This window comes from Sebastes fasciatus, chromosome 1, assembly GCF_043250625.1.
Source record: "Sebastes fasciatus isolate fSebFas1 chromosome 1, fSebFas1.pri, whole genome shotgun sequence".
Lineage (NCBI taxonomy): Eukaryota > Metazoa > Chordata > Actinopteri > Perciformes > Sebastidae > Sebastes > Sebastes fasciatus.
In genome coordinates, this window is record NC_133795.1 from 5,675,117 (window position 1) to 5,736,064 (window position 60,948).

The following is a 60,948-nucleotide window of genomic DNA, read 5'->3' on the forward strand; positions in this document are numbered from 1 at the left end:
CCATCCTGAGAGAGGGATCCCTCCTCTGTTGCGCTTCCTGAGGTTTCTAAAAAATGTTCCCTGTTAAAATGTTGTTGTTTTTTCTTATATAAATAAAATAGACTTGAAAAATAAACAAAAAAATAAATGCCTTAATCACACACTCTTTTTGTATCTCTGTTTCACATGTTGTGGGTTGAAGATGGAAGTTTAGTCTGATTCTGCACAATAATTCCAGTTTACCCAAAATATGAAAGTAATCTCTGCACAATTTCAGTATCTCATTGTTTGGTGAATTGCGACATTGAGCATCGGTGCAGACTGTCATAATATTCAAAAGCTTTTTTTTTTTAAATATTATAATTTTTCTCTTCTCTCTGATATTCCAAAAACCTAGAGAGTCCAGTATTTGTTGCAGCAACACTGAAATTTGTATATTGTTTGGAGCACAATTTATCTTTGCATCTAATTTAACAGCAGGGAGTGAAAATCTTATGACACTATTTTTGGAGTTAAACCATAAATAAAACTTTTAACTCAAATTTAATACAATATTTACGTTTAAACAGAGTATTTTTTGTTGGTCTGAAAATTTCCCATCACATGATACATCATAGTGTAATACGGTGGAGAGAATCATGTCTCACACACACAGGTGATACACACCTGACAGCAAATGAAAGTCCCCCTCAGGTTGACGTTGAAGGTCTGGTCCCACTCCTCCAGACTGGTGTCTTCGCTGGATGAGTTCATGTTGATGCCGGCGTTGTTGCAGGCGATGTGGATCGCCCCCCATTTGGAGACGATGTCGTCAATCATCCTCTGGACATCATCGGATTTACTGATGTCCGCTGTGATCGACATGGCGTTGATGCCTGTATCCAAAAACATGGTTGCCTGTTAGAATACTTTGCACGTATTGTAACATTATAATGATATCAGCAACTTCTATCCTGCTTGGACATATTAGAAGTTTATTTTACAAATCCCAGAGATAAAAAAAATAAAAATACAAGTTATGAAAAATACTATTAAACTTAATTTTGCTTTTTTTTATGAGTAGGACATTTCATTCTTTAAGAAGCAAACAGAGGGGTAAAATCACACATACTCAGGTTCAGAGGAACATGTATAACCTGACACAGTAGATCTTAAGCTGTAGTATGCTGCCATCTGCTGGACAAAGACCAACACATGACCACACTGACAATTTATGACAAAACTTTGAAGTGAGCAAACCCAGTTTGAATAGATTCATGTTGTCGTGGTTGAGTATGTGCTGGTGTTGTACCAGCACATGGTTGAACACATGAGGACCATTCACCCATCTGTCACTGCAGATTGACTAGATTCACCAATTCAAAGTGGCAGTAGGCAGTACATTTTTGGCATCACTGGGCAAAAATTCCATAATAACCTTTCAGCATATTGTAATTCAAGTGTTCTGAGAGATAGCTAAACTTCTGCACCTCCTCATGGCTCTGTTTTCAGGCTTTAAAAAATCTAGCCTGTGACGGGAGACTTTGACCAATCACAGGTCATTTCATTGAGAGAGCGTTCCTAATGGCTGTGCTGTGGTCATGTGACCAGAACTTGGCGTTTCTCGTACCGCGCACCGGCCCTCATTTTCATTGCGCCACAGGATTTTGCTTGCACCCTCTGACTCGCACATGCGTTAGACTCCTTGGTTCCTGTTTTCAAGACGGGTCGGGTGGGTTGACGACATCGGACCTCGCGCCTGGACCCCTGGCGCCTTTTGCGTGGGCCGAGCCCCGATCTGGCGGCACGACGTGGTCGGGGCAGTCGACAGTCGCAGCGGGAGCAGGGGGACGCCCCCAGCAGGGAGAGAGGGCGCAGCGAGCCCTTTGTCCACGGTGCAGCGAGGTCCTGGCGGGGAGTGCTGTAAAGCTGCGGCCGCATGCCACCTTCGCCCCGAGCCTTTCCAAGCGAAGCTAGAGCTAGTAGCGGCGCACCGTCTCGTATGCGGGACTCCCCGGCCTGCCGTGTGTCACTCACACCCTCCAGCTGGCTGTTAACGAGGGTCTTTTGGCACAGAGAAGTACTCGTATCGGTACTCGTATCGGTACTCGGTATCGGCGAGTACCCAAATGTAAGTACTTGTACTTGTACTCGGTCTGAAGAAAAGTGGTATCGGTGCATCCCTAGGAACAGGATGGGGACATGCTGCTCATGCTTAAGTCTACATTGGTTGTGCTAACACCCCTTACCTTTAAGGGAGAGCTCTCGAGCCACTGCCTCAGCTTTATCTTGGTCCAGGTCTACCACGGCCACATTGGCACCGGCCTCGCCCAGTGCGTGAGCAAACCCTCGGCCGATGCCCTGCCCGGCACCCGTTACGTAGGCCACCTTTCCGTCAAGACGCATCCGATCGAGGATGGGGCGCCCGTTGACTCCGCGGAAAACCTCGTCGTCTGTTATTTTACTCTAAGACAAATAAAAAAGACGGATCAGTGAGAATGACGCTATACTGCTACAGAGAACTGACGGTATGATGACGGTTTGATCCCATGTCAGTACTGGCTCATGGAGCTCTGCGGTTATCTAAACAGTACCTGTGTCCCTGAGCACTCGGAGGCCACAGGTACCTGGCGGATAACACTGATGCCATCTCTAAGAGGGATAATGACCTTTAAAAACAAGAAGGACATTGTTAAAATGGAATAAAAACGAATGCCTGACAGACATATGGTAGCATGTAAAGGTTTGAAACTCACCTGCTCCACGCGTGGATCATCGCAGACAAACTGGTTGAATTTTCTGAGCGCCAGTCCGTTGCTGTCTGTGGTGTCTTTAAGGTAAACCTTGGCTTTGAACAGTGAGTTATCCACACATATGACCCCTCGCATTCTCAGCAGACTGTTGTCCAGAATAAAGTTGTAGTAGTTGATGTAGTTGTCCTTGTCAGCATCGATGAAGACCATGTCAAACTGCTCACCTGCAGCAGCCAATTCCTGGAAGGGACAGACAGTTATTAGAAAACTGGCCATGTGCCCCACAGTCTGTTCACTTATTAATACCAAAGAAAAAGAAGAAGAGTCAGTGTTAACCCTCGCCTGCTCTCATTATGCGAAGCAGTAACTACAATTGGAAACGTTACAAGGTAACCAGGTAACCAATTATGATTTTAATAAGTTATTTTTATAAAATGGTCGCAATATTGTGACATGAAACAGGTAACCTGAAAAAAAATCATGTTCCTCTGTGTCCTCCGATGCTCCTAACGGCATCTGCAAGATTTCACAGACCGGAGGAAAACAAGCAGTAAGAGCTGATCTGAGGTCTGCTTTCCAGCTGCCGTCTATGAGAGCTGGCTGTCAATCACTCGCGAACTCCGATCAAACAGTCAAACTAGGCAGCGCTGATCAAATATGAATCAATATTATGTTACGTTAATGCCTATTTCTTGCCTCAAATGTTTTCAGAATCATCTTGTAGTGTACTGTTTAGCTGTAAAATAAGAAAGTTTGTGACGCATTGTACAATCTGTTGAAAGAACACCAAGTTCCGGTCACATGAGCTTGGCTTTTTCTATGGTGTTCCTCAAGGTCTTGGTGTCTTAATGTGGTATTTTGAAGGGATTATTGATAATTGTTATCAATTCTCGAGTGGTAAAAAATGGTTTAATATAGCACCAAATACATAATATAGCATGGGGATGACCATCTTATACTTCCATCATAATGTTCTAAACCCTTATGCACTTTCACAATTTATTCAAATTAATTCATCAATAACTTAATTGATGTTTATTTCTTATTTATGACTAGAACAACTTGACACACAGTGCTGAGTTTCAGATGTTGTACACCACTTCTATGTGACATCTACTGCTGACCTGCTATCGCCCCCTAAAGATCCCCTGTAATCCCTAAAAAAAGACAAAAACAGGTCTAACTAGGTCTTCAATACAATTCACCTTCAGGGTGTCCATGGCGGACCCGGTCTTGACAGTAATCTTCTTGCCATGTGGAGACTTGTCAAAAATGGGCTGAGCAAAGTCTTTGAGGTACGGTTCTAGCTCGCAGGCGACTAAGCAGCCGTCCTCTGGAAGCCCCTCGGCCATGGACAACGCCCCGTAGCCGGTGAACATCCCGATCTCTAGAACCCTCTTAGCTTGACTCATGTGGATCAGCATCTTCAGGGTCTGACCTGACAAAAAAAAACACACACACACACACAGTTATCACAATATGGTAAACCAGTGAATAAAATGGCAATGAGCGGTACGCCTGTAAATAAATGTCCAACCTTCAACGTGTCCGGTGATGCACTCTTTGGGAAGCCGGAACATAGTTTTGCCCTCCTTGTGCACTTGATCCCAGTCATGGGAAACTGTTTTTCTACAATAAAGTGTGAATGAAAATATTAACATATTTACCTCACACAGTAGTGCTTTTGAGTTATAGATGACGAAGCTAAGACATACTTGTACAGCTCTGCCAGAGGTTCACTTTCCTGTGTGGTCATTTTCTCCAGGTAGTCGTCCAGGCCGCTGGCGATGTCCAGAGCCTTCTGCAGCTGACTTGTCAACTTGTCTGGCACATTGCTACCCGCTGCGGCGATCTCCTTGGCTTTTGTTAGGAGATCCACGAGGACTTCCACTGGGGTGTCGGGAACTGGGGGTATAACATTTAACAATCAACTATCGCGCTGTCCTGCTGCAGGCAACATGACGTAGGGCTGCAACTATATATAATGTAAATAACTAAGGCTGCCCACGCTCAGTTCATTAGTCAACTAATCAGTTGTTTTTGGTCTTAGTCCACTAAGATTTCTTTAGTCGATCAGTGGTTCCAACCTTTTTCTTTATGGGAACCCTTTTCTACCATTGAGTAAACTGACGACCCCTGACTAAGTGAAACACAGAAAAGTTTACAGCTTTTCTTATTCTCTTTGGCTTAATTCTTGAAAGTGAAAATCTCTGAACAATTAGTTTTTTGTTCACAACAGTTTTTAATTTCTCATTCATTCAAGAAAATTGCACGTGTACGGAGCCCCCCTAGGACTCTCGGAGAAGTTTTTTATTTAGTCGTGCCCTCGAGTTGGGTAACTCATTCCCTCGAGTTAGGTAACTCATTCCCTCGAGTTAAGTAACTCTCATCCCCTCGGGTTAAGTAACTCTCCTTCCCTCGAGTTAAGTAACTCTCATTCTCTCGAGTTAGGTAACTCATTCCCTCGAGTTAGGTAACTCATTCTCTCAAGTTACATCATAGTGCACTTCTTCCAATCATTCCTGACAGTCCATGCATTGCTAGATGATGTACTTTGGTAAATATTTTTCCAATTAAAAATTCACTACTACGAAGTAACTTACTAAGTTAGAAGTACTAACTCGAGGGAACGACTTAATAAAACTTTTCTCCTAGGTTGTCTAGGACTCCGTACACGTGTATGTGTGCAAAAAACTAAGAATACAATAACCACCTGCACGTCTTACTGCTCAAAACTGATGAGTTGTTTTCCTCTTCACCACTTCTAAACATTCTTTAATCATCTGAGCCATCACATGCAAAATGATCCAATAATGTATAAAAATCTGTCTGACATACATGTATTTTCCATAAATATATATTACATTGTGTTATGTACTGTGAGGAGGCACAATTAGTTGTTTTTTGCTTTAACTGTTTTTGGCATGGATGTCATTTTATGGCAAATTTTCTGGTCATTGTATACAACTTCACATGAAAGATCAAAAAGGTGAATTTTCTTTTTACAGTGAAAAATGTGCATATCCCTTTTCTGTTTTCTGTGTAAACTTTTACCTGCTGTTTGAATCTAAAAAGCTCAATGTGATACAGAACATCAGTCAGCTAGACAAAACTGACATTTTTGTATCTTACTTAAGCAGTCAGTGTCAAGAAAACAGAAGAACAAAACAGAGACTTGTATAAGGAACATTTCCAGGGTTGACTGCCAGGGTGAAAAAAACACCTTAACATTTTGACCAATAGGTTACGGCTCACACGATGACAAAACATCTTTTCATTTTGGTGGCGTTGGCTAGTTTACTGACACAATAACTAGGTTTTGAAGCATGAATGACGTGTTTTGGGTGAGTTATTACCTTTTTCAGACATGCAATAGAGTTGTGATGCCCAATGAAACAGTTGTGACAAATGCACCTACAGTTTAGAGAATGTTAAGAGTGTTTAAAAGAAATGACCCAAAGCGATTGAGAAGTCGATACTGTACAATTCTATAGCGCACAAAAAAAACGGTCTGCACATTTATATGTATACAGTAAATTTATTTATGTACCAAACATATACTGTGTGCTTTCATGTAAAGTCATATAAAGTGAACAGAAAAGTTGCCCAAAAATGACATTCATGGCAAAAAAAAAACCTGGTAGTTCAGTAAAGAAACAACACATTGTACCTCCTGACAGTAAATGACACCATGCAATAGATATTTATGGACTATACATGCATGTCTGACAGATTTTGATAATTGAATTTTGCATAGATCTCTCAAACAATGAAGGAATGTTTAGAAGTTGTGAAGAGGATACATTTTGATCAGCAATGTTTAAGTGGTTATTGTGAAAAATATGTGCAAACTTACTCTTTTGCACACATGTTCAAGATTTCAAGATGTTTATTGTCACGCCGGTTATACAAGCACAATTGTGTGAAATGATTTTTGCTGGGAAGCTCCATTAAAATAATAAGTTATATTACAATTATAAAAGGAAATACTTTGTGCAAGGGCATATTAAGAACATATACAGTATACACAGTATAAGACATATTATTGTGTGAGAAGGTGTCGTATGAATTATCTATTTAAAAGTCTGATGGCCTGGGGGAAAAAACAACAATTAAAATAAATAAATAAATAAACGTGTGCCAAAAAGTGCAATTTCTAATCTGTTGTGAACAACAAACCGATTGTTCAAAGATTTTAGCTCATTGTTTTGAAAATAAATTAAAAAAAATAAAAAAAAATTCTCATTCAAGAATTAAAGCAATTACTAAGAAACCAGATACCCCATCATTAGAGAACTGGTATGATGTTATTTATGAAATATTTGCAATGGAGAGAATTACATTCTCAATGAGGCTTAAAGAAACTAAATTTGAGGACATTTGGAAGGAGTGGAAAAAGTATATTTCCCCAAAACGCCCTTCTTTTGTTTATTTTTTAATTTTTTTTCTAAATGTAATTTTTTTTAATTACTATTTATTTGATCTTATTTCACATGAAAATCACCCCATGTTCTATTTGTGTGTTCTATAATTTCATTGTAAAAAGTGGAAAAGTTGGTTCACTTCATATTTGTATCTGTATTTGTATGTTTATGTAAATGTCTGAGTAAAACCAAATAAAGGAAAAACAAAATGAAAAAAAAAATAAAAAGAATTCTCATTCAAGAATTGAGCCAAAGCTAATGAGGAAAAACTGTAATAATTAGCTTATATTGACGTCACTAAATGATATATGCATGCACACAAACACAAATGTTCTGTTTAAATTGTTGTAAACATTTTTTTTTTCAGTAAATAACACCATGCAATAGATATTTATGGACTATACATGCATGTCTGACAGATTTTGATAATTGAATTTTGCATAGATCTCTCAAACAATGAAGGAATGTTTAGAAGTTGTGAAGAGGATACATTTTGATCAGCAGTGTTTAAGTGGTTATTGTGCAAAATGTGTGCAAACTTATTCTTTTGCACACATGTAACAAGTAAAATAAATACATAAATAAATAAACGTGTGCCAAAAAGTGCAATTTCTAATCTCGTTCTTTTGAAAGAAAAAAAAAATTCATTCAAGAATTGAGCCAAAGCGAATGAGGAAAAACTGTAATAATGAGCTCATATTGACGTCACTAAATGATATATGCATGCACACAAACACTAACAGAAATGTTCTGTTTAAATTATTGTAAACATTTGGGGGGTTTTCAGCATAAAAACGTTTCTTATGACCACGAACTTCCGCGTGTGGAGCTGTCTGCCTGTTGGTAACACTTTGGTCTCATAAATGACGCGCAATTACGCACCAGACTGGACTCCGGGGGAGTTATGATAAAGTTATGATCTGTGTTATGATATGGTCTCTGATCTCTGAACGCAGAAAACAAAACAAAAACAGATTAATAATCTTACCTTTCTCGGCTGACATGGTGCGGGTTTATGGGCGTGACGATTTTGGACAGAAGGAGAGGAGAGGATGGCAACGTGCTGAGACTTTCTGTTATATGCAAATGTTAGTGAGGGGAGTGACATGAACTGTCTGACACGACTGGAAAACGTTCAGTGTCCATTAAACAGCACGTGGTGGAGCAGACGTTACAGAACAGCTCGTTATGTGTCTGTCATTGTCAGAAAGACAAGTAGAGACAGAGAGAGACAGGTATGGACTCACAGAGTAGAAACCCCTGACGTGGACCACAGCTGGATTATCAAACAGGGTTTCCTGGTCATTCCCCTCCATTCAGGGAGCATCAATTATTCATTTGGGAGGGTTTTGATTTAGTTTGAGCCAGTTGATTGGCCAGTTGATTGGAGTGTTTGACTCAATTTGGTAAAAAAAAAAATATATATATAAAAATATCATACCTATCATTGCTGTATTTAAAGGGGACTATTTGTAACTTTCAGAAATGTTTGTTAACAGCGTTAAGTCAACAACAGTCAGCGTTGGATTCAGGCTTGCTCGCTCTAAATAGACATGAACGAGCATCGCTCAAAACAGTGAGGCGACACACGTCAGCTAAAAGCACAATATCACTCTATATTTCAGCTGCTTGGCAGTAATGTTAGCTGACCAGACGAAGGTCTCTCCATGAATCACTGCTGATCCTAGTGTTGGCTTTTCCTGCCTCAGCCTCCGGGGCTGAAGCAGGAAGAGAAACGTTAATGTCTCCGACCGCAGCCGCAGGGAGACACCGGCACCCGGTCGGAGACGATAACGTTTCTCTCTGCGGAGCCCCGTCACTTCACAAGACACGGGAAACCTCTGTTGGTCTGGAGGAGCTGCAGCATTTATTTCTGCACAAACGTCCACTGTACATTCACTAGATATTCTCAGAGCTAAACTAACTCTTCTGCAGTGTGGAGTGAGCGCGCATGTACGTGAGGTGGAGCGAGACACGCGCGTTGTGCAGAGGAGCGGTCTGAACAGCGTAGCCACAGGCGAGCGCGCATAGGCGAGCGAGCATAGGCGAGCGCGCATAGGCGAGCGCGCATAGGCGAGCGCGCATAGGCGAGCGCGCATAGGCGAGCGCATGGGATCCCGACCCGGAAGATTTATACGTGTAAGAAGTTACAAACAGTCCCTTTAAGCAAAGGTTAACCCTTTGAGACCCACAATAGACCTGTTTTTGTCTTTTTTTAGGGGGGTCTTTAGGGGGAGATAGCAGGTCAACAGTAGATGTCACATAGAAGTGGTGTACCAGTGGAAAACCAAAACAATGATCCAAAATAGACTAAAATACTCTGTCGAGCTGATGGGGACATCAGTCAGGTGATAATTCTCTGTGGGTTTGTCATTATGAGCAACACATTTCACATTACACACAGTCATTTGATCTATTGTTATGAATGTGTATTGATTAGTTGAACTTTAGCCAGGAGACATCTAGAATATTCTAAAATCATTCTGAGAGAGGAGGAGGGACGAGACTGGGTACGATAGGGAATAGACAGTGGTATCAAACATTTGGTGGCCTTGCTCTCCTTACCAATGTCATCATACTGGGTCAAAGAGAGCTGTTTATTTAATCTCTGCCTTCTCTTTTTATCTGTATTTTGTATTTAACATTCGATTGAAGGCCGTATACTGTACGCTGGCACCAAGCTCTGATGCACCAGCTGTTTGCAGCTGAATTTCTAAATTCTATCCTCTCAATAAAACCACTATAGTTAGATTTAGGAAACATGGTTGGGCTTGAAACGACTACGTTTGTACAGTGAAAATGACACTGAACGTTGTGAATATTGACGCTTACGGGTTTACATTGTAGTTAATGGAAAGCTCGGTGCGTCCCATACTGGTGCTAAAGGGTGTCTTGTGCGTCAGTATCTTACGCCGACGGCTGTGACAAAATGACGGTATTTGACGCCCCTGGGAATGAGAACGGGCTGACCAAGATCATTATAACTGTTGTCTTATATCTTCTTCACACTCAACATACCTTGGTATTTAAGTTATATTTATGTTGGATAAATGAATAGATTACATTTCATTATGCTCTTTGGTATAATTGTGACGTGTGTGACTATTTCAGCCTTCTTTCAGCTGCGTCCTCGACTCCGGCGGTGTGAAACGAACTTGAGAGCAAGTAAAAAAATAGATATAAAAACATAATTCAAGCAGTAGGCACCTACATCCTGCTCTCCTTCCTGCACTTCTCAGTTTAAACTGTGTTGATTTTAGCCTGGATTATGCCTGTAACTACTTTGTATTTGTGTAAAATGATCATATGATCTGCACACTAAGCTCTGATTGCTCAGTAGGCGGTGCTTTTATATGAGTTGATCTCTTATCTGGAACATGACCTGCTCTGGAGCAGGTTAAGTTCTGTTATAAAGAAATAACAGAACGTAGAACGCCGTGATTGACTCAGGAAGCAGTATTCAACAAAGGAGTGCAAGGTCAATAACACTTTAGATGAGTGATTCAGAACAATGAATTGTTGCAAATAGCATGATTATACTGTTGAATTTATTAAATTAAAACAATCTTCTATTATTTGACTCAAACCTAGCTTCACCATGTCATGTGATATTCTACTTCGGTACACTTTAAGAACAAATATTACTGCAGAAGAACATTTAATATCCAGGAATTCACATGATAGACACCGCTGACTATCCTTTTAACAATTTGGCCTCAATTTATCACATTGATCACATACACCGTCCAGCCATATACGAGGTTTCCACCTACTCTTGTTCAGCTACTGGCTGCAATCAGGAGATACTTAAAGCACTTCTCTGTCAGTTACTGTGTCAAAGTTCAGCTCCATTGTATTTTTTGAGGCCGGGGTATTTTTTGAATGGGATTGTATTACACTGCAAAGCTCTCTCCTATCTGTCAAGGTTAGACTGCCACCACAACAAACGGTTCACCGTCTGCTGCAGGTGGGAATGCAATGTCAGGAAGACGGTAATGTTACGTGAGCTTGTACCACAATAAAATATGGATAGTATGGATTTATAGCTCCCTTTTAGCAGCATTAAGATAAATAAGATAATTGAATTTTGTCTGGATTTGTTGGCAAGAAGAAAATTATCCATGCAGTTAAATGTTTTTAGGAATTTAAGTAGAACACCTGAATAGTGACTTTATTCAGTAATCTGAATGTAAGGACTGCACTGCAGCATAAAAGGATATCATAGACGCCCTTCAGCGACTCAGACATTTAGATGATTTCTATAAGGAACAGCAACTGGGTTTAGATTAAACCACAAATTCAGCTTGGAGGATAAGTCTGGAGATATTTTCCATCTTTCTTAAATTTCAGATGGACACTAATATACCACTATTATTCCAAATATGACAATATTCTGAATTTGATACGGGTCATGTAAACAGCCTATTCTGTTTGGATATTTCTGAATCAGTCCTTATTCCGTATGGAGCATTATCAGATTAAGACATGTGGGATATACCAATGTTGTTCAGGTTTTAGGAGCATTCTTTGGACATGTATACAGTGCATTCATCATATGCGTCTCAATTGTTTTTTTTACGGCAGTTTGAGACACGCGGCCTCTTGTTTGTGCGTACAAACCCAACTAGCCGACAGTTTGCACAGATGCATGCCCAAAAGAAAAACCCACATTTCTGGTCAGAAGGAGAAACACACCTACGTCTAAACATTATGAAAGACCTGGATATCAACAGGTTTTTTCGATGTGCACAAATATCGTAACGCCGACCTTTTCAAGAAGGAGGTTGAAGGAATGAAAGAGGGAGGCTGCGTTTGCACTGTCAAACAAGTCCGCCTTTGGTTACGTTAATCGGAGTATGCACGGCTGCATGTAAACGGGAATATTAGAGGAATATTTTTCATTTTCAGCCACGTAAACAGCTTAGTGTCTTTTTCGGAATAAGGGCAAAAAATTAAATATTTTGTGCATGTAAATGTATGAATTTGATGACTGTTGACTTTGGATCCAAAACCTGATAACTTAATTTGTGTCATTGACCTCCATTGTTGTGAAAAATGTTGCTGCTGGTTGAACCAGCTGACCATCAGAGATAGGTTGCCACAGATGTCTATCCTTGGTTCGTTGCTGCTTATACATTATACATAAATAACATAATTCTTCCTAATTATTACTTCAATGTCCATTTTTTTGCTGATGATACAATTTTATATTCCCCAGGCTCCACTGCAGCCCAGGCCCGATCATCTTCAGTCTGCCTTTGATGCTTTCCAATTATCATTCTTTAATCATGTGCATGGTATTCTCAACCTCCACCAGAGACTTTCCTGCCATTAAAACTTTAAATGGCGCCCATATTACTCTTGCTGAGTCATACGAATACTTGGCTTGACAGCAGACTGTCATTCAAGATTCATATTCATCATTTTACTCAAAAATTTAAAATCAAACTAGGTGTCTTGTATAGAATAAAAGGATGTCTGTCTTCTTCCAGCCGTAAACTAAACTGTGCAGTCAACCTTCATGTCTGTCCTTGGAGATATTCTCTACTGTCATGCTGCCCCATCAACACTTCAGCTGTTAAACCCTGTATATCAGAGTGCATTACGCTTTATCACAAATGACACATTTCGGACTCATCATTGTTCCCTGTATCACACGGTTGGATGGACCTCCAATCATGTTATTCATTCACAAAGCTCGACTGTTGAAGCCTCCAAACAAAAAGGGGGTCCCTTGACCTCTGACCTCAAGATATGTGAATGAAAATGGGTTTTATGGGTACCCACGAGTCTCCCCTTTACAGACATGCCCACTTTATGATAATCACATGCAGTTTGGGGCAGAAACCATGCAATTTTTTTAATGCAGTATAAATGTGTTATTTTCGTCTATTCTAAAATGATGTGTTTGAATATTTCTGCATACTCGGGTCCCTAAACAGTCTTGGAATTACATAAATTGGGTATCACTGTAAAGCTGAGACTCTTGTGGATCCAATGAGTCCAACTGTAGTCATGTGTGATGATGTTAGTCCTCAGAGTAACCGTTTCATTGTAGTGAGCCCATTTTTTTAAACTTGACCTCACTGGATAAAATGACCTGTGGTGACCTCTAGGATAATCACAGCCTCAAGAAACTTTACAGCCACAAACTAAAGTCCTAGAGCATTCAGAGGATGGATAGCTTTCCTAGGTAGATTGACAAAAAGGGGGTTTCTGAGCAGTTTCCAGAACAGAAGTGCTCGCCATCCAATCGCCTAAAAATGCAATTCTTACAGAAATCTCCAAATGTCAAAAGTTTTTGATACCAAATCACAGCATGGCTTTTTTCTATAGTGTTCCTCAAGGTCTCGGTGTCTTAATTTGGTATTTTGGAGGGATTATTGATCATTTTTATCAAATCTCATGTAGTACAATTTTTTTTTAAATTTAGCACCAAATCTGTATAACAAACGGTATCAACCCCAAGAATTGCTGCAAAAACTTATGTGACTGTTTTTGAGTTGTTGTTCTGACTTGGGGCGTTCACGTGAAACTTTCCCAGTTGGGATATAAAGCTTTATTATCTGATGGCCCTAAGATTCTTGTAACTGTTTTTAATACCTTATTCATTGTGCAGTTGTGTTATTCCTCTTTTTTTCTGATTGTGTTCTTGTGAATGTATCTTGTTCTCAGGTCTCTCCCATGAAAAGAGATCTTAATATCAATGAGACTGCCTGAATACAGCTGGAGTAGGCAAGCTGCCAGGTTGAGATCATATACCAAGCACCGCCCACCAGCCAGAGCACATGCCCTATCTCATTTTACAGCTAAACAGTGCACTACAAGATGTTTCTGAAAACATTTGAGGTGAGAAATAGGCATTATAGTAACAGAATATTGATTTATATTTGATCAGTGCTGCCCAGTTTGATCGTTGGTCGGAGTTTGCGAGTGATTGACAGCTGCCTCCGTTGAATGAACAGCCAATAGGAACGCTCTCTCTCTCTAAAATGACCTGTGATTGGCCAAAGTCTCCCTTCACCGGTTATATTTTTTAAAGCCTGGAAACAGAGCCATGAGGAGGTGCAGAAGTCTAGTTTTCTCTCAGAGCACTTGAATTACAATATGCTGAAAGGTTATTATGGATTTTTTGCACAATGATGCCACAAACATTCTGTCTACTGCAGCTTTAAGGAAATTGTTAATTGATAACAGCATTTCCCTCTTTTAACGTTATCAATGTAATTGATGAAGTATCCCACAGTCCTTTGTTTATTTATGTCCAAATTCATCTTAAATAAACATTTACATATTCCCCTATGTAAATGTAATATGCAAAATAAAAATGTTTTTCACTCTCTTTACCATGGGCATATTTGTCATAAAGCTAAGTAATACGATGCATTGATGTACACAAAGTGTTGTCAGTCAGTGGAAACAGGTGTTACATCACAGTTACATAAACATTGTATAAGACCCTGACAAGTGATGACATGTGAACCCATTGAATGCGAATGCTCCTCCCTTGTCCCAAAGGCTTCCTCCTATATATCATACCATACTCCATCAAAAGAGTTCACCAACGATCTGCTCATTAAGACTAGCTCTTTCCACTCCTGTAACATACACTCATCACCACAATAATGGGAAAGGTTCATCTGGAGGATAACGATACCGAAGAAAATAAAACTGAGTTTAGTTTAGTTCGGGTCAAGGGCACCTGGAAGTGCAAACTGGGAAAGAATTTCAATAAAGACAAAGCTGACTGTGTCTCTGCTGCAAAAATGTGAGTAACACATTGTTCTTAATTACGTTCTTTAATTACAAGGAAAAAGTGTGATATCTTCTTTTTTTGTTTCCTTTTATTTTTACATATGTTTAAAAAAATTATTTATGCAAAATGTAGGTGTTGTTCTGTCTCTGACTCTTACGAAATGTAATAAACATTATTCAAGCATGGCTGAACAATTATGACTAATCTGTGTAGTCAGTGTAAAGTAACATAACATTTACTGTGTGCAAAATAGTGTAAAAATTTTGATTGATATAGAAAAAACAAGTGAAAAAATTTTTTTATTAACTTTTTAAATGGCAATTTGAAACAAAAAACTTGAAAGGAAACCTATTTTATGCAGTGTGGAGGCAGGAAACTGAAGTAAAAGTGTATTTTAGCCTTTAGGTTTCAGGAATATAGGTGTTTCATTTAAAATGCATTCCTTTAGTAGTGCAGAAGATTATAAATCTATTGAGTATAAAAAAATGTCTAGGTTGTGAAACATTACTGCTTCTCTTCATGACTCTTTTCTGTCATTTATCAGTGACTTTCTTATTTGTTTTCCAATGACTATTTATTCAGTACTATTTATTTTATTTCAAGTTTTTATTTGTCACACATGGGTGTGTTGTCAATCATTGTTTGCACAGCATTAGCGTTTAAACAAACCATAATTGCTGCGTCTTTCTGATGTGGAGAGCAGTCACTCCGGTTAAGCAGCCGTCTGACTTTTACAGCACCTCTGACTCACTTTGTCAAACAAGAATTCCTGATGTACTTCTCTGGAATCCGGGACTGACATACAGTACTTCAAGCTGAGTTTATGAAAACTGAAGGTACAGTAAATTACTGTGCTGTATCGCCTCAGGCTTTTCACTGAGGTTGGAATTTAACCTGAAGTTCTTCACACTTTCGCAAGATGCAAATTTGTTTGAGAGGAGTGGAAAACCACCAGTCTTCAGGGACTCTAATTTATCTGTCAATGATCCTGACACCTTAAGAACCCGAGTGACAACTGTAGGGGGCTTGAGGGAAAACTGCACCCTGTTTTAACATACCAGCGTTACACTATACAGTAAAACAGAAAGCAAGTCTAGACAAGTGTAAGAGTTGGGGGAGAAATAATTCACTTTGACCTAACCAGCGTGTGCTTTAATGTATATCTGTCCTAAAGTTTAATAGCTTGTCTGTGGAGAACCTGCAAAGGTATTGGATTTAGATGAAGAGAGAAGATCGCAATCTATAAATGGTGTGCATTTAATTAGTAATCAAGTGTTAATAAATAATGTATAGGGATTGTTTTTTGAGGTCAAGTTAAAGAAAGGTAGACATATTGAGGCACCTCATTTTCTATCTTCTCCACATGAAAGTGAAAATTCTCAAATTAGGTGTTGGGGCCTCCAATAGTGAAATAAGGTCATTTATTATGACATTTACAGGACACAGACCTTAAAGTGGCAGTAGGCAGAATGTTTTTAGCATTATTGGGCAAATATTCCATAATAACCTTTCAGTATACTGTAATTCAAGTGTTCTGAGAGAAAACTTCTGCACCTCCTCATGGCTCTGTTTTCAGACTTTAAAAAATCTTGACGGGAGACTTCTGTCAATCACAGGTCATTTTAGAGAGAGAGCATTCCTATTGGCTGTTCATTCAACGGAGGCAGCTGTCAATGACTTGCGAACTCCGATCAAACGGACACACTAGGCAGCGCTGATCAAATATGAATCAATATTCTGTTACTGTAATGCCTATTTTTCTTCTCAAATGTTTTCAGAAACATCTTGTAGTGTACTGTGTAGCTCCGGCTGGTGGGCGGTGTTTGGTATTTCTTCAACTGAACTCAACATGGCAGCCGGTTCACAAACTTTCTCATTTTACAGCTAAACCGCTTGAGCTCGTCTCTGATTGGTTTGTTTTCCTCCGGTCTGTGAAATCTTGCAGATGCCGTTAGGAGCACCGGAGAACACAGAGGCACATGATTATTTTCAGATTACCTGTCTCATGCACTAATGTCTGTTTTATAAAAATATCTTTTGTTAATCATATTTGCACCAATTCTACCCACTGCGGCTTTAAATCAAAACCCAATGTGAATATAAAGACTCGAATTGCAATAAAAAGGAAAAAAAGGTAAAATAAAGAATGAATTTCATACAGCTTTTCAAAGTGCACATGGAAAACTGCAGCCAAATCTAATTGTTCACTGATACTGTATCTGCAACCTATTCCCTAATTTGGCCAAACCTCAGCAAACTGTAAAGAGAAAAACAACAGCTGATATCAACAGGGTCCTTGTCTCTTCAGCATTAGCTTCTTAAATGGTTCCTCCGATAGACAGAGGCCCAGTCTGAGTCTCAAGGACCACATTTAGCCCCCCCCCCATCCACCACATCCACCGCCACTAAGAGATTAAACGTCAGTGCCTTCTCCCTGTTTTGGCTGGAAGCAGAATAAACAAGTTATTATCAGACCACTCTCTTCATGAGGGAACAAACATGGAAAAACACTCAAATATTCCTCTATTAAATTCACAGAAAGGGCAGGTCAACAGTGCTCAATGTGGTATTTCTCAACATTAAAGCAGCAGTAGGCAGATTGGAGAAAATATGATTAAAAAAACAGTTATTTTTATAAAACGGTCGCTATATCCGGCCAGTAGTATGGGACAGGTAATCTGAAAAAAATCATGTCCCTCTGTGTCTTCCGGTGCTCCTAACGGCATCTGCAAGATTTCAAAGACCAGAGGAAGACAACCAATCAGAGCCAATCTGGAGCCTTGCCATCTCTGAGCAGCTGTCAATCACTCACAAATTCCGATCAAACGGTCAAACTAGGCAGCGCTGATCAAATATGAATCAATGAATCGTGTACTGTTTAGCTGTAAAATGAGAACGTTTTTTTTCTCATTTTACAGCTAAACAGTACACTACAAGATGTTTCTGAAAACATTTGAGGTGAGAAATAGGCATTAGAGTAACAGAATATTGCCTAGTTTTACCATTTGATTGGAGTTTGCAAGTGATTGACAGCTGCCGCCGTTGAATGACCAGCCAATAGGAACGCTCTCTCTCTCTGAAATGACCTGTGATTGGCCAAGTCTCCCGTCACAGGCTAGATTTTTTAAAGCCTGAAAGCAGAGCCATGATGAGGTGCAGAAGTCTAGTTTTCTCTCAGAACACTTGAATTACAATATGCTGAAAGGTATTATGGATTTTTTGCACAATGATGCCAAATACATTCTGCGTACTGCAGGTTTAAGTGCCTGTGTCCTGTAGTTTTATGCCAAAATTAATAAATAATCAAGTCATTGTTTTGACTTCAGAAATTCGATATAATGCCTCTGTCATTGGTTGTACATTTTGTGCATCTTTTTCACAAATATAGTAACATTATTGTGTGAGGGCTGTTGTATTAAACTGCTTTAGTTTTAACTAATGAACTGGCATGTATGGAGTGCAATGTATTGACAGAAAAAAAAGTACTTTAAAAAAACATCAACAATAATTGGAACCTATATGCCACTATAATAAATCTTTTTTCTTATGTTTTGTGTGGCAGCTATGAGAACATCACAGAAAAGGGCACCAGTTGGACAGTGGTCAGCCCCATTGTCTTCACCTACAAGGTAACTGAGACCCGGGACCTCCTGGACCCGAGCAACGACACACTCCTGCTGGGCCACATCACCGACCCGCAGCAGCTGGAGGACATTAAAAAATCAATTAAGCCAATCAAACGCTTTGTGGTCGTTGACCAAGAAGTCTACAAAATCTACGGTGAGAAGCTAACTGAATACTTAGAGGCCAACAATGTCCTGTACAAGATCTTGTCTCTACCCACCACAGAGGAGAACAAATCCATGAAAATGGCCTTGAAGATCCTAGAGGAGGTCAACAGCTTCTCCCTGGACCGCCGCACAGAGCCCATCATTGCCATTGGTGGAGGGGTTTGCCTGGATATCGTGGGCCTGGCGGCCTCACTTTACAGAAGACGCACCCCTTACATCAGGGTCCCCACCACGCTGCTCTCCTACGTCGATGCCAGCGTGGGAGCAAAGACGGGGGTTAACTTTGCAAACTGCAAGAACAAGCTGGGCGCCTACATTCCACCCGCCGCCGCCTTCCTCGACCTGTCCTTCTTACAAACTGTTCCACGACGGCACATCTCCAACGGGCTAGCGGAGATGTTAAAGGTACGTTAAAGTCCCTGGGTGTGGAATATTTACCTTAAAGCTGATACATACTGGAGAATGGTAATTCCATCAGCTAATACCATGACATGCTTCATAACAATATAAATATAATTATCATTAACATATAGGGCCTTATTTCACGCTGTATGGGCGTATCAAAGTGCACCCTCTATTTTGGTTCATTAATGTGCAGCAGCGCAAGGTGAAAAAGGGTTGGGAGAGCAACGCGTTCTCACTCCCAACTCGTCAAATATTAACTTTCACCCGAGAGACTGCTGTTCATGTCCCGTGTGAAACCAATTCAACGTTGACTTATTTTACCTTAATTTCATTTCGCAACTTCTGTACTTTACTAACGGCAGCTACGTAACAAACATAGATATTTTACATGAGGGACATACTTATTTTAACCAGTTGGCAACCTCCGGGTCTGAAAAGTGAAGCCAATGCTGAAGTGCCTTAAACTTGCGTTCTTTCTAATAGCCAGCAGAGGGCGACTCCTCTGGTTGCAAAAAGAAGTCTGATTATATTGAAGTCTATGAGAAAATGAGCCTACTTCTCACTTGATTTATTACCTCAGTAAACATTGTAAACATGAGTTTATGGTCTCAATCGCTAGTTTCAAGTCTTCTTCAATACAGCATGATGTTCATTTAGTAAATTATGGCCCTATTTAGAGTCAAATAGACCATAAAGCAGGGGATGCTTTAGGGCGGGGCTACCTTGTGATTGACAGGTCGCTACCACGGCGTTATCTGGTCTGAGAGTTGTGGCAAGATGGCTACGGTCAAAATGCCGAACTCAAGGCTTCAAAACAGCAGTCCACAAAGCAATAGGTGACGTCATGGTGACTACGTCCAATACAGTCTATGATTTTAACCCAAACCACAATCTTTTCTTAAGACCAAGTAGTTTTGTTGTGTAAGTAAACTTAAAAACTATATAAACCTTCGTTGAAAGTTTATTGTGATAAGAGACTGTATACATTATACATTTCCTGTGAACACAGTAGTTTATTTTGAAAAGACACAAAGCATGCAACGAGCGGAAACTGACACGCCGTCCCTGACACGTCCAAAACTAGAGCGTACATAGAGCGTCATAGTTTGAAGTGTAGGCCACTGCAGTATTTGATGAGCTGGGAGTGAGAATGTGAGTGTTTGTTTGTTCACACATGCCATTTACATTTGTATCATATTACAGTACCAAAGGGAAGTTTCAAATTCCATTGACTGTAGCCAGAAGTAGTAACTTGATACGCTTATCGGCTCTGAGAGATGAAGTGGAGTTATTTCATGTTGCCTATTTATTTTTCGTGTTTGAACTGCTCATTGAAGTCTTCTATGCATTTTTGCTGGTTCTTTGCAGATGGCCTTGATGAAACACAGAGGCCTCTTTGAGCTTCTTGAGATACACGGCCGCATGCTGCTGGACACTAAATTCCAGGCTGACAACAGTGTGTACGGACGCAACCGCTTACAGGCTGCATCACAGGCGACTCGCATCGCCATCGTAACCATGCTGGAGGAGCTTGCCCCAAACCTTTGGGAGGATGACCTAAACAGACTTGTGGACTTTGGCCACCTTATCAGTCCAGCATTAGAGATGGTAATTGATCCCTCCTCATGGCAGACATAGCTTTGTTGATACATGCTATTGTTCATACAGTACATACTGTACAATGTTTTGGATTCTATATGAGTTTATAACACGTATCCTCACATTATCTTTGTCTCTTTTTAATACAGAAAGTTCTCCCGTCTCTGCTGCACGGCGAGGCGGTGAACATCGATATGTCGTACATGGTCTACGTGTCCAAAGAGCGCGGCCTGTTGACAGAAGACGAAAAGCAAAGGATCATCAGTTGCATGGTGGGCCTGGAGCTGCCTGTCTGGCACGAGGCGTGCACCATGGAGCTCATACAGAAGTCTCTGCAGGACAGGCTGAAGCATTCGGGAGGCCTGGTCAGGATGCCTCTACCTGTCGGTCTTGGGGAATCGGGTAAGCGCGCTAGCGTGAAACTGTCCTGACCAGAAAAACATCAGCATTGATGGTTTTGCTCTAAAACGGCATAAAACTGTCATTCAGGAGCAATTAAGCAGGAAGTAATGTGATGTTCTTTTCACTGAAACAAAAACTCTTAGCGCCTGTTTAGAGCAGAAAGCTGCACAAGTCAGCGTGTCCTTGCAAAATAGGTTGGCTGGAAGCTTTCTGATGTAGAGACTACTGTGACTACGGCCCAATTACAATCCGGTCCCTACATCCTCCCACTAAGTGACGGAGTGAACTCTGTTTGTAGTCACACTCACAGCTCAATGAAGCACCCTTCTTTAAGGTGGAGGGTAGAAATACAGCGGACACTTCGGGACAAACTTCCATCTCTCCGGCAAGGAAACTATAAAAAAATATCAGAATAAGAAATACTATTATATCTATGTCTATATATATAGATCAATCTTATGATTCCTCTATGATATAATAGAGGAATCATAACAAAACAGTAGTGCTAATAATAATGCTGAAAACTGGATCTATCATTAAGTGTGTAAAAATGCAAGAATAGCATAAATAAATATGAATATTAGTTTAAATGTACCGTATAAATAAATGCAGTATTAATGCCAGAGTGAACCAGATTATTGAAAAGCTGAATTATTGCACTAAATTATTGTACTGTTATGTCAGTATTGCAAGATTTAAATAAATTATGGGGTTATAGCTGCTGATAAAACAAATGATAAATATGTGTTATATTTGTGTATAAATATACAACACTTTACAATCAAATGGACATGTCACCATTTTCTAGAGTAGACAAGGGTATATTTGATCCTAAATACAAATCTAATCTACAGTAAATCTATTTACTTTAAATTGATAACATCTGTATGACAAGAAAGTAGCATAAATTAAATGTCTATCTTAGTTTGAGCAGTTTACGTGCAAATGTTTGTACCCGCAGTCGCACAGAACTGACACTGGAGCGTGTTCCATGACGAACACAAAACGGCGTTGCACGTCGTCAGTAAGGGCGGCTGGTTAACTCAGCGTCGATGCAGACTCGCTGTCGGAGGGTTTTATAACCCACTTCCACTCCCCGCTAATTGATTTGGGATGGCACTAAATATGGCGGACTGTACTGTGTACTGTATTTAAAGCATGTTCTTTTTCTCTCCTTTCTTTCATTGCAGAAATTTCTAATGACACACCTTGTGAGATCCTGCACAGAGCTTACGCAAAGTGGTGTGATGAGCTGAGCGCCTCCTCCGACGGCAACTGTGACTCTTAACCTGCTGCCCAAACCACAACCACATATAAATCCATTCAATATGTTTTTAAAGGGACTGTTTGTAACTTCTTACAGGTATAAATCACCCGGGTCGGTGTCCCATGTGCGCTTGCTCGTGCATATGCGCGAGTGGCTACACTGTTCAGACAAGACTCCAACCCAAACAACAAGAAAGCACCAAAACCGCAAAGTTCTATCTAGTGAAGCCCGTCTGTTAAACAGTGTTGGCCGCGGTCGGAGGACACGGGGGAGACCGTAGCTGTACTCTGCTCCTCTGCCTTCACTCAGCTCGCTCCACTCTCACACACTACACACTGCAGAAGAGTTAGTTTAGCTCTGAGAATATCTAGTGAATGTACAGTGGACGTTTGTGCAGAAATAAATGATGCAGCTCCTCCAGACCAACAGAGGTTTTCCGTGTCTTGTGAAGTGACGGTTCTCCGCAGCGAGAAACGTTATCGTCTCCGACCAGGTGCCAATGTCTCCCTCCCACCGCGGTCGCGAGGCTGAGGCAGGAACAGCCAACACCAGGATCAGCATTGATTCATGGAGACCTTCGTCTGGTCAGCTAACATTACTGCCAAGCAGCTGAAATATAGAGTGATATTGTGGTTTTAGCTGACGTGTGTCGCCTTACTGTTTTGAGCGATGCTCATTCATGTCTATTTAGAGCGAGCAAGCAGGAGCCCGACGCTGACTTTCGTTGACTTAACGGCCACAGGTGTCACTGTTAACAAACATTTCTGATTCTTACAAACAGTCCCTTTAAGAGAAAATGTTTACATTTTGTTGGGAAGTGTATAATATACACTTCTGGTTTTGTACTCTAGTCATTGTTCAAATTGTTGGGAAAAAGAAACAGCAGTTGAGTAGATAGCATTCCACCAAGTCAGCTAAATGTGGGGTAACCTAACCACCCATTTCTACAGGCTTCTGTCCAGCCTATGTTCTCACACCGAATTCACACCAGGCAGCGGTGAAGTGCACCTCAGTCGCAATAATAAAATGTTTCTGCGGCCGGAAGGCATGTTAATGTGTTTCAGGTGGGAAGAAATTCATTGTTTACTGATTGGCTGCGAGTATTCTCTGGCCGCACTTTGCCACTAAAAGTTGAATCAAACGGCCCCAGCCCGCTGAGCTCGGAAGCGGCCGCCGCAGCTTTCCATATAGACATTGCATGGCAGCTCGCCACAGGGCGCACTTCGTCACTGCTCTGGTGTGAATTCGACATTACTATACTTTCTCTTCAAATAGTTATGCAATACCAGATGCTGCCGGCCTTATGAATTCATTTCAAAGGGCTGTGAATCAGATCAAAATTAGAAAGGAAATGTTTAACACTTTTTGGGGTTTTTGAACATCATAGCACCAGCTAGCAAGTAATGTAACAAGCAGATTGCCAACTATTCTCTTTCAATATTACATCTACTTGTAAGCGTGTCCCATTAAAGGTTTTAACCATATCAATCTGTGTGTGTTTTTTCATAATATAGCACACTAAATGTTCATATTGACATCCTTCTCACTTTCATTAACTTCATTTCTAAAGGCATGTGTATTGTTCCAGCTTTTAGACGATAAGGCAAGGCCACTGCTCACAAATGACAGTTGGACTACTTTAACACTAAGTTAATCAATTAGGATGGGCTACATGTTTCATTAAGTTAAGCTAACATTTGTAACACAAACCTGATACTATGAGAACAGACAGCAACAGTTACACAATAGGCCTTCTCATTTCCAATTAAAGAAAGTTGTGGAAGAGGCACTTGATATTATTGGATTACTGATGGTAATAATACTCACTTATTTTGGATTATTATTTTCGTCTAGAGCTTCATTTCTTCATTAATCAGAAACTTTTGATATTTTTTCGGTGGAACACCAGCTGAGGACATTAGCATGAGCCTTTTCCACAGCAGACATTTTGACTTGCCATAGTAGGAAAAGCACAGGTGTTACTGATCACATTAACAATGACTCATCAGTGAGAGTGACAGTGAGCCAGCATGCACGATACCAGGACCCTGAAGTGAAAGCAGCTAACTGGAATTCAGCCATCAGTCATTTTATTACCTGTGCTTTTCCAAGAATGACAAGTCAAAATGTCTACCATGCAAAAGACCTATTCATTTAGGGTACTGACAAACATAAGTCCAATATCCACTTTTCTTTTAGCTCAAACATACTGGAATTACAGTCCAGAGGATCTACCTGCCTGATCCTGTGTTTACTCCTGCGGCTGTGCACATATGCGTTCTGTGCAGGCTGATGTGGGCACCTCTCACACATGCCAGGCATACCTAGTAGCCTACTGCGGCGGATTGCACGTAGCATGTAATTTATTTTTATTTGGAGCCGCGGTTTTCAAATCCTTTGTCAGGCGGTCTTTGATTTATTTGATTGGCGTGATTCAATAGTTCCGTATAAGTCTTGCCCAACACCACTCCATGGCTGGAAAAGAAAAACGATGTAAGAGTTGGATGATAATGAGGAGCTCCTGTGCCTATAGAATAAAAAAAAGATCATATTATGAATCTGCATTTGCTTGGTGAATCCATCAAGACGTCATCACTTTATTTATGTTGGCAAAACGTTTATTCATTAAGGAAAGTTGATATACTGTAATACATCCCCTGTGGCAAGTGGCTGAAACATGTCCCAGCATGTTGCCAGTCCATCACACACAGAGAACACATTCACACTCACGGTAGAGAGGTGACAGTGTTACCCACTGAGCCAGCGTCCTGCCCTAAACCTATGAAGAAAGTTATTTAAACCTTATTACTAAAGTCTGTGTTACATTCTCTTATTTTAATGATGGTAGCAAAAGAAAAGCTAAAACAAACATCATTCGTTACATCCAAGTGTTTTCAGTGTGTCACATCAGAACACATGTCCTGTCTTGGAGAAATGTGGATGTGTGATATATATTTTACATTATAATATTATTTTATAATATTTAAAAATGACGTTTAAATTCATGACAGTAAGACAACTTAACTGAGAGTTTGAAGCGTTTTCATCAGTCTCATTACGGCAAGCTGCCCCACAAATGTGATATAAATATCCATATATATTTATATAAAATAGATTAATGCATCTATCAAAAACAAACAAAACCAAAACAAAATGTTGGCACTATATACAACATATCTCAAAGTGTTTTATTTATTTACAATATTGGCAAGAGATAACAAACATTAACAAAAACGTCACATATGGTTTCAACCAGTTCTGTCCAAACATAAGAAAAGAAGATTCCCCTCCGTATACGTCTCCTCAGCTCTGAGTAATAATATGATGAAATCAATAGTTGATCAGTGCCTATAATTTGGGCAAAGGCTGCTGTGAGTCCTTGTTAACATATAAAACATATTTTGGTTTATTTATTTATCAATTTTATTTTACAATCATTACTACATATTATTACTTACATATAGTGCTTTTGTCATCTGTGGACCCAAAATAAAGAAGTATTTGTCTTTTCTTTCTTGTTTTTTGTAACAGTTTAAAAATACTGTAGTACATGATCAATATTCGGGAATTCAACCTTATATTTACCCAATATTGTCATAGACTACTTTTGTCTTATTTGCATTTAGTCATCAAAATTTGTACTTTAATTATGTTGGAATAGGAAAAGATCAATAACGTGTTTGTGGGCGGTCCTCAGAGAATACTAATCTCTAAAGTAATCAAATGTAATAAAAAAGAGCCCTCAGTGAATAAAAGAAAAAAATAAATAAATGCTGTTAATAATACTTACTAATAAAAATATCAATAATAATACTTCTCATGTGGTCAATGTTTGATTTGCTATTTCTTAAGAATATATTAAGAGCATTCACAGGGTATAAAAAATATAAATTTAAATATTTAGAAACAATTACTAATATGCAATACTTGATCCTTTAAAGGTACAGTGTGTATGATCTGACGGCATCTAGTGGTGAGGTTGCAGATTGCAGCCAACTGAAACTTCTTCCGTGTGCTAAGCGTGTAGGAGAACTACGGTGGCTGACGTGAAAACATGAAAACGTAAATGGTCCTATCTAGAGCCAAAGTTTGGTTTGTCCATTGTGGGCTGCTGTAGAAACATGGCGACTGGCTCCGTGAAGAGAACCCGCTCCGTATGTAGATATAAACGCCCATTCTAAGGTAACGAAAACACTACGATTCTTAGTTTCAGGTGATTATACATACGATGGGACCATCAGGAGTTTAATCCTGTTAGATGTACTAAGTCAGAAAACAAATTGATTTTTTTGTAACATTAAACTAAACGTTTTGCACTACACCAGTACATTTCCACATATGTATGTTATCTCTTTTGCCATGGACAGTTCAATACAGAGTATATTTGGGACAAATATGAAAACCCTGGTTTTTAAAAAAGACAAAAATAAACTTTAAAGTCAATGTGTACTGTGTACAATCGAGGAACCGAAACACCTCAGTCACATTAACATACAGCATTTTAACATTAGAGTTCAGCAATAAATGGGCAAAAAGTACGAGAACAATATGCAATCAAGATAAAAAATAAAGTTTATAATAGAGTTTATCCACTCGGTCATATCACTTTAAGGTGAGTGCCTCGTTGATGGGATGCTACGGATAGAAAGTGTCAGTATGCTAACAGCCGTGCTCCTTCTCCTCCATACTCGAGCTGGAACTGTGGATGCTGCTACCATTGTTGGAACCATCTGGGGACATTGAGGACAGCAGGGGATCACTTGGGGACATCGGCGACAGGGTGTCCCTTACCAATTCCTTCATGTTACAGGTCCTGGAGGTTCCGTAGGGACCGGAGTCCCCGGCGTCTCCGGGAATCTGGTCGAAGGTGATGGTTCCGTTGTTGAGGTCCAGTGTGGTCGGAGGGGACATGTCGGGGGCTGAGCTAAGTTGGTAGAGATCTGCGGGGCACTCGCCGAGGACAGGCTCCTGTTTAATGGCTCGGCCAATCAAATCCGACGTGCAAACAGATGAGGATGACACCACTGAGAGACCATGAGCACGGGCCTGGATCTCCAACTCCTAGATGATTTTAGAAATAACCAAAATTGAATAAACTTAATATGCAATGCTTAGTGGCTCCCTGAGTCTTTTGAGCTAACGTCAGCATTATAGACTGTATATAGGAAGTGGAGTGACATCATTCATTGATTTGTGGACTGCCTTTTTGAAGCCTCGAGTTCGGCAATTTGGCCATTGCCAGTTTTGTTTTGTTGCAACCAGAAGTGACACGAAATGGTGGAGTTACTGTAAGTACAACTAAACGCCGAATAAGACAATTTTAGGTGACCAAAATCTTGCAATGAACTTGAATTGAACTGAAAACACACCATGAAAGGGTTAAAGCTGTGGTAGCGACTTATCAATCACAAGGTAGCCCCGCCCTAAAGCATCCCCTGCTTCATCGTCTATTTGACTCTAAATGGGACCATAATTTACTAAATGAACATCATGTTGTATTGAAGAAGACTTGAAACTAGTGATTGAGACCCTAAACTCATGTTTACAATGTTTACTGAGGTAATAAATCAAGTGAGAAGTAGACTCATTTTCTCATAGACTTCTATACAACCTGACTTATTTTTGCAACCAGAGGAGTCGCCCCCTGCTGGCTGTTAGAAAGAATGCAAGTTTAAGGCACTTCAGCATTGGCTTCACTTTTCAGACCTGGAGGTTGCCCATTGTTCAGCATGCTAACATGCTCACAGAGACAATGCTAACACGCTGATGTGTAGCAGGTATAATGTTTACAATGTTCACATCTTAGTTTCGTGTATTAGTAATGCTAACATTTGCTAATTTGTATTAAAAGTGCGCAAACATATTCAATACATTGAAATGTTAACCTAATGGTGGTGCTACAGGATAAGTGAGCCAAAGTTATTACAATTCATCCTGTGGGGGACATGAATGTGTGCACCAAATTGTATGCCAATCCATCCAATAATCGTTGAGATATTTCAAACAATGTATGATATTAATATGACAATATATACAACTAACTACCTCTGCCGACATTAGCCTCTGGTAAAGGAGTCGAAGAATAAAATGATGTAATGTGCCAATACTGTTAGTGAAGCAGGGTGCCTCCCTGGGCTCCGTTTACGGTACCGTTTGTTCCACTAAAGACGAATGGCCTACCTGTATACGAAGCATCAGATGGCGGTTTGCATGCTCCACCTTCCTCTGTCTGCACTCGAGCTCCTTGGCTCTCTGCTGCTCCCGCTGTAGCCTCCTGATGTAGTCCACCGAGGCTTTGAGAATGGTGCCCTTATTCCAGCGCATGTCTCTGGGGTATACAGGAGACAAAGGTCTACAGTCAGAGTCAGCTGACCGGATGACCAAAACAGCACTGGATTCTTTACGCCCCCTCTGAGTGTATAAGCTATTAAACTTTAAGGGCACTCGGATGTATGAAGAGGAGGATGTTCAAATAAAGTTAATGAATAGACAAATTCATACAAAACATACTTACGGATCATTTGATTTGGGTATCAAGGTTCCCAGTTCTTTGATGCGATCGTTGATGTTGAATCTCCGTCTTCGTTCAACTAGAATTTGTCAAATAGAATAAACAGTAAGTACAGCAGCCTCGTAAACCTTCTTTCTTTGAATGTTTAGTTACAGGTCATAAAATGAACGAATGATCAGAAATTTTAATTTTACAAATAAATTTTACTTACAGATTTAAAAATAGATTAAGATTTTACGTTTTTGTTCAATTATTCTGAATAACTGGAAATTAAATAAAATAATAAATAAATGTAATGTTTTAAATTAAATTAAAAAGAAACAAAAAAACAATATTAAATAATAATAATAATAATAATAATAATAATAATAATAATACAATTCAAATAACAGTGATAAATAATATTTGCAAAAAAGTTGAAAGGGATATTTTATAGAAAACCTCTTAAACTTCTTAAAAAACAGATATTAGTCTCTTAGACACATAACATAACTATTGAATTAATTGTTAAGAAAATGATAAAAATTCAGATGATTATATTTTGATTGACTCACTTAAGTTGTGGTTGTCTTTCTTCTGTCTCTCTTTAGCAAGAGCACGGACTTCAGCCTCTGTGAAGCAAAGAGAGACGTGAATGTTAGTGCTTTGACAAAACGTCATTGTTTAATTCAATGGATAATTAGGCATTAAGTCTATAAAATGAATGGAATTACATATTAGTATTTCACACACTGTACAGTAAATATCTTACTTTGTCAACTAGAACATTTGACGTCATGCTGGATAATCATTTACAAGTGAAATAAAGCTAAAATAATGTTATTTAATAGCTGCATAATTACAGTTGATTTGTATTGTGTGCGATTTCGTCATACACAAGTTTCTGAAAAATCCGATTGAAAACAGCTTTTACAAAACATCACCTTTTTCACTTTCTTCATTTTGCTTTGCTTACCTACTGGAAAGCCCTCTTGTCTTTGATAGTTTTCATACATGCTGCAGGGATCAGGCTTGTCCAGTACTTGCTTCATGCCAGGACCTGTAGTAATTAATTGGCAAACAATTGACTTATTAGTATATTATGCATTTCCAAATTGCACACAATATTGACATTGGCCTATAGTCATGCTTTTTTTACATTCTACTGGAAATGTGTTGATTTCATCCTTGATAAGGATTTAGTCATGAACAAAATAATCTACAGTATAGCACTGTATCAGATCTTGGACAACTTACAAACTTTTCTCAATGTGTACTTTATTCAGATCTGACTGGCATATCAAGTGAGATTTACTTGCTTGAGAGTCAGATATTAGTCACAGAAAAGTGCACAAAATTGACAGTCAAATGATTTCACAGTCTGAATTTACAGCACTCATCGCACCTAAATTCAAGCCAAATGACGTCTGAGTAAATCAACAGTAAAAAAGCATAAAGTGACAATGTGTGTGGGAGATATTACTCAGTAATTTACCTGAGTATTCCCTTTTAATGTTGGATGGACAGGAGTTGTTGATAGCGAGGCCGGGGAGTGGAAGTCCTTGGCTGCCGTACACGTCGAGAAGGTTTCCAGACACAGGGAGCTATTAAAGACATGACATTATAATGCACGCTTTGAAATAACAACTATGTATTCAAATAGACACAGAGACTTCAAATGCATCCCTTTACAGTCATATTTACAATATACAGCATATCCTTTTTATCTTGACAAATTACCTGGTTGTTCATTTGGAGTCCTGGGTCCATAAGTCCAAGAACATCGTCATTGTAACTTGACTCCAAGCTAATAATATCATCAATGACATCATCCATCTGTATGGCACAAAAGCACATTTTGATTTAATAATCATCAGGGTATATCTGAATGTAATGAAATCAATAGTGTTTGTTTGGTAATGAGCAGTCGTACCTCTTTCTCACAGTTGGAGCTGAGGGTGAGCAGGGCCATGGGACTGTTGGGGGCGCTGCTGCCGGGCCCGGGCGGCATGCCGTGCTCGGGGGGCTGGCTGGGGAACTGGCTGCCGGCTTTGCCGCCCAGGGTGGTGGACAGATACTGCCTCACCTGCTGCCTCTGGGCCTGCTGGATGTGGTACTTGGTGGGATTATCCAGGTGAGACTGCACCTGCGTGAGCAAGACGTGAACATTACGACCTGTTTTTTTTTGGGGGGATTAATTCTAGTAGCTACTTTTTGTAAAAGCATAAAAAATTAAAAATATTAAAAGAATAAAACCAGAATTAAAGATCACAAACGATGACAAATAGGTCATGATATTTAAAAGAAACATGAAATTGAATTTTCATTTGAAAAAAAGCTTTGAATGTGATCACAGAAAAAATTTAAATAAGTAAAACCTGTAAATCAAAAGACATTTCAGATTCAGCTTCACGTTTGATGCTTCTATTTCAAATCCAAATCACAAGCTTATTTTACAACGTAACCACAAGGAGTCAAGTTGTACTGCTGAGTTGTAGTTAAATTACTAATCTAATATATTATGCCGATCAATGGGCCTGATAACATCACTTTTAAAAGTCAACTTTAGTAGGCTGATCGCCGGCTTGATTTGGAGCACTTTTTTTGTGAACGCTACACTGTTGAAATGTGTTTAAACATAACTCCTTCTCCTGACATTACAATTCAAATATTGCAGTGCAGATTATTTTGACCGCATCATTCATCCTGGAACATTTTATTTACTCGGAACAAAACCTCTCCACAGAGACGACACTGTGAGCAGTGCAGTTGTGTCACATGATCTATGACCATTTAAAGTTTATGCAGCACCTCAACAACTTATACAGCATTATAAAAAACAAGTCAGCATTCATCAGCTTTTCTGCGATACCGTTTAGTTCCCGTAGCATCAACGGTTGTGAACTTTGTAGATAATTGCGTAGGGAGGGATAACGACACAGCAGCTTTAGCAGTACATACTGTCAAAATAAATACTATTCCAGACACAAGAAAATAATGAAACTACATCTTCAGACTGTATTCCAATCAATCTCCATTTTTTGGAATAAAATTAGACAAAAAAGTCAACCCATCTCACCTGGTAGTGGCTGTATTCAAGCATTTCCAACATGTTATTTGAGTAGTAATTGATAAAAAAAAATAATCTGCATACAGTATATAATCCCTTTATCTCGTTAGCCTACTGCGTGGACTGCAAGCTAGTGTGTGCAAATCTGAGAGAAGTCACTAGTCCGGCTGAATTTATCCTGAGTTTATGGCTCATTAGTTATGCAAGTTAATAAATGGAGGAGGACACTGAGACTCATCCTCCCACTGCTGTGTTGTTCCACTTTAACTATGAATTTATGTCTTTATGGAGCCCATTTGACGTCACCACCTCTGGCTCACAAAGAAGTCTTTTTACTGATTGACCAGTAGCCTGCGACTTGAAGCTTGCCTAAGGCTAACTAACGTTTAATCTTTAGTTCCGCTCATCTGGTATAAGACATTATTTGTTCTGAGCGCCAGCAACACAATTGACACCATTGTTTCAATACAAACTAGCCATATGAAATCACACATTTATTATTAATTTTTGAGATTGGAGGTTAATTACATTTAACCGTCACATTTGCTATGCAGTCACATTCGCAGGGTAAACAAGGTTAACGGCTTGATTTTCAGGCTTAATGGTAACGTTTTGGATTTGAGTATTCAGATAAGCTTTTGCCCAGCCAAGGTCCGCTCTCTCTGTACTAGAAAGCATTGGATATCAACCCCTGTATTAATAGAGCAGCACTTAAAGGGAGTTTGTCTCTTCCAAAGTTTTTTTTAGGCTTCATTTTTTGTGAATCAGTTGATGGCGCCATGAATGGTGCACTGGATGGGGCTCAAAGGGTGTGGTGATTGACTCTTGAAAAATGTTGGAACTAGCACTCTTGGAAATTGGGTGGAACCATGACCCATCAAATAACACGCTTCCCTTCAAAAGCAGTGTAATGTGCACAATGACAGGCAAAAATGAGTTCAGAGTAAAACGTCAATCATAGAACAGTTAACATTATCCCAAAAACAGGCCAACAAAGTTTGGACGAATGGTCAGTTTGGACGAATACAACAAGTTTAATGGTCCAATGTAAAGAGGAGTTCAATGAGGCAAAGAGAACAGACCATTCTACATGTGTTTATGGCTCCATGTGTCATCACAAAAAGGGCCTTACATAAAAACTGATTTGGTGCGTTCTTATGAATGCTTGCACACCCCTGCAGAACATTCCTGCGGGGAAAAAATATTCGGACGGAGCTGCGGAAATGTATGTTTGACCAATTAAATCCTTTGATGTAGCTGATATGAAAAAAATGTTTGACAAATATTGTCCAGAAACCCTCACAGGTACTGCATTTAGCATAAAAAATATGCTCAAATCATAACATGGCAAACTCAAGCCCAACAGGCTGTCAAAGTGTCAGTGTGATGACTTGACTATGACTTGCCCCAAACTATCATAATGAGGGCATTTTAGTAAAGTGGAGACTCGTGGGTATCCATAGAACCCATTTCCGTTCACATATCTTGATGTAAGAGGTCAAGGGACCCCTTTGAAAATGGCCATGCACTTGCTAATGTTATATGTTGGTCACGGAACGGGGCTAGCCACAAATGCTAGCGTTAGCATCAAATTTGGAGTCTGATTAGTTTATGTATTGTGTAGTTAATGTTAGTCCCGTAGACGTTGTCTGTCTGCATTGTTTTTTGTTGTGTGGAGTGGACACGGGAGGAAACTCACTGGGCCTCATTGACGAAAAGACACATTTTCGCATCGCAATTGGTGAGAAACACCAGCTTTGTACTACTACAACTTAGTTAGGTTTAGGAAAAGATTGTGGTTTGGGTTAAAATAAGTATGCTTGTTACATTACTTGTGAAACTTGGCCTTAGTGAAGTACCTAAGTTACGTAACAAAATGGTAACGGTAAAGTGTGTTGACTTTTGATTTCCCACAGGACATGAACAGTCAGACTTTGTCACTATTTATACTACATCACATGACATCCTCCTTTGCTCCCGTCGTTGGCGTCTTCTTGTATTCGTATCGGTGAACAACCATGTGAATAGATTCTGAATCAACTAGTAGGTGTAGCAGGCCCCTTCTAAGTCACATCTATGAGGCTGATAACTTTAGACATTAAAGAAAATTTGTTTTCTGTTACCAGCATTTATCCAAACAGACTGAGACTCACTTACCACGTATAAAATGTTTTTAAGACATTTAATGTAGGGTTGGTAAACATTTTAGAAATAATTTTTGTAATGTTAGTTGAAATTCTCATTACATCCCGACAGCAATCAGTAAATCAAATGCTCCGACAAAAAACCCACAAAGATTTGTATTGTTTGCCATTTGTTATACGTACTGTTACTGTACATATTTTCCCAACTCTGGCTTGGAACAGTCCCGACGGCTCATTGTGGCTGCTCACGTAACCCTTTTTTTGAGAAGACCTCAGATGACACACTGTTGTCGTAAATTTGGTGTTGTAGTAAAGTCAGTGTTAGGGTGACACAAGTGCGAATGAGGCGATATTCGTGCTAAATGGGGGCAGTGCCAACTGGGGTCAACAACACACACGTCTTTCTTCTGCAATTGGTTGAGGCTGAGTTAAAGTTCACTAAAGTTAAACTCAAAGTGATGCGAAGATGCGAATCTCGCGCATGTGTGACCTTGCCCTTATTGTGTAAATGGTAGTAATTGTTTTAAAGCTTTCCAAATGTTTCGGTTTAGTGTGAAGTGAAATTAAATTAATTAATCACATTTGGGAGTAATATGGGAGTAAAAGGGGGTTAAGCAAGTATGAACCAAACCAATCATTTCATTTACATTTTGGACATTCAGTCGGCCGTCCTCTCCAGAACCATGGTTCTACGTCTTGGTCAAAGACACACCATTGGCAATAACATCTGCTATGACAGGAAATGTATGACCTTTTGATAAAGCGTTGGGTTCTTTGTCCATACAGTAAATATATAGCAAGTCATTTTAACACCATGTAAGTACCTTTGTCTAGCACACAAAATTAAAAATTGGTCATCTAACGGCGAATTCTAAGTTTTTGGAAACGAGACTCACTCGTCTGAGGGTCTTACAGAGACCCCTTTGATAAGATGTAGTATAAACTCAAATGACTTTACTGTAGGCTACAAGTTGCATTTAAGGGTAAAAGAGACAATGTCCACTTCAAAATCATCCCCTTTCATCTGTGTTTATCTCAAATGTTTATTTAGGGGATTTTGTTCATAATGACTTATTTGTTGCAGGTCTCACAGCTGCATTGAATAAGTTGTGTGTGGCTGCTTTTGTGCCACCAACACTAATTGTCGCTTTTTAGCCTGTGACTAATACTCCAGAGAGGAATAACATCAACGTCACGCCAAATTCTTTTACAATTTGGGCTCCATGATTTAACTGTCGAGTACAATGCCGCAGTGCTGTGTATTATTAATGCACTCAACTGAAAGTACATAAAATTATTTTGCTCCAAGGAAAACTGAAGCATCAATTATTTACACTATTTCAAAGCCCTCTTGAGGCAAATTTGTGTTATTGCGCTATATAAACAAAATCGACTTGCCATTTGTCACCATTAATGATGATGTGAATCTGCTATTATTACAAGTAAAGCACACAGAGTAGAAAAGAACTGAACTGAAAGCTGATTTTATCATGATGCTGAATAGTAGATTATCCCCAGACATTTATGTAAGGAGTTACGCTGCTTCTCGGGAGCTTCACATTTGATGACGTGCAGCTACTTAATGCAGACGTCTGCAGCCGCATCTCGTGTAACGCTGCCGGAACACAAACTCACTAGGAGCTGGAGAGGTGAATACAAACACAGGGGAAGTGCCCTCTGGCTGGACGGAGCCTTATACGATAAAACAGAGAAAGCTTTCTTTGTAAACACATAGTAGAGTGTTTCTTTGTCTCCCCTCTACAGTGTGGCCTTTTCCTTCAGCCAAAACCTTTGGGTTGAGAAGGAGCTATCAACAATGGATGTATTTCATTTATCCCTACAGCAAACCGGGCTCTCACATTATTCATAGACTCTTTGTGAGACGGAGGTTTATTACCTTCTCAAGGAGAGCACATGGGTTCGTGTTTTAGACGCCTTGAGGACCACGTAACATTTCAAGAGATAGTCGTCACTCCTTGACCCCTGAAAAGAAACAGATCCATTCATATTTCTCTGCCAGCTCCGCTCGGTTTCTTACTTCCTTGGTAACCAGCACCACTCGGGGGCATTTTGTCAAAGGAGGATGCTACTGTAAACATGTAGTGTGTGCTAAAAGTTAAGTGTGCGCTAGAGCTAAGTCTTTGCTTACAAATCACATCAAAGGCAACACAAGTCAATAAAACAAGTGTGGAATGGATGGGTGGACAGATAAGTACTATATGAAATAAATAATATGTAACAGATAACCATATAAACCAGGCCTCTATTGAGAGAGAGGGATAGGTTGTTCACATTACTGGGGTAAGATATTACCCTTTAAAGACTCTTATTCTTGATAAAAAAGGTTATTGGTGCATTTGCACATATGCAGTCAAATGGAGTTGTTGATGGGACAGAGGATTGGGAGATGGCGGAGGCAGAGGGTCCACCGGCCAAGGACTACATACATCTACTCGCGCACTTTCACTTCGTGCACAAGCAGATCCTTTTCCTCAGCAGAAAACTTTCTGTCGATCCAACCCGTATAAAACAATATAAAACAGAGAAGAGCAGAACATCCTCTACTGGAACCAAAGAATGTATGGCATTTGTGTTTGATAAAAAACTAATCAATTATCAAAATATTTGGCAATTAATATATCAATCAATTAGAGACTATACTAGAGACTATACTAATCGACTAATCGTTTCAGCCATAATTTTAATCTGGTTATTTAACACTTAATTATACCAGAGTGGATATTGTTACAAGAGATACAAGACAAAGTGATCTTGGAATTGAATAAAGTACCTCCTTGTTGGGAATCACCACCCTAAATAACATCATAAGCATTTTAAATGACATATTAATGAGACCAGTTGCACTACAATCCAAGCGATTTCCAAGCGCAGATAATGATCAACCTCCGACACAATATCAGTTTTCATCACAAAAATATCGACAATGATTCAAAGAGCAGGCTGGTTCAGATTAGGCTCTCACTTGTTACCAACACACACATACTATTGTATTTCTTTCAGCTGATCTGAGGCACAGTGAATCACAGGAAATGATACAATGCAATGTGAACTCATTTGAAATTTGTTCCAAAAAGGTCACATGCGTTTGATATCCAGCGACCAGTTGCGATGGATCGAGCCAATGTGAGATGGAGGAATGCTTGGATAATAAAACCATTAACTAATGAACTATAAAATAAATAACTCTCAACTACAAGCATTGCATTTTTGTTTCAAGCTTCAGCAACTCATGCTCAAAAAGAGTATTGTGTTGTGTGAAATTGCCATTTGGTGTAGTGTGAACTACTGTACATGTGAGAAATGTACTGTAACATGTAACCTTGGTGATTACGTTATCTACTATGCACTCATCAGCATCTCTGGGGGCCAATAGATGTAAACTGATTATAAGCACATATGTTTATTTAGACTTAATGTAAATGAATGATAACATTTATAGCAAGTTATGGTTTTATTAGATTAGTAGCAGAGCGAATCTACTTTATCCACTATAAAAACACAAGACATATCATTTGTAGGACATATTGCTGTCGCAGACTGGACTTCCCTTGTTGGAAACCATTGCGAATAATGTTTCTGCAAATCATCGAAAAACGTGTCCAGACTTGTGGTGCCACTGGGTCATCAGAGGCTCACTGAGCATCACAAAATGTGACTTTAAAACTATTTGTTTTGGAAAAGTCACCAATAAAAGGTCAGTTTAAGTCAAAGCAGCTGAAATCACCATGAAGTTCCTCTAATATGAGTAGAGGTCACAAAACAACCCAGTAGAAAACGTTTCATTGAATGAATACATGCAATTTTGTTGGGCTGAAGCATAAAATCAAGTCCAATTTGTGGCTTGAAGGTTCAGAAAGTCGTTATCATCTATTCACGTGGTTGATCACCGATACGGATACATTGGAAACTGCTTATAGTGATCACGTCTGTCCGGGTCAAATTGATCACTATAAGCGGATGATTATTATAACTGAATTTTTGTTGTTGTGCATCATTTCTCATGCAGATTGTCATCTAACTGACATTTGCACAGGTATCCAGCCAGAAAGCCCACGGTCCATGAGGAAAATTATCAAGGGAGTAGAGTAAAAAACAAAACAAAAATTCAATTAATATTAGTCTAACGTAGTTTTGAAATGTTTTTCCAGATGTTGTCATGTATCAAAAGACTCACAATGAACACTGTAAGTGGACTACTTGATTACTATAAGCAAATTATTTAAACAACATTTGAATAGGAATGATTCTGTCACAAGCTTTTTTATCCATATAAGAGGATGATCACTGTAACTGTGATCACAAGAAGTGGTTTCCACTGTACAAGAAGACGACGGCAATGTCTACTGGCAGGAGCAAAGGAGTAAGTGATGCGACTTAGAATAAATAGCAACAAAATCCTATACGGAGGAGGTAGGGATGGATGTATGGGTCAAACAAACACAGGACTTTCACCCAAGAGACCGCTGTCTGTGTCCTCTGTGAAACCAAAAGTCAGCTTTGAATTATTTTGCCATATTTTGTTATGTAACTTACGTACTTAACGCCACGTATGCAAGTTACAAAACAAGCATACTTATTTTAACCCAAACCACGTTCTTTTCCTAAACCTGACCAAGTGGTTTTGTTGCCTAAACCTAAAGTTGTTTTGTTTTAGTTCACAACGTTAAGTTTCACTTTCACTTTCAGAACGTGGTAGTTGCAGTTTGGCCCGTCTAAAGCAGCTACTCTCAACCACTGGGCCTGGGTCCACTGGTGGGCCTCAGAGCGCCACCCAGTGGGTCGTAGAGGTACAGCCCAATGGTTAAATTAACCTCTTCAGAATCTGATGACCGCTCTTCTGTCTTTCAGAGGTTGTAAGCTGGTTCAGTTTTAAAGCTACCGGTATCATAAGAAACTAAAAAACCTAATGAATCCATTGGTCCCAACCATGTCTTGCCATCTTGTCGGGAAGGAGGCTAAATAATTCTCCAAATATGTGCAAAATTTTGGTAAGGAAAAACTGTCATGGCCATTTTCAGACGGGTATCTTGACCCCTGACCTCAAAATATCTGAATGAAAATGGGTTGTATGGGTACCCACGAGTCTCCCCTTTACAGACATATGTCTCGGATGCAGTGATACAAAGTTGAGAGGTTTTTGAAACGAAAAAAATATTGTTGGAGCCCAGTTTGCCATTTATTTGGGAAGATGGTCCTCGGAAATTTGTAAAAATTCAGAAGTGGGCCTCAACATACAAAAGCTTGAGAACCCCTCGTCTGAAACCTTAAAATGGTAGTGATAACCACTGATAACGCCCATTCAATGGGCTGATAACATTCGTGATAGGTGATATAAATCTGTGTGTTGTCTGCATAACTATAGTAAGAGTTTTTATTGTTTTCCATAATCTGCACTAGTGGCAGCATGTAGCTGTTGAACAGAAGAGGCCCGAGCATGGAGCCTTGGGGGATTCCACATCATTTATGTACACTGTAATTACCGATCAACACAAAGTAGTCCCTGTCCTTCAAATTGGATTCAGAAGGGATCAGTCAGGACCAGTTTAGCACTGTGCCAGAAAGTCCCAACCAGTTTTCCAGTGTGTCTGGTATTCTGTGGTTGACCGTGTCAAATGCAGCACTGAGATCTAATAATACTAAGACTTTTCCACTGTCTGTGTTTAAGTGGATGACATTCAAGACCTTAAGAAGGGCAGTCTCTGTGATGTGCTGTGATGTGGTCGAAATCCTGACTGAAAACCATTAAAACAATTGTTTAGGGCTAGAAGACTGTGAAGCTTGAAAAGCAGCCTTTTCAGTGATTTTACTTCAAAATTGTAGGTTTGCTATGGGACTCTATTTGTTCATTAGTGAGTTGTATGCAGAAGATCTGATGCCATACAGTTAAAACATTTTTGAAAAAGAAGAAGGATATCAAGGCAGCAGGAGGAGAATTTTCAGATGTTGCTCAATTTCCTCAAAGGTTATTGATTGATAGGATCAAATTTTAGCATGCTAGTATAATTGGTTCTAAGTGGATGGAAGAACATTTCTTAGCCTGTCTAATTCTCTCAATCTTGTCAATAAATAAGGAGGCAAATTCAGGATGAAAGGATTTTTGTCAGCCAAAAAAGGCACAAGTTCTTATTTTGTGTGGAAATTATGTCAATCGATGCACCAATAACACTGTTTACGAGTATGATTTGGGTACTTGCTGATACCGAGTACCATTATGAGTACTTAATGCCATTACAACTCTAACAATGACTTTGAAAACAAGTTTTATTTTCATCAGATGTTTTTCACTTTCTGACTGTAACAATTTAAATATACAACATGATGCTGTTGTTGACATTTTAACATTCAACTTTGTGTTTCATGATGCAAACAGAGCATGCATAGTTTGCAGTAGGGATGTTAATAATTAACCGTTTAACTGTTTGAATATTAAAAATTAAAAAAAGCTGAGCAAAACTCAGAGGAGTGACTTGGAGAATAACTTAAAGGTCAGGCCTGAGTTGTTGATAACTTTGGGGCTAACTTCCTTCACAGCAGCTTCAGCAGCCGGCTGGCAAGACATGAGAACTTGGCTTTGGTCTAAACTGTACACACACTGCACTGCTACATTCACAGCTATAAAGTTATTGATAAGTTCATACTCATCATCACACACACGCTCACTCTCCCTCTATCGGCTGGACACTCGCTAATGTTACGCCGGGCTTGCAATACACTGGCAGAAACCCTGACAGAGTATGCCAGGCAGGCACACAGCTGCTGCGGTGGAGACTTAAGTGGCTGTATATGTCCGTGACAATGCACGCAACATCTGCTAACTCTGCCTGACAGGACGGGTGAACAGGGGATTCAGTTATCTGTTTTGGAAATGTACTGCAGCTGGCGATAAATGATGGACTGTTATCTTCGTCTAGCCAAGTTTCAACTAAAACATTAAATCAAAATTAATTAAATCAAATCATTGATTAAAAGGATTTGTCTGCTACCAAAGACTTGATGTTTAATCCAGCTACATTTAGTGTGTTAAAAGCAATCTTTGCCAATTTAGTTTGCCATGTTTTTTTGTTTATTTTTGAGGAGTTATTGATATCAAATACAATAAGTCTGCAGATTTAGTTGGGCACATTTTGTTCTCTCTGTTATTAAAACAGGAATGGGAACATGAAGTCAAGGGCGTTGACCTTGGTGGGGCCATGAGGCAGTACATCCATGCCCAACAGCAGTGCTTGCACCTGGACAAAAAAGGTGCCAGTACACTAATTCAGCAGTTGCATGACATTATCATCGCATGTGTCTTGAACAGTGGCGGCCGGCCAATAGAGGGCCACGGGGCCTGGCCCCACCCACCTTGAGCCACCAAAAAAAAAAAAAAAAAAATTATAAAATTATTAATTATAAAAATTCTAAAAATTCTAAAAATTGTCAATATGTGTGTTTTTGACCTATGGAATATACCCGTAATATTTGTAAAATAGGATAACTGCGCCAAATATCTGCTTTCCTCCTTGAACTCTCTGCTAGTGCACCTCTCAGCTGCTCTGCTGCACGTGCACTTTCTGGGGCCAAATGGATTTGGCCCAAGGAAGGCGGGTCTAATAAGCAGTACAGCCAATCACTGATTAAAGATATATGATTACAAGCATGAATGACATACAATTCATCCAATCAGCGCCGTAAAAAAGACTTCCGGGAGGGCCAAACTGATTTGGCCCATGGTGTGCGCGCGCACGTTCACGTGTGTCTCTCTCTGTTCTCGTCAGGGCTCATGTCAGTTCTCGCGTGATCTTGTCTTCTCGTCTCTCGCTTCTCTCCACTTCTCTTCTCTCACAGCCCATTTTAACGGCATGACAATGGAACAGCCAAGCACTAGTAGCGCTACTCTTGCAAGACTCAACCCTAACTCGATCAAATCTCTCCTCCAAGACGCTGAATGCTCTGGCTATGCTCTCCATGGAGAAGAAACTTGTCAGGAACATGCCTGACTTCAATAAGAAGGTCATTGAGAGGTTTGCCACTCAGAAGGACAGAAGAGCAAAGTTCCTTTATAAATGATCTGTCGTATGTTATATTAACATACTGAATTGTATGAATAAGATGTCCTTATGTCAGTGTTGGAATAAATGATAAAAATGTAACTGCAAAGTAGTAATGCGTTTTTGATACCTTTTTTTGCATTGAATCGGATGTTTGTTGAAATTGATTGGCCCTACCCAAAAAAAAATCCACCAGCCGCCACTGGTCTTGAATATATTTATATTTATACACATGCTATATCTTGGTAATATATCCCACTTCAAATGTAATTTTGAATGCAGTTCATTACTAGTCCCTACATATGACATACATTTCCACAGTTTGTACATAAATGTATAATTTGGTTAATAAACACTTTTTTTATGTGGTTATTGATATGAATTAAATTGTACACAAATATAATATTACATATATACAACAATAAAACCAACTTAAAATGTGATATCTGTTGGCCTAAAGATTAAATTGGTTAATGAGAAGGAATACCAAAGGTCATTTTATTGCTGTTTTCTCAGCATTACGCTAGCTAATGCGGGCAGTAGGCAACGCAATAAGAAGTAAGGGTACTCGTGGACAAAAATCAGAAGTATCAGTACTCAGTACTGGTGAGTACCAGCCCATTTCAGGCACTGCCCAACAGGAGACAGAAGAGGCATATTGGGGGTAGTAGAAGTGGCGATTGTGTGCACACTTGTTTCGGAGTCCGTTCTCTCAGTTTTCTCCAGCTGTTTTAGTTTCTAATCACTTGACGTCAGGGTCATTAAGTTAAGTTAATTAAAGTCCGCACAAGGAAAAAAATTGACCTTTTGAATAAATTGATCTTCTGTAAGGAGCGACTGGCAACCATATGACTATTTAGGACGACATTTTATGCCTACGTGCCTTATCGTTTAGCCTCCAAATTCAATTATTGTAGGCATGTGGATCTGCACTGTAGATTGAAGTTAAGATAAATTCTGTTGATCTCATTGACCCCTTAGCGTCGCCTAGTTTATTCATACCGGGTTGTCAGATTTGTGCAACCCCTATTCTAAAAATACTGTCTGAATGTAGCCACAGTCCATAATAATTATTATTATATTATTTTGTTTGAACTATTAGTTTTTTTGAATCCCTCATGGAGTTGGATCAGATTGCAGTAGTCTAAATCCAACCATATCAGCCTCATTAGATATCTAAGGGCAGCATTCAGCTCAGAAGTGACAATGAGCCTCATTCATAAATGTTTTTCTTATTATGGTTATAATACAATTTTCTCTGTTAAAATTATTCACTTCCACTGATTTTACGGATATAGTCTTGAATCTTTTAACCTCACTCAGGCAACACAGGAGCCCACACACTCGAAGGGTCACACCCTTGATCTGGTTCTGTGCAGTGATCTTAGCCCTGACAACTTTGAGTCTAAAGATATCTGTGTCTGATCACAAAGCTGTTTTATTCAATGTGCTTATCCACAGTCACCTGTCCGCCGCCTCTACGCCTGCTTGCAAGTTTTCTGAGCTTTTTACTGCTGCTTCTTTAACAGCCTTAAATCCACTTTTAACGTAAAGGAGCTGATCTCTCTTTTTAATCACACCTGTCAGACCTGTTGCCCCTTACAAAGACAAAAAGTCGAATAGAGCACCCCAGCTCTGGCTTAACAAATCCACCCAGGAATTAAAGAGAGACTGCAGGAGAAAGGAATTAAAATGGACAAAACTTTTTTTATGAGCTTTGGAAAGATGCAATGAAGATTTATCAAACGGCAGTTAAAGAAGCTAGAACATCCTTCATCTCAAACTTTTATTTTATCGTCTTTTTTCTTCGTGTTTAAAGTTAACCTTTCGTTTTGTCTTGCTTTTGTTTGTCCTCACTGATTGGCTTTCTGTTGTTAATTGCCTCATTACACGATTTTGTTTAATACTCTATTCTGATTGGTCAGTCACGGCGTTCTACGGTCTGTTATTTCTTTATAGCAGACTGTTAATATGTATAACAGACCGTTGCTATGGGCGCAGATCTGATGTTGGACTCAGGCGGACCATTTTTGTGCCAAATTATTGATTTCTTAAGTAAGTAGCTGTTTAATAAGCGGGATAATGTACGGGGCGATGTGACATTATCCCTTACTTGTATCCTGCTTTTGCTCTGCTTTATCTGTCAAAGCACTTTGTAAACTCTGTTTTTAAAGGTGCTATATAAATAAAGTTATTATTATTATTACAAAAACGTAAAAAGAAGAAATAAGAAAACCTTTAATTTCAATTCCAACCTACGTCCCTTTGCTGCATAATGTCCCCTTTCTCTCTCTCTCTTTCTCTCCTGTCTATCTCTCCGTCCTATCAAATAAAGGCAAAAAGTCCCAAAAAAAAGAAGGGGACGACTGATGAGGCAAACTTTTGGCGACCTTGCTGGTCTTATCAGCCGACTTGTTCTCTCTTGCTGTATTCGTTATCAGCAAGGGTGATATTACAGAATGTGCTTGGTTGAGGTGGAGGCAGACGGCGTAGCAGTGACCGGGGGGCAGAGATGCTCACGAGTAAATGTTTTGCATATCCAGGTCAAGTCTCTTCTGGTTGTAATGAATGTTCTATCATCTGCTGCATGCCATTCGGTCGGCTTAGAACACAGCATAGCTATAACTAAGGAATTCATGTACTGTATCATCACTCCTTTATCTATTATATAGAGTATCAGCACTGATTAGTTGTGTGGTATATGATCACTTTAAACATGCTATTGCAATGCAACATGAAAAACTTTCCTTTAAAGTAAATAGTTGTATTTTGCCCCTAAAATAGACTAATGATACTCAGAGTAACAGGAAAAGATTGCTAACATTATTAGACATGCAATAATAACCATAACCTACGTTTCAAAAACAGAGTACAACCGTATTGTATAATTATACTGGGTATTCAACGAATGACATTTTATAATCTACTGTAATTTAACACATCCCTCTAGTCTCAAGTCACTGTGTGGTCGAATAAAGCAGAGTTCACACTACGCGACTCTCCAAGTCCTCAGATCTCTGTACTGTTGACACTACACAACTTACTGTCTTGTAATCGGGAGTCTTTAAGTCGTTGTGGTTTTCACACTACATGGCTGACCGGAGACAGGAGATCACACAGATCTTTCACCGGGAGGAATCCCCGATGAGGTCTCCAAACTACGTTTCACTTCAGGGTGAGAACTAAGAAGATTTGATTGTCTCCTAAAGACGTGATTCTGAAGGGAGTGCTGTGGGTCGTGGACATCTAGAAGTTAAAGACTAATAGGCTAACAAGCAGACCCAACACATGCTGAAGCCAACGTGTGCTTGCTTTGTGTGACGCCCCACTGACTGCTTAAAGGCTTTTTTGGGTTGAGATTTTATGTCGAGGTTACTTATTTGTACCATTTGTCTGCAACTGAACATCGAAGTCGTGTTTTTGTCGTTGGCACTGATCTTGCAGGCAACTGTGGATTATCGATGTGGTCTGGATTGGTAAAATGTGAAAACACATGAGAGAAATACACAGTAAATGACGTGATACCATACGCGAGGCACATTGCTGATATTGTTGTTCACAAAATTTCCACTGGTTTCCACACTCTTTTTTACTATTTCTTTTGGTGCAACAACAACTTTGCTCCATGTTGCAAATGCAACACATACAGTAAGATCCTGTTGTTACAGGCGACCCTTCCTCCTCCAGGTTTCCCCTCAACCTTGCGCTCTCATTGGCTGTAGCTCGTGGCCGGAGTCCCCGACAGGGCCAGATGTTTAGCACGCTAGATATCTGGACTGTGTCGGCGAGCCTCTTGGCACCCTTCTTTGAGCAGTTCACACATGACATTCGAGCACAGATGTGCGAGCTGCGAGCCAACGACGATTTGCCTGTGATCTGGGGCTTTTGTCGGGGAGTTCCAGAAACTGTCGGGGAGCGGAAAATCAGGCCTAAAGTCGTGTAGTGAGAACCAGACATTAAGTGCGAGTTGAGTCCAAGTTCCCATTTCTGCTGGGGGGTGAATTTAATGACAACGTTCGCCAGCGCTTCCACAAGTGACACTGAGGCTGCGGTGATGGGAGGGATTTTCAGTTGAACGACTATCCGCCATCGCCCGGAGGAAGTTGACTTTGCTCTCTTGCCGAATTCCCTTAGTAACAAGTCTCTCTAGCAAATAGCAGCTATGGCAGAGACAGGCCACCCCATCAAGAGGAGGAGCCTGGGACAAAGAGATGTCTTCTCTGCTTCTTTACCCTGTGGCTACAGTATGTTTAACATCCTCTTCCAAGAATGAGGAACATTGTCCAGTCTGTGAGGGATTAAGAACATGCACTTGCTTAAGTGACAAACAATGGAGCTTAAATTAGCTGCAACATAAACACACAGAGTGTCGTTATGATGCCTGGCGAGGGGCTATGCAATCAGCTGAGCTTGCTACGACAGAGTGAGACAGTAAAACAAGATACCGTGTGTTCCCAAAGAGCAGCAGGAGCAAAGATCTTTACAGTAGGAGAACAAACTGCTGGAAACTTCTTGATTTTGAAACAGTCGTATTTTTGGAAAATCTTATCTTGAAGAATCTGCTGGCCACTAGAAACTGAGAACAGAGCTTTAGGTATACTCCGAGTTGATTAAACAAAAGGCTCTCTTAGCCAAGTTTGAGACCTCAGAGTCTACCCCTCAAATCAAAAAGAGCACAAAGATGTAGCATTATTCAGCTGAAATGTGCCTGGAGTTTGAGGAAAAGGTCAGAGTACGGCACGAAAGTCGGCACGTGGATTTGAATCTGGTGATTTTTTTTAAAAGTCAGGGCTGTTCTGGGCCAATACATATAATACGAAAGTGTTTGATTGCATTCTTCTAATATATACAAAGCCGCAATTAGGAAGGAAAATTAGGTGGATAGATCAATTCTATGCTCTATGCTTGTAAGAGAACCACAAATACAGAAACACGACACTCATTACCACAAGAGATTACATAAGCAGCAATGCAATGACTACCTGTCATCTGTTGTATAATATAACTGTAATAATCAAAGGTATCAGTCAGCTTTACTTAAAGGTGCTAAATTCAGAGCATTAAAGGCAGGGTCGGTAATGTTGAGAAACAAGCAAGAGTACGCTAGATTTTTTAAAATATCCAACTGAAAAAAACAGCCCAGTGTTGCCAACTCTTTTCCAATGTAAGTAGCTAACAGCACTAGCTCCAACAGTCCCTATATCTAGAGAGAAAGTCGCTAAGTCGGCAACACTGACAGTCCATCGCTTCAGGCCTCCCTCTAAAGCCACGCCTCTAAAATTATCATTGTGAACGTAAATAATGAATATAACTATTGTCAATACTCACAGCTGTCAAGCTAGCAGCTTGTACAGAGTATTTGATTACTGATTGCTGTCGGGATGTAATGACAATTTCAACTAATATAACAAACTAGAATTACCGCCTCGTGGTTGTATGACTCCGCCAACCAGTCAAGTTGCAGTTTACATCCATGTCTGTCCAAAATGTCACAACTTCATAATTTTGTACTGTTAGACATTTGTGTGAAATTGTCATAATTAGCAGATGAATTCTTGAGTTGTGGCAAAAAACGTGTTTTGTGAGGTCACAGTGACCTTTGAGTTCATCCTTTAAGTGGATGTTTGAGCCCGATGTAATAGAATTCCCTCCAGACGTTACTGAGATATCGCTTTCATGACGTAAGGTCACAGTGACCTTGAACTTTGACCTGTTACCACCAAAATCGACGCAGTTCATCCTTGAGTCCAAGTGAACGTTTGCGCCAAATTTGAAGACATTTTCTCAAGGCGTTCCTGAGATATCATGAGAATGGGACGGATGTGAGGTCAAAGTGACCTTAACCTTTGACATTTTACCGCCAAAATCAAATCAGTTCATCTTGAGTCCAGGTAGACGTTTGCGCCAAATTTGAAGAAATTCCCTCATTGATCCTGAGATATGTCTACGCGCCGGCGACAATGTTTTTGAAGAACACTACCAACCTTAGCTTTTAATATAGCAGCAAACAACTATTTATTACCTATCATACATACTATCTATGTAAAGATTAGAGAAGTAATGTCTACCTGAGTAGAAAATTAAGTCACAATCCCTCTGTGTGTGCTGTATCTGAGCTTCTCTGTGCTCCATTATGTTGCTGGTCTGGCCACGCATGCATTTTAGTGCACGTGAATGCCTGTGTGTGTGCCCCACTGGCTAGCTAATCGCCGCTGCTCTGCACTGCGCTCATATGGCGGTTACAGCTGATAACGCCGTCCCACGTCATTGTCGCGGAAGCATAGCGCCAGCACTGTTGGCATTGTTTGCACTGTTCATGCTGTTAGCACTGCTAGCTGTTAGCTCACAGCTTGTCAGCCGTCGCCATGTTGAGAGCCGTGTGGAGGCAATCCCTTAATCATATTCATGCTCTGAATTTCAAATTTAGCACCTTTAACTACTGTACATGCTGTGCACACAAAGACAGTAAAGAACATCATTAAAATGACAGTTTATACTGCACAACACTATATACATAACATATTGATTTATTTCTTTGTTTTTACAGATTTTGGCTTTTTCGGTCTGATTGAAGATGTTTTTTCCAGTAAGTGCTAAAGACACTATCAGTCAGTCATAACAGCCCTGAGAAAATCAAGAAGGCACGGATGTCGACACAACTCAACTCCAACGAGAACAGTTGCAGCCCACAGGCAACAAAGCACAAAGTCTCATTCAGTTAAGTGAGATCTTACTTAACCTTGTCCAATAGTTTAATGTTAGAAGGTAGTCCTCGGTGGGATCAGATTCCGTATGGAGACACTTTGTTTTAGTTCAGTGAGAGTGAACCTAAACAGTAAAATTGTGGGTCAAACAGCTAAACTAAGAGCTTAAAACTCACTCCAAAGCTCCATAAAGCCGATGGGAGCTGCAGATTCAGATGATAACCCTCTGTAGGTTCATCACTACTAATGGTGCCTTCAAATGAAACTTGTGAGCTTGTGTTTACAACATGGGAAGTCGTGTACACGACATGCTTGGCGTTCAAGTGGTTAAATCGTGAAGAACACCGCTGATATTAACGTTACTGTCGTCGTCTAGAAGCCACAGAGGCTAACAATTTAACAAGCTAGCAAGCAGGTAACATAATGCAGGAAATGCAAAAACATAATGACAGAGGAAAAAGATGAGACTGTTGGGAATATCAACATTTTCCTAAGGCATGTTATACAATTACGAAGAAAAAACAATATACGACTAAAATTTAAATATATATTAACTTATTATGCACCGAAATATGAGCTTCCATGGCCGCCACCATTTCTGACAACGTCAACAAACACGTCACAACTCGTAAACTCGGAGCTTAAGAGGTCATGAGTACCACAAGAGAGGGGCGTTCATATGGACTCTTCTCGTGAACACGGTAAACACGACAACATTTGAGGGCAGCAAGAGATATACTTCACATTGTCATTTGATATATTGTTAACAAAATATCAATAAAACCGCTTTAAAGACATTATTCTGTAAAAACAAAGGGTGAACTAGATGGTGGCAGGTGTAATGTTTATGTTAAACACATTTTCTTAAAATACTTGTACTGTTGAGGCTGATGTTTGACTAATTTAGATTATCTTGCACTATATAGTGTTTTTTCATAAATGAGCTCAAGATTCAAATGAGCATTTGTTGCTGACTTATAAGTTGAGTTGTGTGATAAAACTCTGCCTTTCCTTTGTCTTGATCCCTGAACTGTTTTTTTCACTTCATCCTCACTGGGGTCAGAGGTAACCCGGCTAATTAAGGGTCCACCCTCCCCTCTTGGACAACCTCATCTGAGCTTTATGTTTTCACTTTCACGGTCCAGCAGCTCTGCCTGGTACTTCTAAGCTAATTTTGCCTCGCCTGCACGGCTTTGGGGGGGTCTTTTGATAATCCACAGACAGGTTAGGTTCAAACTGTCAAGAAGTATTTGCCCAGGAAACTGGGATCGTCGTCTGGATTCACTATGAAAATAATACAGTATGAGGAAAAGTGTTAGATTTCTTTATGAAGTACAACCCTCTTTTAGAACAATTTGCAAAATATTTCTATACCGACACATCACGTTCTCACAACACTACAAATGTTATAGATAAATGAAAACAACAACAAAGGCATTTCCTGTTTCGTACGTAGACACAAGTCCACGTGAAAATAGTAACACATGCCGAGTCACCCTGGCAGGATGCGATTTTCATGCTGAAATCACTGGAGGTCGTATAGCGCTAAAGGATTATGTTATTCCGCTATCAATAAAACACACTGATAAGTCAGATATGAGAATGGTACAACTCACAAGTCAACAACATGATGACCTTAAAAGAACTTCTCCATCACCCAGCTCCAGTAAGGTCACACTTATCTTGCAGAACGTATCGGACTTAATGATATCAAATGCATATCCGTGATAAAAAGGCAGAAATACTAGAAGTCATTTTTTCTTGTAGGCACAGAAAAATCTGTATAAACAATGAAGAAAATTATATATCAAATGTCTGACAGTTGGCATTTCAACTCACGAGCGTTTTTGATAAACTCAGATACTTTGAAATTCCTGAAGGGGTGAAAACTGATTACCGGTCCTGATCTTAGAAACATCTTAATTATCAAATATTGTTAACTTAGAGTTTTTAAACTTTCAGGATAAGTTACAGCGTTTTTCTCTTCCAAAAAAAATATTTATTTCTCGTCTTTATATTCTCACGTTTTCAGGGTCCATTTGGTCATACCAGGGATGAAATGAGTGAAAATATGTCAGTGTAGTGGAGCAAATAGGATTAAATGTGTTGAATGCCAAATGTCTGGAAACAGGAATTCTGTCAAGAGATAATCCCCCCCGTGGATTTAACACAGTCCACTCTCAAAGAACTGTATTTGTGTCTCAGGAGCTGACACAGACGGAGGAATTTCTGACGCCAAAGTCCATAATCATGTTGAATTTGTGATTTAATAAAATGGAGAAATGTATAATCCAGTTTGGAATGGGTGGAAGCAAAACTCCACGAAAGAGTAAGCACCACCATGTCTCCTCAAGTCACCCTTCACATCACGGCTGCCACTCACACAGGTATACCAGAGCGTTGGTTCGGCTTACCTTCAGAACTTCCATGGGCCGGCCGCGGGGAGGCGTGACAAGGACGGTGGAGGTGTGTTGGGTGTCGTGGGGCAGAAGGTCCCTGGTCCTCCTCTCTCGGTCCTCCCTGCGCTCTTGACCCTGGCGGTGGGCGAACGCCGGCTGGTCTCGGACCCGGACCTGTGACGTCACGGCCGGTGGAGGGTGGGAACTGTGGAGGCGCTTGTAGAGGCCATGGAGGTCCGGGGGAGCACTGAAGACCCCAGCCCACCCAAGGGCAAAGAGAGGAGGGAGGAGTTTAACAGACCGGGATAAATAACATGCTGGTGTGTATGAGCGAGGCCGTCGGGATGTTTTCTGAGCCATACTGGGGTGTTGTAGTGGAGTACAATATGATGATTGAGCGAGAGGGAAGCCAGAGATTCTTTTACTGAGAATATGTTAATATTATTTGAATGAGGGTGAGAGATGTATTTATGTTTCAGGGAGGTTATGCAATAACAAAGACGGGTGATTAACATCACCACTAGTACATTTTAGTGATTTGAACTGTCCTGGTTGAATATTTTAATAATATAAAAAAGTATTGCAGTAGAAAATCAGACATTTATTTATATTTCATGTCTCATTAAAGGCTGGGCGATATGGCCAAAACCTTCTAATATAGGTCATTTCATATCTCGATAACAATATATATATCACGATACAGCACGTTTTCTGGTAGTTCAATGAATAAATAGTAGGGCTGTCGAAGTTAACACAATAATAACGCGTTATTAGATAAGAAATCATTGACAATCATTGGTTCTAACCATGTCATACTAGCTTGTCAAGAGGAGGCTAAATAACGCTCCAAACTTACACTAAATTTTGGCGAGGAGGCCATTTTCAAAGGGGGTCCCTTGACTTTTGACCTCAAGATATGTGAATGAAAATGGGTTCTCTGGGTACCCACGAGTCTCCCCTTTACAGACATGCCCACTTTATGATAATCACATGCAGTTTGGGGCAAGTCATAGTCAAGTCAGCACACTGACACACTGACAGCTGTTTAGTTTGCCATGTTATGATTTGAGCATATTGTTTATGCTGCATGCAGTACCTGTGACGGTTTCTGGACAATATGTATCATTGTTTTGTGTTGTTAATTAATTTCCAATAATAAATATATACATACTTTTGCATAAAGCAGCATATTTGTCCACTCCCATGTTGATAAGAGTATTAAATACTTGACAAATCTCCCTTTAAGGAAAATTTTGAACAGATAAAAAATGTGTGATTAATTTGTGATTTATCGCGATTAACTATGCACAATCATGCGATTAGTCGCAATTAGATACTTTAATCGGCTGACAGCCATTATAAAAAGTCTTATGAACTAACCACATGATAAAGCCTATTTTTGTATACTCCTGTGTGAATTAAATACTTGACAAATGAAAAGTACGGAGTATTTTAGTACATAATGAACATAACCGTTTCAAGTGAAATTATAGAGATAAAATGAAAAATATTAAATAAAAAAATAATACAATAAAATAATAATAATAATAATAATAATAATAATAATAATAATAATAATATAATAAAAAAAAGTATTTCCAGCCATACACTGACTATGTTTACATGCATCCACACAAAAACAGAGTAATTATATTAAGACAATAGATTGATTTAACTGAGTTTGATCACATTATATCACAATATATCAATATATGATTTAATCATATTGAATTATCGCCAAGCCCTAGTTAAAGAGGCATTAACTTGGCGGCAGCAGGAACAAGCTGTTAACACCTTTAAAGTTGCAGTTGTTTAAAGCAGTTGCCTATTCCCACATCCAACCGACATGGAGATAAAAAAAAGTCATGTCGTGTTTGTGTCCACCTGACAAGTCCATTATTCACTCGCCTCTTAGCTCTGATTTAGTCTCTAATACCTCCTGTGGATCTGCTGAAAACGACGCTGTTGCGAGCGGTGAAACCAAAACATTAAAGCTGTGGGGAGGAAAACCAAAACAATGAGCTGAAACGCTCCTTACAGCGGAGAGGAACTGCAAAGTTAGGGGATAATTCTTTGTGGATTCATTGTTGCATGCGACCCCTTTCACACACACACAGTCATTTGATCTATTGTTGTTTATAGAAATATTGATTGGATCAGCTTTGAGTCACAATTTGGTCGTCTTAATGTGACTCCTAATTACCCCTATTTTATAAAGAAGGAAAGGCAAATCCCTAACTGAACTGAAGCATTACATCAATCGTTAATTCTGTTAATTAGCCCACCATCAGTGGCCAAATCTGTTTGGTAAGATTAGGCCTAAATTTGGTTTACCCTCCATGCTCTGCTAGAGTGATTTGGGGGGTAAGCTGATGTGATTATGTGCCACCAGACTTCCAATAACTGGTCTGTTGTGAGGTCTGAGGCAGTACCTGTGCTCTTTGGAAAACACAACGCACCTAATGACTTCACAGCTTTACTCATGTGCAATAATACACTGTGCTTCCACTACTCTCCTCCTGTCCACTCCTGAGTTCATACCTCTCAAATCTGCAGCGTATTTGAGCAGACAGCGCCTGCACATCCCAAACCCAAAATGGATCTGGCAGTGCACACGCTGTCGGGATGAGGCATTCCCCGGGAAAATGATCCTTTTGATAAAACCACTTCAAATCCTCTCAGCCTGTGCAGCTGTGCGATAATCGCACTAATTAGGCTGGCATGTCAAATCTAGCGCTGGTCTGTAGCTATCGCTTCTACATCACCAATGGCAACGCTTCAGCACTATAGCAAAGAAACTCAATGATCTTTTCTTTTACTTTTTGAAACCCAAGAATATCTTTAATTAGCTCACAGAAATCTGCACCTGGTGTGAGTCAGAGAGTCAAAGTAATCTGAGTTTTCTGGATTCTTTTGTAATATTCAGTGTTTTTTCTAGCCGTTCTGGATTCATATACTTGAAGGTGCTTTTGTTCAAATTCAGCCTCTAGATGTCACATCTTGTTAGAAGTGGGACCCAAACGTCGGATATCTTCCACAGAGATAAACAAAACATTCATTTTGGACCCGCCAAAGTTTTTAAAATGATTAATTCACAATCATAAGAATTTAAATAAGATGTACTTTTATTCAGCACCTTTCTAAAAGCTCTTAAATTATTTGTCCACATAAAAGTGTTATCAGTAAGACCATTAATATTGATTAATTGCTCCAAAGCACTTTTTACGAATTGAGTAAACAAGATATGTTTATTAAATATTTATTAGTGGGCTTTAGAGGTGCTGGTTTGTGGATTTTTTTTAATCTGCGGACAGAGCCAAGCTTGCTGTATTCCCCCGTTTCCAATCATGTTATATTAAACTAAACTGCATGCTGGCTGTAGGACAAAAGGTATCAATCTTTTCATCCAACTCTCAGCAAGAAATCTAATAAGGGTCCCTTCCTGTCTTTGCTATTTATCTCCTATGTAAGTTTCCTTACACCTGTCAGGGCTGCACGCTTACACTTTTAGTGACAGAACCTGTCTCTGGATGCCTAAAGATGTTAAACACACAGTTTATATTATTTTAATTTATATTCATTAATAATGTGCATTGAAAGTGAATATATGTATGAAGACACAAGTCAGCACAACTGGCCCAAAAAAAAGAAGAAATAGTGTGAGTCATGTTCTACGCATATCCACTGTGGTTACCTTGTTCCTCACATCTATATTAGGACGTATAATTAGTCACTTGAAATTCAAAACTAAGTATATGCAATATCTAAACCACACATGAGTAACATACAGCCCAAAGGCCGGAACCGTCTCAATTCTGCCTGTAATGCCCTCAAAGGAATAAAAAAATGACTTCCCCCCCCAAAACAATCAATAAAATGCAGCATTGGGTGAATGAACCTCGAGGTGAATGACTACAATGAGTCTGTACTGCTATTTAACTTGAATCCAAAATAGGGCGCTGTCTAAATTTAGATTGGACCATAGACTGTATATAAGAAGTAGACGTAGTCACCGTGACGTCATCCATTGGTTTGTGGACTGCAGTTTTGAAGCCTCGAGTTCGGCATTTTGGCCGTCGCCATCTTGGTTTTTGCAACCAGAAGTGACAAGAGAGGGTGGAGCTAAGTACAACCAAACACTGAATAAGACATTTTCAGGTGACCAAAAATTAACTTTCATGAACTGAAAACACACTATGAAAGGGTTAAAGTTGTAAGACGAAAAAGCGGACAACTCTCAGACTGGACAACGTCGTGGTAGCGACCTGTCAATCACAAGGTAGCCACGCCTTAAAGCATCCCCTGCTTGATGGTCTATTTGACTCTAAATGGAACCATAATTTACTAAATGAACATCATGCTGTATTGAAGAAGACTTGAAACTAGCGATTGAGACCATAAACTCATGTTTACAATGTTTACTGAGGTAATAAATCAAGTGAGAAGGAGTAGGATCATTTTCTCATAGACTTCTATACAATCTGACTTCTTTTTGCAACCAGAGGAGTCGCCCCCTGCTGGCTCAGAAAGAATGCAAGTTTAAGGCACTTCAGCATTGGCTTCACTTTTTAGACAATACCGACAGACGTTCATGACCTCCACAACCAGTTCAACCGGCACTTCTCTGACTTTGCTACGACTGAACGAGAACTGATGTCCTGTCCAACAGTGATAAAACCCCCCTTGGATGCACAAATACAACTGACTGACATCCAGTTGCTCTGATGCAAAAGTTCACTAGGTCCACACGGGACAACTTCTACGACTCACTGAAGGAAACTCAGTGTCCAAACCTGCGCAGGCACAGAGGATGCTTGTTTTGTTTGGCTCCATGTTTGAGTGCCAACAAACTTTTTTCTGCGATAAACTACAACAAGTCACGCCGCAGATCATCTGTCTTCTGTGCTGCGTACTTCAACATCAGACATGACGCCAGAGACTTGTGGAAAGAGGTAAGCGTCTCAATTGTTCGCATTAGGATAAATTACACGGCTAGGCAAAGCTTTTCATGACACAAGGTGTCATTCATAAATATCTCACAGTTATAATTCATTCTCATAGGTCAGTTACACAGTTACACATTTAATACATAACAGAAAATGAATTAATATATTCACGTATTCATTCAGACAATGTGTGTTTGTTCATAAATAGTAAATATTTGCCTAATCTTTTCTTCATCTAGTGACGCAGGTCTGTACTGTAATGGTAGTTTGAATGAAGTAAAAACTGTCTTAGAAAGTTACACAAGTAGTTCAACTGATATTTTCTCCATTCAGTGATGCAGCTCTGTACTCTAATGATGAATATTAATTTCGATCATTGTTAAGCAGTCTCCCTTAAGTCCATGTTTATATAATGCAATGTCCCTTATCAAAATTAAGTTTATTCAAGTGTGCTATTAGTATACTTCTTTTGATCTTAAAATACGAGAGTATACTTCCAGTTTACTTTTTATGTACTTATCAGAGATATACTTAACAAAAGTATACTTAAGTATACTTGGCTTATACTGACAAGTATACAGAAAAGTCTAAGTATACTTGGCTTATACTGACAAGTATACTTAAAAGTCTAAGTGTACTTGGCTTATGACAAGTATACAGAAAGTACATTTGGCTTATAGACCTACATACTTAATCTTTTGATCAAGACATACTTGTAGAAAAGTATAATTAAGTATTATTGCCTTATAGGCCTACAGAAAAGAATATTTGGCTTGTAGTTGTGCTTTCTTTTTGATAGAGTAGCCTATTAAAGTATGCAAGAGTTTGTCAAATGATTTTTTTATATGAATTTAATCCAATTCATCAAGTTTATGGATTATCCGTTCACCATAGAGGCATGCAGGAACAACACAGTTTATTATTTTTTTTTATCTTATCACAAATCATCAGGTCAAATAGCAAAATGAACAAGTCTCTTAATGTAATACATAAATCATTGGCTAAGTACTATAAGTTAAAGTATACAAAGTATACTTTCATGAACTAAGAAGCAGAGATGCTCACAAGTGATTTTTTGCAAGTCCAAGTCAAGTTTCCAGTCTTCGTGTTTCATCAGTGACCTCTGCGGTGGTACATATCAGACAATGACAAGATGCATAGGCTAATTTAAAAGTTGATACTGCATGTAAGTGAATTGTTTTATGTAAGTTATCTTTTCATTGTAACCTCAGAGTGCACATACAGCTATAAGAAACAGTTTTCTATGCAATGCAATGCATAGATTCCTAGGTTAGGAAAAAAAAACGCCAGATCTAAACCAAACCACATACCGTACTAATGACTCAGCAGACCACTGTTGACTGTTCACGGCTCATTCTTTCCCTCAACAAGCAGAACACTGATTTTGTTGCATCAATTGACAGTTCCTGAAGCCTTGTGTTGAGACGTTGTGAGTAAAAGACACGGTGTCTGTAACGAAATCCGTCCCACTGACTTCTGTTTGTAAAATTAAGATGGCCCTCTCCAAGCATGGGCCTATTCATTGAGATGAAAGCAGAGAAAGCCGATTCTCTACAGTCAGCATTTAAAAGGGGCCGTTGAAAATGATTAGTGTGCATGTGTAGCTCAGACACACAGCTGATGTGTTGCCAATTGTTAGGATGTGGGAATGTTACGAGCTCAAGCATAACACACTTAGCCCAGTTGCTCATAAACACCCGTCAGTTAAACACTGAAAAAGACATATGAGAACGCAGGAAATCTATCTATATCTTTGTAAAATTGAATCGTAGTGGCATGAATGCTCAAAACAAAAATTAAACACATAAAGAACGAGGTTTCTTACCTTTTTATTTTCATGTTAGTCAGTGATTCAAGGGTCCCCAATTGCTGTGGTTTGAGGAATGAGGTCCTTTTTTAAAGCGTTTTAGGATGCCAGGACTTCCTGGTGTGACTCAATAATGTCTCACTTGCAAGTTGACACAGTGTCCCAGATGTCTCGGCTTTTGTGGTTTGATTGGACATACAAGTTTAGGGAAGGAGGATGAGCACTTCTGCAACAGGAGCAGTTATTTAACACACTATCTCCATTCACGGCTGCTGGTGAGCTAACTGAGCCGTGGATTATTGAATATTTTAGCTAAGGGGTTTGATAAATTCTAACACTATCTCAGTGTCTGCAGGACCATGACCGTATCGGGGTCATCCGTTCCCAGTGCCCCTAGGGTCCGATGCCCTTGATATAAACTAACATTTTAAGCGGTTGGTAAGGGCTATCTTCCCAGTTGTGACTGAAGAGAGATGGACGTTTCAAATGCAGTTTGAATGGTGAAAATCCATTCAGCCACTGTGGAGATATCAGTGTCTGACGAAAAATACATAACTGTCTTGCCCACAAATTTATGGGCGTCGGTTTCAAAGAGTATAACATCAAGGGGCTATAAACTGTAGGTGGGGGATTTCAACATATTGACCCAGGGAAATATACATTGCTGAGAACATAAAACCAGTTATAGGGTTTTATAGTCCTATTAAGAGGATATTAAGATGGGGAACATAGGACCCTGGGAACATAGATACCTTCCCACTGTATGGATGGCTATCTGGAGAAAAGTGTGAAAGAAAGGCAGGAAGACAAAATGTGTTTGTTTGTTTTTTATTTTGAAGTTGAGTTATTTCCAAGCATTTTCCAAGAATATCTAAAAACACCACAGCTGTGTTTTTGGAGAGGAAAAAGGCAGCGTTGCCAACTCTTTTATAATGAAAGTAGCTAGCTAAGTTGGCAACACTGTGTATTAGTCCACAAGCAATTTAAAACACTATTTGCTGACACTCAAACAAGCTGCAGAATCCAAAGTACAGTACAAAATAGTTTGAGAAATCAATTTAAAGCAATAGACATTTTTGGAAATACTATTATTTGCTTTTCTGCTGAGAGTAAGATAAGGCGATCCATTCCACTCTAATCTGTCCATTAAATATAATGCTACAACCAGAATCCGTTAGCTTAGTTTAACATGAAGACTGGACGCAGGAGGACGCAGCGGGCTTGGCTCAGTCTAGCACCAGCACCTTAAAAGGTCGATAACATGCTTCCAGTGGGTAACTCCAGGGTCTGGAAAGTGAAGCCAAAGTTTGAAGTGCTTTAAACTTGCATTCTTTCTAACAGCCAGCAGGGGGCGACTCCTCTAGTTGCAAAAAGAAGTCTGATTGTATAGAAGTCTATGAGAAAAGGAGACTACTTCTCTCTTGATTTATTACCTCAGTAAACATTGTTAACATGAGTTTATGGTCTCAATCGCTAGTTTCAAGTCTTCTTCAATACAGCATGATGTTCATTTAGTAAATTATGGTCCCATTTAGAGTCAAATAGACCATAAAGCAGGGGATGCTTTGGGGCGGGGCTACCTTGTGATTGACAGGTCGTTACCACGGCGTTGTGAATGTTATTATGCTGAATAAGCATCAGTGTGAGGAACTTTTCCTTGAGTAACTGTACTGAAAATGAAAAGCACAATGAGTGTAATCAATGGATGTGCTTCTGTGTCTGCTGAGCTTTTACACACAGGTTTGTTTCACAGTGGTAATACCACCTCTGAACCGTGAAACAAACCGTGATATTCACTCCACAAGGTCAGTGTCGTTTCCGTCTTAGCAATTATTTTATTTGGTAACACTTCATTTTACAGGTCCGCAAATTTCATGGTAATTAGATGATAGTTAGCTAGTAACCTAGTCGAAATTTCTTTGGAATTACTGCCAAATTACCCCAATATTTACCTCAAAATGTATAAAAAATTACTTTATTATAAACATTATTTAACCATTATGCTAAAATAGCATGTAATGGTTCAAATAGGATCCTTAGGCTTGAAAAGCGGCTTCTGATCAGGCATATTGTCTACACAAATGTAACCTGGTAGCTAACGTAATGATTCAGGGAGTTTTTTTTTAAGAAATTTCAATTAAGTTATTTGCTAATTATTATTTATTTATCAGCAGACATGGAAATAAAGCATATCAATTAAATGTGTATTCGTTTCCTGGAAATGTATTAAATAAATTACCAGTTATTGGGAAATAGCGGAATATACCGTAATTATTAAATAATGTTTATAATAAAGCAATTTTCGACACATTTTGAGGTAAATATTGGGGTAATTTGTCAGTAATTCCAAATAGGTTGTGTTACCTTTTATTTCTTGTAAAAATGTTGTTTCACTGCGCTATTTTGTCGCCATGGAAATTTTAGTTAATCTTGTGAGGAAATTGTGTGCATTTTGTTTTGAATGTACAGCAGAGCAAAGATCCCTGAATTCACTGCAAATATACTGGTGAGCAAATGCACGTGGAACATATTGATAATATGACTAAAAGGGTTTTAGAATTTTCCAAGATAGTAAATGTAGCTCAACTATTGCAGCCACAGAAAACAGGAAGCGTGGGTTGTGATTCAGCCATTTCCATTCTGAAACTTGGCTCTAAAATTGGTGCTTTCTTTTCCAGACTGTTTCGTCACCTTCCTCCCAGTTGCGTGAGTTGCGTGAGTGTTGAATACCTTCACAAAGGATTTCACAATGCAGCAGTAGTCCTTAACCTATTTTTGGCAGTGTATCAACATCTTTCAACTTTTCGAACTGTTTTTCTGTCGGTCTGACATCCTGCTGAGTAACATTTAACTTTTTTTTCCAGTAACTTCATTTGATTTAGTAGTTTCTTTTAGTGGTGAAAATGTATGTTTTTTGATACTTCCTCATTTCTAATTATCAGCAACGATCTCTCACATACC

General features: G+C 39.5%; 3 protein-coding genes across 8 annotated transcripts in view; 1 reads left to right on the plus strand and 2 right to left on the minus strand.

The window, feature by feature from the left end:
• Positions 1 to 8,400, minus strand: part of LOC141775804 (uncharacterized) — an 18,595-nt gene extending 10,195 nt beyond the window's left edge. The window contains exons 1-8 of one of the 2 annotated variants that reach the window (XM_074649546.1): positions 8,124 to 8,400; positions 4,427 to 4,616; positions 4,249 to 4,340; positions 3,917 to 4,149; positions 2,715 to 2,951; positions 2,553 to 2,627; positions 2,208 to 2,424; positions 646 to 854 (exon numbers count right to left, since the gene is read on the minus strand). In XM_074649546.1, coding sequence (XP_074505647.1) covers positions 646 to 854; positions 2,208 to 2,424; positions 2,553 to 2,627; positions 2,715 to 2,951; positions 3,917 to 4,149; positions 4,249 to 4,340; positions 4,427 to 4,616; positions 8,124 to 8,139 — 1,269 coding nt within the window. In that variant the 5' untranslated portion in view covers positions 8,140 to 8,400. The remainder of the gene's footprint in view (positions 1 to 645; positions 855 to 2,207; positions 2,425 to 2,552; positions 2,628 to 2,714; positions 2,952 to 3,916; positions 4,150 to 4,248; positions 4,341 to 4,426; positions 4,617 to 8,123) is intronic. The other variant, XM_074649614.1, reaches the window with a different exon arrangement.
• Positions 8,401 to 14,670: 6,270 nt separating this feature from the next.
• On the plus strand, positions 14,671 to 23,839 carry eevs (2-epi-5-epi-valiolone synthase). Its single transcript, XM_074650282.1, has 5 exons — positions 14,671 to 14,903; positions 18,454 to 19,087; positions 20,456 to 20,695; positions 20,836 to 21,088; positions 22,279 to 23,839. Exons 1-5 carry the CDS (start codon positions 14,761 to 14,763, stop codon positions 22,374 to 22,376), a joined length of 1,368 nt encoding a protein of 455 aa, XP_074506383.1. The 5' UTR covers positions 14,671 to 14,760; the 3' UTR covers positions 22,377 to 23,839.
• A 1,201-nt stretch (positions 23,840 to 25,040) lies between these two features.
• On the minus strand, positions 25,041 to 58,119 carry mitfa (melanocyte inducing transcription factor a). Of its 5 annotated transcripts, none has more exons than XM_074649736.1 (10): positions 51,229 to 51,368; positions 35,957 to 36,042; positions 30,779 to 30,991; positions 30,586 to 30,681; positions 30,341 to 30,449; positions 29,822 to 29,905; positions 29,421 to 29,477; positions 28,870 to 28,945; positions 28,536 to 28,683; positions 25,042 to 27,416 (listed from the first exon to the last, which is right to left on the minus strand). In XM_074649736.1, the coding sequence occupies exons 3-10, from the start codon at positions 30,854 to 30,856 to the stop codon at positions 27,015 to 27,017; spliced, it is 1,050 nt and encodes a 349-aa protein (XP_074505837.1). In that variant the 5' UTR covers positions 30,857 to 30,991; positions 35,957 to 36,042; positions 51,229 to 51,368; the 3' UTR covers positions 25,042 to 27,014. The 5 variants fall into 5 exon arrangements, with proteins under 5 accessions (XP_074505805.1, XP_074505837.1, XP_074505901.1 ...); XM_074649714.1 differs by lacking the exon at positions 35,957 to 36,042 and adding an exon at positions 58,006 to 58,119 and having other exon boundaries at positions 25,043 to 27,416; positions 51,229 to 51,460; XM_074649800.1 differs by lacking the exons at positions 35,957 to 36,042; positions 51,229 to 51,368 and adding an exon at positions 58,006 to 58,105.
• Positions 58,120 to 60,948: the final 2,829 nt, after the last annotated feature.

Bases quoted from the DNA above. Each gene is read 5' to 3' on its own strand.
- eevs (XM_074650282.1), top strand. From the start codon at position 14,761: ATGGGAAAGGTTCATCTGGAGGATAACGATACCGAAGAAAATAAAACT. The intron at 14,904-18,453 runs GTGAGTAACACA...TTTGTGTGGCAG, and splicing joins TGTGTCTCTGCTGCAAAAAT to CTATGAGAACATCACAGAAA. The intron at 21,089-22,278 runs GTAAGCGCGCTA...CTTTCATTGCAG, and splicing joins TGTCGGTCTTGGGGAATCGG to AAATTTCTAATGACACACCT.
- mitfa (XM_074649698.1), bottom strand. From the start codon at position 51,573: ATGGCTCAGAAAACATCCCGACGGCCTCGCTCATACACACCAGCATGT. The intron at 30,992-51,228 runs GTAAGCCGAACC...TTGCTCACGCAG, and splicing joins GGCCCATGGAAGTTCTGAAG to GTGCAGTCTCACCTGGATAA. The intron at 30,450-30,585 runs GTAATTTGTCAA...TGTCTTTAATAG, and splicing joins GACTCCAAATGAACAACCAG to CTCCCTGTGTCTGGAAACCT.